The sequence below is a fragment of the Budorcas taxicolor genome, chromosome X, assembly GCF_023091745.1.
Source record: "Budorcas taxicolor isolate Tak-1 chromosome X, Takin1.1, whole genome shotgun sequence".
NCBI classification, from domain to species: Eukaryota; Metazoa; Chordata; class Mammalia; order Artiodactyla; family Bovidae; genus Budorcas; species Budorcas taxicolor.
In genome coordinates, this window is record NC_068935.1 from 113,785,011 (window position 1) to 113,851,488 (window position 66,478).

Sequence of the window (66,478 nt, forward strand, 5' to 3'; positions counted from 1 at the left end):
TCCTCTCGCTGACTCCTCTGAAGCCCTGGGCCTCTTCCCTTGGCAGAATTGAGGCCATTGACATATTCTAACACCCTCACATCTCTGAACTCTCCAGACAAAAGTGAGAAGACTCACCAGCTTCACAGATACACTAGGTTTCCACTTGGAAAAGCGCCAAAATTAATGACAACTTACATTTAGAGTTGGTGTTCATCTTAGACCTCGTTCCGGTCTGGGTAGAACTCAGGACTCCTCCGACCAATAACCTGGGTAATTCAGCCTCAGAGCAAAGTCCTGAATTCCCCAAGTCCCTGGAGGGGCAAAGTTAGGATACTACATACGTGACTACCCTTCACTTGAGCCCCCTAGATATGTAGGCGCTCTGCTTTGTGATACCACCCCTAAATGGGAAAGGCCCCCCCAATCAGTACTTAGGGCACTCACTTCACTGCAGTTAGGACAGAGGTATCCTCCATCTGCAAGCAGGGGCTACTCGTGACCAAAGCTATACCATCCGTGAGACTTCCCCAGGCAGAACTCAGTTTGATGGCTCTGCCAGAGCTTTCCAGGGCTTGCAGCAGCAGTGAAACTTAGTGCGGCCCTCTTTGTTATGGGCTGAGTGGCCCCTGCCTCAGTCCCTATTCAGTTTTCACCTCAACTCCAGACTGGCGCTGGGAATCCGCCCTCCACCAGCCAGAGGCCTGACTGCTGGATCGAAGTCCTTACTTACAGGAAACTGTAAAATGGAAGTCAGGATGACTCATTTCTGGCCATGATGCTCAGGGTGTCAGATAGCTTACGGGGGCACATGGCGGGTGGGGAGAGGGAAAGCCACGGGAGGGTGTCCTATGGTCCTCATTTGGAGTCTCCATCTTCATGTCTATTAGAGAGTCTGACACTCCTCCCTTACCTGAACTCTGTCCACAAGCCTCCAAACAGAGCTTCTCCTCCTAGAGTTCAGCAGGGGAGAAGTCAGGAAATTTAGCGCATGGGTGCTGCTTTGTGTTGCCATCTTTACTGCCAGTGCCGCGTTAGCACTCAGGCCTCTCCCCGTGGCTGGAGTGGGCCTAGGTTTCTTTCTATTATAGAATCAAGTAATCTCTTCGATCTTACACAATCTCTTAGATCAATATTTACCAATAATTCAGCCTAACAGTGTTGTAGGAACCATCCCCTGCTGACCATAGAGGTGAGACTGTGGGTTTCACTTTGTTACAGGAGGGGCAATGGTCCCATGAGTCTGCATTCAGGTCCTCACCTTGCCTTCAGGTCAGTCCTGGGAATCCACTCTCATTTAAACGAACACCCTGAACGGCAGTCAGAGCTCATTGCCACCAGCACGGGAGTTGGGGGGAGCTAATTCCAGTGATGGCTACCCTGTGTGGGGTCTCTGAGGGATGATGGCAGGGGCGGGGCTCTGTGGGGACTCCATCGTTCAGTGTTCAGCAGTCCCTGGGTCATCCCTTAGGGTCCTCCCTGCACCGTCTGTCAGAGCCTGAGTCCCTTTACTCTATGGACTTGAGTCCTCCTGCCCCCCCTAAAGCCCTAGCTTCCCCAAATCCCTAGTGGGGAGTCAGGGCGCTTCTCTGAGCATCTCTCCCTGACAGGAGGGGTGCCACTCTGTGAGCCTTCCTCCTTGGTGGGAGACTCTCTCATTAGCACCGATGGTCCTCATCTTCACTGTGGTGATGGCCAAGATGCCCCCCTCCTCAGAACTGAGGTTTGATCCTGATAGAAAAAGCCCTTCCCTCACTGAGACCAGACAGAAATGAAGAGGCTTCTCATCCTTATAACTCTGCCTGGAGCCTCTGGGGTTAGGAATAGGGGCAGGGGTGTGTAAAGCCTCCTCATTTGTGGGTCTAGTGATACTTCTTTCTTCACTCAGGGACCTCACCATGGTCCTGGTCAGTCCTAGGACCTGACCCTCCAACCTGAGATTCTCCCTCTACTGAACTGAGGCCATTTTTCTTAGAGTAAGACTGACCTCACAGAGAACTTTAAGGCTTGTAATAGGGAATGCCCTGTCTGCGCGTTCTAGGTTTGAGAGCAAGTTTGGGCAGGTCTCTGAATGACCTATATTTTAGGGTGGTTGTCCTTCCAGTCCTCACTCATGTGGGCCCTCATTTTGTCTATCTCTTGGAATAATAGGTTCCTGGGGTACACCACATCCCTGCATAATCTTGAGAAGTGTCCCTAAAGCAAACCTTACAGTTTCATGTCTCAGACTTCATGTGAGATGGGGAAAATGCCACATAAGGCAGGGGGCAGGATGGGGTATGCTCCCAGAGAAATATGTTGATCTCTCTGTTTCTGGAGGGGGAGGGGATTTGGGATGGGGGGACTCATGTACACCCGTGGCTGATTCATGTCAATGTATGGCAAAAACCACAATATTGTAAAGTAATTAATCTCCAATTAAATTAATTTAAAAGGAAAAAAAAACCTTAGCCAGAGTCAGTCTCTTATGTGAATTGTTTTAATTGATTTATAGGCATACCTTTAAAAAATTGTACTTCACTTAACCATGCTTCACATATATTGTGTTTCATTACAAACTGAAAGTTTATAGTAACTGTGCATTGAACATAACTATGGCATCATTTCCCCCAAACTGTGTGTTCACTTGGGGTCCCTGTGCCACATTTTGTAAATCTGTGAAATATTTTAAACTCTTCCCATATTTTATTCCTTATGGTGCTCTGATCAGGTTTCTGTTACTATTGTAGCTGTATTCTAATTTTAAATTAAACTATGTACATTTTTTAGACATCTTCTAGTAAGTGTACAATAGGATTAACAACTTTTATAAGCACTGGGAATCCCCCAAATTCCTGTGATTTACTTTATGGCAATATTCACTTTATTGCAGTGATCTAGAACCCAACCCACCATATCTGAGATATGCATACATTTCTAAAGGAAAGGAGCAGTCCAATATGGTTTTCTGCTATTTTGATTGAAGTTCTCTGACACTGCATAGAGAGACGATCTTATTGTCACTATCATCTATTTCTCCTCCTTATCGCTGTCATTTCCTGAGGTAGGCTTTGTGCCTGAAGAAGTGTATTAGAATATATCCAGAGTCCTTACTTTTATCCCAAGATACATTTGAGTGTTAAGGAACACAAGCTCTGCTTAGGGTCAAGAGGAGTGTAACAGTGTGGGATCTAGAGGAATTCAGAGAGGAATCTAACTCCAGGCCTACCAGTCACTAGTGTCCCCAGCAAGGGCTCGCTGCCTGATGCACGTAGAAGCCAATACTATGGAACAGGCTTTTGAGAGAAAAACTTTAATCCAGGGTGGAGTGGCAAGAAGACACGAGGCAGGGCTCTTAAATCTGTCTCCTCAATCCAGAATTTGGGGTAAAATTAAAGGGTTTAGGGGAACTGCAGACTTGGAAGCTAATTGGCTAGTATTGAGTTAGTTCATGTAAGCTATTCATGCTGCTAGAAGGCAGATTTTCCGTATTGAAGGACTTCATACAGTTCTCCCATGGCAACATTCCTACTCTGAGAGTCCCACAGACGGAACCCTCTTGGTTCTGCAGTCATCCTGGAAACATAGGCTCCTTTTTGGCACATGCATAGTGCTGCCTCTAAAAATAACTCAAGGTTTGATTAATCAACAACCGGTTTTAAGGAGGCAAAACCACTTTAAACTACTCAGTGTTTTATATTTCAATCCCCCCATTTCTCTTTGTACATTCTTCAAGCTTGTGGGAAATCCTCCTCAATTTGGTTAATGGTTCTCAAATTGTGTAAAAAATGATAATCCCGGGTCCCCGATTTTTGTACCAATAGGACTGGAGTGTTATATAAGCATTGACAAGGTTGGATTAATTGGTATTTAAGAAAGGCAATTATCAGAGGCTTTGCTTCCTTCACATGTCTCTTTACAGACTATTGCTTTAAATTTGGAGTTTTGGTGCCTGGATGGAATTTATTACTATTGGGTCAGCTGTCTTGGCTCTTCCTGGCCACTCATCAGTCCTAACTGAGCTCTGCAGTTGACTGACTGATTTCTTCCACTCTAGTGCTCAAAATAGTTTACATCTTGACCAGCAGAGAGCCTGGACAAACTGTCTTTAACCGATGCTTGATGCCTCTTCCCAGCCTTCATGGATTGCAGCCAACATCAACCAGCACTCTTATTAGGAACCTGAGGTCTCTGGATGAGGCAGAAATGTTGGCTTCCCCTGGAAAACCCTTGCATTTATGGGAGCTGTAGGAAAGCCATCAGGACTTATCTATCTTGGCTCAGAGCACTTTGTTACTTTAAGAAGAAAAAGGGGCAAACTAGAGGAATCTCTCCTTAATTTAGGACCCAATTCCATCTCCTAGTTTGGTTTCTGGGAAGAGTTGGCTGTATGAATTCCCTGGAAAGCCACTGAGAAGAATGGACAGTCTCAAGGTGACCAATTTGGATTTGAGGGTTCACTTAAAGAACCCTGAAAAGTTTTCCATTAGAGGTGGCTGTCATACCATAGCTTGAGAGTCACACATGCTACCCGACTTCTAAGGAATTTGTCCAGTTCCATGACTGGAGCCCATTTGGTCAGAGGCTCCTAATATTTCCACCCTGCCATGTGCTGAGGACGAGCTTGTCTACTGAAGAGAAGCCCATGGAATTTCAGGCTCTGTCTCACTCTCCACCTTGAAAATCTTACCTAGTGAGGAGGAGGGTGAAAGAGTGATTGCATCACATTGAGGAAAGTGAAACAGGAAGCTGTCTTAGACTCAGGCAGAGCTGACTTTCAGAGAGCAACTCAGGAGAACACATGTTTAAACACTGATTTTCTCACTTCCTTTCTGAGCATGCTGAGGTTTAATCTTTCTGGTAGATGACCAAATTATTTTACCCCTCTAGCAGAGACTACAGACATGCGAATCTAGATTGGGTAATTTCCAGGGGGAATACATTCACTGCAAGTCCTCTATGTAGCCCATGGCCTTTAGCTATTCTGGCTGATACAAAAGAGGACTAGACTTTTTAGTGAGGAAACACCAGAATGTGTCCAATTGTATAAAATTCCTTTAACATGGGCTCATGGTATGTTCTTCTGCGGGGGGAGAGTTTTCTTGCATTACAGTCCCTCATTTTACATTTATGCTCGCACCACAACAAGGTAATCAGGGCTGGTTTCATTAAGAATACACTCGTGTGAAATTCAAGGGATCATAGGAGACTACTACAAACAACTATATGCAAATAAAATGGACAACCTGGAGGAAATGAACAGATTCTTAGAGGTACAACCTTCCAAGATTGAACAAGAAAGAAACAGAGAATGTGAAGAGATCAATGACAAGTACTGTAAAACAGTGATTTAAAATTTTCCAATAAAAAGCCCAGGACCAGATGGTTTCACAGGTGAATCTATCAAACAGTTAGAGCAGAGTTAATGCCTGTCCATCTCAAACTCTTCCAAAAAATTGCAGAGGAAGGAACACTCCAAAGGTCATTCCACTAGGCCACCATCACCCTGATAGCAAAACCAGGCAGAGAAACACACAAAAAGAAAATGACAGGCCAATAACACTGAAGAACATAAATTCAAAAACAGTGAATAAAATACTAGCAAACCAAAGAAGAAAGTCTCTTCAATAAGTGACACTCTGGAAACTGGATAGCTACATGGAAAAGAATAAAATTAGAACATTCTCTAACACCATACACAAAAATAAACTCAAAATGGATCAAAGATCAAAACTGTAATGTCAGACACTATAAAACTCTCAGAGGAGAACCTAGGCAGAACACTCTTTGACAAAAGTTACAGAAGTACGTTTTTTAATTTTTTTTTATTGAAGGATAAATATGTTACAGAATTTTGTTGTTTTCTGTCAAACATCAACATGAATCAGTCATAGATATACATATATCCCCTCCCTTTTGAACCTCCCTCCCATCTCTTTTCCCATTCCACCCCTCTAGGTTGATACAGAGCCCCTGTTTGATTTTCCTGAGCCATACAGCAAATTCTCATTGGCTGTCTGTTTTACATATGGTAATATAAATTTCCATGTTGCACTTTCCATACATCTCACCCTCCTCTCCCCTCGCCCCATATACATAAGTCTATTCTCTATGTCTGTTTCTCCATTGCTGCCCTGTAAATAAATTCTTCTGTGCCATTTTTCTAGATTCCATATATGTGCATTAGAATATGATATTTATCTTTCTCTTTCTGACTCATTTCATTCTGTATAATAGGTTCTGGGTTCATCCTCCTCATCAGAACTGACTCAAATACGTTCCTTTTTATGGCTGAGTAATTTTCCATTGTGTATATGTACCACAACATTTTTATCCATTCATCTGTTGATGGACATCTAGGTTGCTTCCATGTTCTAGCTATTGTAAATAGTGGTACAATGAACAATGGGATACGTTGTGTCTTTTTCAATTTTGGTTTCCTCAGGGTATATGCCAAGGAGTGGGATTTCTGGGTCATATGGTGGTTTTATTCCTAGTTTTTTAAGGAATCTTCATATCATCTTCCATAGTGGCTGTATCAATTTACATTCCCACGAACAGTACAGGAGCATTCCCTTTTCTCCACACCCTCTCCAGCATTTATTGTCTGTAGACTTTGATGATTGCCATTCTGACTGGTGTGAGATGATATCTCATTGTGGTTTTGATTTGTATTTTTCTAATAATAAGTGATGTTGGGCATCTTTTCATGCGTTTGTTAGCCTTCTGTATGTCTTCTTTGGAGAAATGTCTGTTTAGCTCTTTTTGCCACTTTTTGATTGGGTTGCTTGTTTTCCTGGCATTGAGTTATATGAGCTGCTTGTTCAGTTCAGTTCAGTCCAGTCACTCAGTTGTATCTGACTCCTTGCAACCCATGGACTGCAGCACGCCAGGCCCCCGTATTCATCACCAACTCCTGGAACTTACTCAAACTCATGTCCATTGAGTCGGTGATGCTATCCAACCAACTCATCCTCTGTCATCCCCTTCTCCTCCTGCCCTCAAGCTTTCTCAGCATCATGGTCTTTTCAAGTGAGTCAGCTCTTTGCATCAGGTGGCCAAAGTATTGGAGTTTCAGCTTCAGCATCAGTCCTTCCAGTGAATATTCAGGACTGATTTCCTTGAGGATGGGCTGGTTGGATCTCCTTGCAGTCCAAGGGACTCTCAAGAGTCTTCTCCAACACCACAGTTCAAAAGCATCAATTCTTCAGCGCTCAGCTTTCTTTATAGTCCAACTCTCACATCCATACATGACTACTGGAAAAACCATAGCTTTGACTAGATGGGCCTTTGTTGGCAAAGTAATGTCTCTGCTTTTTAATATGCTGTCTAGGTTGGTGATAACTTTTCTTCCAAGGATCAAGCCTGTTTTAATTTCATGGCTGCAGTCACCATCCTCAGTGATTTTGGAGCCCCCCCAAAATAAAGTCTGTAACTGTTTCCACTGTTTCCCCATCTATCTGCCATAAAGTGATGGGACCATATGCCATGATCTTAGTTTTCTGAATGTTGAGGTTTAAGCCAACTTTTTCACTCTCCTCTTTCATCAAGGGGCTCTTTACTTCTTCTTCACTTTCTGTCATAAGGGTGGTGTCAACTACATATGAGATTATTGATATTACTCTCAGCAGTCTTGATTCCAGCTTGTGCTTCATCTAGCCCAGCGTTTCTCGTGACGTACTCTGCATATAAATTAAATAAGCAGGGTGACAATATACAGCCTTGATGTACTCCTTTCCCTATTTGGAGCTGCTTGTATATTTTGGAAATTAGTCCTTTGTCAGTTGTTACATTTCATTCTTTTATACATAGCTGTCCAGTTTTCCCAACACCATTTATTGAAGAGACTCTGTTTGCTCTGTTGTATGTTCTTGCCTTCTTTGTCAAAAATAAGGTACCCATAGGTGCATGGGTTTATTTCTGGGCTTTCTATTTTGTTCCATCAGTCTATATTTCTGTGTGGTTTTTTTTTTTTTTTTTTTTTTTGCCAGTACCATACTGTCTTGATGATTGTAGCTTTGTAGTATAATTTGAAGTCAGGAAGGTTGATTCCTTCAGCTCCATTCTTCTTTCTCAAGACTGCTTTGGCTAGTCAGGGTCTTTTGTGTTTCCATATGAATTGTGAAATGGTTTGTTCTAGTTCTGTGAAAAATGCCATTGGCGAATTGATTGGGATCACATTGAATCTGTAGATTGCATTTGGTAGTATAGTCATTTTCATAATATTGATTCTTCCTACCCAGGAACATGGAATATCTCTCCATCTATTTATGTCATCTTTGATTTCTTTCATCAGTCTCATAATTTTCTGTGTACAGTTCTTTTGTCTCATTACATAAGTTTATTCCTAGATATTTAACTTTTTTTGTTGCAGTGGTGAATGGGATTGACTACTTCTTTTCTCTCTCTGACTTTTCTTTGCTAGTATATAGAAATGAAAGTGATTTCTGTGTATTGATTTTGTATCCTGCAACTTTGCTAAATTCACTGATTAGTACTAGTAATTTTCTGATACTATCTTTAGGTTTTTCTATGTACAGTATCATGTCATCTGCAAACAGTGAGAGCTTCTTATTTTCTGATCTGGATTCCTTTTATTTCTTTTTCTTTTCTGATTGCTGCAGCTAGGACTTCCAGAACTAAGTTGAATAACAGTGGTAAAAATAGACACCCTCGTCTTGTTCCCGATCTTACGGGGAATGCTTTTAGTTTTTCACCAGTCAGAATAATGTTTGCTGTAGGCTTATCATATATGGCCTTTACTATGTTGAGGTAGGTTCCTTCTATGCCCATTTTTTGAAGAATTTTAATTATAAATGGGTGCTGAATTTTGTCAGAGGCTTTTCTACATCTATTGAGATTATCATATGGTTTTTATCTTTCAATTTGTTAATATGGTATATCACATTGATTGATTTGCGTATATCAAAGAATCCTTGCATTCCTGGAATAAACCCAACTTGATCATGCTGTATGAGTTTTTTGATGTGTTGCTGAATCCTGTTTGCTAAAATTTTGTTCTGGATTTTTGCATCTATGTTCATCAGTGATATTGGCCTGCAGTTTTCTTTTTGTGTGTTGTCTTTGTCTGGTTTTGGTATCAGGGTGATGGTGGCCTAGTAGAATGAGTTTTAAAGCATTCCTCCCTCTGCAAGTTTTTGAAAGAGTTTTGGAAGGATAGGCTCTTTAAATGTATGATAGAATTCTCCTGTGAATCCATCTGCTCCTGGGCTTTTGTTTTTTGGGAGGTTTTTGATGACAGCTTCAATTTCACTGCTTGTAGTTGGGTTATTCATAATTTCTATTTCTTCCTGGTTCAGTCTTGGAATATTGAACTTATCTATAATCTGCCCATTTCTTCCAGGTTATTCATTTTATTGCCATATAGTTGTTCATAATAGTCTCTTATAATCCTTTGTATTTCTGCATTGTCTGTTGTAACAGTGCCTTTTTCATTACGAATTTTGTTGATTTGGTTCTCTCTTTTTTTCTTCATGAGTCTGGCTAAAGGTTTGTCAGTTTTGTTAATATTCTCAAATAACCAGCTTTTAGTTTTATTAATCTTTACTATTGTTTCTTTCTTTTTATTTCTCCTTTATCTTTGTGATTTCTGTCATTCTACTAATTTTGTTTTTTGTTGTTGTTCTTCTTCTTTTTCGAGTTGTTTTAGGTGTAAAGTTTGGATGTCTATTTGATGTTTTTCTTGTTTCTTGAGGTAGGATTATATTCCTATAAACTTCCCTCTTAGAACTGCTTTTGCTGCATTCCATAGGTTTTGAGTTGTCATGTTTTCATTGTCATTTGTTTCTAGAAATTTTTTGATTTCTCTTTTGCTTTCTTCAGTAACCTGTTGGATATTTAGAAACATGTTGTTTAATCTCCATGTGTTTGTGTTTCTTACAGTTTTTTTCTTGTAATTGATATCTAGTCTCATAGCATTGTGGTCAGAGAAGATGCTTGATATGATTTCAGTTTTCTTAAATTTAGTGAGGTTTGATTTGTGACCCAAGATGTGGTCTATCTTGGAGAATGTTCCATGTGCACTTGAGAAGAAGGTGTATTCTTCTGCATTTGGATGGAATGTGCTGAAGATATCAATGAGATCCATCTCATCTAATGTATCATTTAAGACTTGTGTTTCCTTATTAATTTTCTGTTTTGATGATCTGTCCATTGGTGTGAGTGGGGTGTTAAAGTCCCCTACTATTATTGTGTTACTGTCAATTTCTCCTTTTATGTCTGTTAGTGTTTGTCTTATATATTGAGGTGCTTCTATGTTGGGTGCATAGATATTTACAATTGTTATGTCTTCCTCTTGGATTGATCCCTTGATCATTATGTAGTGTCCTTTCTTATCTCTTGTAATCTTCTTTATTTTAAGGTCGATTTTGTCTGATATGAGGATTGCTACTCCAGCTTTCTTTTGCTTCCAGTTTGCATGGAATATACTTTTCCATTTTCTCACTTTCAGCCTATATGTGTCTTTAGGTCTGAAGTGGGTTTCTTGTAGACAGCATATATATGGATCTTGTTTTTGTATCCATTCAGCCAATCTGTGTCTTTTGGTTGGAGCATTTAATCCATTTATATTTAAAATAATTACTGACATATATGTTCCTATTGCCATTTTCTTAGTTGTCTGGATGTGATTTTGTAGATCTTTTTCTTCTGTTGTATTTCTTGACTATATAAGTCCTTTTAACATTTGATGTAAAGCTGGTTTGGTGGTACTGAATTCTCTTAACTTTTGCTTGTCTGAAAAGCTTTTTATTTCTCCATCAATTTTGAATGAGATCCTTACCAGGTACAGTAATCTTGGTTGTAGATCTTTCCCTTTCAGCACTTTAAATATATCTTGCCATTCCCTTCTGGCCTGCAGAGTTTCTCCTGAAAGATCAGCTGTTAAGAAAATGAGGTTTCCCTTGTATGTTACTTGTTGCTTCTCCTTTGGTGCTTTTAATATTCTTTGTGTTTAGTCTTTATTAGTTTGATTAGTATGTGTCTTGTCATGTTTCTCCTTGAGTTTATCCTGTATGGGACTCTCTGTGCCTCTTGGACTTCATTGATTATTTCCTTTTCCATGCTGGGGAAATTTTCAAATATAATCTCTTGAAAAATTTTCTCATACTCTTTCTTTCTCTCTTCTTCTTCTGAGATCCCTATAATTGGTGCATTTGATATTGTCTCAGAGGTCTCTGAGACTATCCTCAGTTTCTTTCATTCTTTTATTTTATTCTGCCCTTCAGAAGTTATTTCCACCATTTTATCCTTCAGCTCACTGATTCGTTCTTCTGCTTCAGATATTCTGCTCTTGTTTCCTTTTAGAGTATTTTTAACTTAGTAATTGTGCTCTTTGTCTCTGTATTTTTATTCTTTAATTCTTCTAGGTCTTTGTTAATTGATTGTTGCATTTTCTCCATTTTGTTTTCAAGGTTTTTGATCATCTTTACTCTCATTATTTTGAATTCTTTTTCACGTAGTTTGACTATTTCCTCTTCATTTATTTGGACTTCTCTGTTTCTAGTTTGTTCCTTCATTTGTGTATTATTTCTCTACCTTTTTTTTTTTTTAACTTATCGTGTTTGAGGTCTCCTTTTCCCAGGCTTCAAGGTTGAATTCTTTCTTCCTTTTGGTTTCTTCCCTCTTAAGTTTGGTTCAGTGGTTTGTGTAAGCTTTGTATAGGGTGAGATTTGTGCTGAGTTTTTGTTTGTTCGTTTGTTTTTCCTCTGATGGGCAAGGCTGAGTGAGGTGGTAATCCTGTCTGCTGATGATTGGGTTTGTATTTTTGTTTTGTTTGTTCTTTAGATGAGGCATCCTGCTCAGGGTGCTACTGGTGGTTGGGTGATGCTGGGTCTACAAGCATTTTTCTTTGTGTGAGTTCTCACTATTTAATACTCCCTAGGGTTAGTTCTCTGGTAGTCTAGGGTCTTGGAGTCAGTGCTCCCACGCCAAAGGCTCAGGGCTTGATCTTTGGTCAGGAACGAGGATTCCACAAGTGGTTTGTTGTAGCATTAAGTGAGATTAAAAGAAATACCCCAAAACAAGAAACCAAAGATGAACCCCAGACAAATGGTTGTTAGAAAATCAGGAAAAGAATAATTAAAATAATTGAATATACACCCATGAGCAAAGTCAAAACATTCCAACAAAAATAAAGTAGAATTTATTTGACCTGGTGAACATATGAAATCAAAAATTATATTTACCAGTTAAGAACAAAACTAACTAAAGCACAAAGTGGAAAACAAAACTAAAGCAAGGTGCCAAGTGGGGAATAAAGCAATGAAAACAAAACTAACAAATATTTTGAGAGGAAATGAAGAAAAGAAAGAATAGATATGCAAAGTTAAACAGAGGTAGATGAAGAAGGTTTATATAAAGATTAACTCCAAGGGCAAAAGAACAGTAGGAAAAGCAAACAATGGAATAAATGTAAAAAAAATAGGTTTTAAAAAATTAAAAATCAAAAGTATAAAAAAAGAGAAAAGAAAAAAGATGGAAGAAGACAGAAAAAAGGGAAAAAAAGGAAAACTTCACAGAACTACAAAAGCCCAATGTAAATTCAGAGGCTTATAACAATAAAAAGTCTGACTGAATATATATATACCCATAAGCAAAATCAAAACAGTCCAATGAAAATAAAGTATAGTAGATTGACCTGGCAAACAAAGGAAACCAAAAATTATGTCTAGCAGAACAAAACTAACTAAAGCACAAACTGGAAAACAAAACTAAAGCAAGGTGCCAACTGGGGAATAAAGCAATGAAAATAAAACTAACATATGCTGAGAGGAAAGGAAAGAAAGAAAGAATAGATATGCAAAGTTAAATAGAGGTAGATAAATAAGATTTATATACATTAAAGATTAACTGCAAGGGGGAAAGAACATTAGGAAAACAAAGAAATAAATTTAGAAAAGATAATAATAGGTTTGAAAAAGTAAAAAGTACAATTAAAAAAAGAGAAAAGAAAAAAAATAAGGAAAACTCCCCATAACTGCAAAAGCCCAATGTAGAGGCAGGGGTTTATAACAACAATAAAAAATGTGACTGTGAAAAGAAAAAAAAAAAAAGCTCAACATCTTAATTAGATTTCATTGTGTCACTAAAATCGACAACTACAACGGGGGTGGAGGAGGAGGTGGAAAAAGAAGTAAAAAATCCAAAAGAATCTACAGAACAAGTCAAAAAATAAGAATAATGAATGTTTTCTTGAGTCACTGCTGTCAGAGTTCTTTCCCTCGCTGGCAGTCACAGTCCACCCCACCTCCCTAGGATGCCCTCCAACACTGTGCTGATCTCTGGACCTGCTGTGGGGGCAGCTCAGATTCTAATCCGGTCCTACTACTCTGTGTTCTTGCCTCCAATGTCCACAGCTATCAGAACTAGTACGTTTTCTTTTGTGGGAGCTCTGAATGACCTTTCATATATTCCATAGACACAGAGTCTGCCTAGTTGATCGTGTGGATTTAATCTGCAGCTTGTACAGCTGGTTGGAAGGTTTTGGGTCTTCTTCCTTAGCCACACTGTCCCTGGGTTTCAACTGTGATTTTATTTCCACCTCTGCATGTGGGGAGTCCCCTGGGGTTTGCTCCTGAGGCTTCTCTGGAAGACTTGGGTTTGCCCCTGTGAGGGCCAGGTGTGGAGGTGGTACAGCTGCTTGGGTCACAGGGATTCTGGCAGCACCTGGTACTCAGGAGAGTTGGTGGCTAGGGCAGCAGGAAATATAGTGCTCTAGAAGGATATGGCAACCAGTATTGGCCAATATGCTCCAGGCCATTCTTGCCTGGAAAACCCCCTGACAGAGAAGCCTGGAAGGGCAAAGTCTACAGGGTTGCAAAGAGTCTGACATCACCGAAGCCATCCTGCACGCAGACACAAGATTTTTTTGCTTGTGGCAGCTCTGCCCCAGTGAGAGTTGAGCGTGAAGGTGGCACAGCTGCTTGGCTTGCAGGGACCCTGGTGGTGCCAGGTGTGCTGGGACATGGACTGCCCCCGCTGCAGGAGTTATGGCCCTATCAGTCTTTTTTTCGAGCCTCTTGTAGCTGGCTATCAGAAGGTCTCTTTGGCCAGTCTCTCTCCATAACTCTGCCCATTCAGGCACTTAAGAGGGTGCCATTGCCTGGGGTCCTTCTCTGTTGTTCAGGGCATCAGTCACTTCAAGGAGCACCCTGGGTGGGGTCCTACTCTGTAGTTCAGAGCATCAAGTGTTTTATGTGCCAGCCTCTCTATTGTTCAGGTGCCAATGCTGGCATGTGAGGGGAGAGAGGCTATGGTGATGGGTCCACCTCCTACACATGACTCAGCAGTATCACCTTGCTTCCATGGCTACCTGGCTTACCTCCACAGGCATTTCCCACCACAGTTTCCTCCCTCACATCCTCTTGATCCATCTCTCTACGGTCAACAGCAGCCCTCACCCTGAGATTGCTCCACCATCCCTAAGCTCCCAGCTGCTGCACCTTCCAGGGCATCTATGTCCCTGTCCAAGGTATATATGGCTGCTACAAGGACTGTGTGATTCTCATTCATTTAGGCTGCCACAGATCAGCTGTTTCACTCTCAGCCTTAAATGTTTCTCCTCTGACTCAGACAATTGTCCTGATTTGGGTATCAGACCCCTGCTTCAGTTCCCCTACCCACCAAAAGGAGGTCCTGTCCTATTAACACTCCTGTTTTTCCTCCTAGTTCCTTTGTCCTACCAAGTTTTGCATGGGTCTATATATTCTTTCCACTGGTCAGGTACTCATATCTGTTCTCAGCTGGTGTTTTGCATGCATTTCTGTGTCTGAAGGTGTATTCCTGATGTATCCATGGAGAGAGATGTACTCCAAATCCACCTACTCCTCTGCCATCTTGTTCTCTCCAGTAGTACTTTTTTTTTTTTTTTTAGCAATAGGGTTTCTGATTCACCTCCTAGAGTAATGAAAATAAAAACAAAAATAAACGGGTGACATCTAATTAAAGTTAAAAGCTTCCATAGAGCAAAAGAAACCATAAAGAAAAAGACAATTCACAGAATGACAGGAAATATTTGCAATTAAAGCAAACAACAAGGGATTAATCTCCAAAATATATAAAAGGCTCATACACTCTATGTCAAATAAATAATCCAAACAAAAATTGGCAAAGGATATAAATAAACACACCTTCAAAGAAGACATACTGATATCCAAAGAGCACATGAAAAGATGCTCAGCATCACTAATTATCAGATAAATGCGAATCAAAATTGCAATGAGGTATCACCTCACACCAGCCAGAATCATCATCATCCCTAAATCTACAAACAGTAAATGATGGAGAGAGTGTGGAAAAAAGGGAACGCTCTTGCACTGTTGGTGGGAATGAAAATTGATACAGTCACTATGGAGAACATTATGGAAGTTTCTTGAAAAACTAAAAACAGAGTTACCATATGATCCAGCAATTCCACTACTGGCACATATCCAGAGAAAACCATGATTCATAAATGTACATGCACTTCAATCTTCATTGCAGCACTATTTATATTAGCCAAGATATGGAAGTAACCCAAATGTCCATCAACAGAGGAAAGAATAAAGCAGATGTGGTACATATATAAAGTGAAATCCTACTCACTCATAAAAATGAATTAAATAATGCCATGTGCACCAACATGGCAGAGAAGGCAATGGCACCCCACTCCAGTACTCTTGCCTGGAAAATCCCATGGATGGAGAAGCCTGGTGGGCTGCCGTCTATGGGGTCACACAGAGTCGGACACTACTGAAGCGACTTAGCAGCAGCAGCAGCAACATGAATGGACCTAGGGAATGTCATACTAAGTAAAGTAAGAGAGAGAAAGACAAATATCATATGATATCACTTATGTGTGGAATCTAATTATTTTAAAACGACACAAATAAACTTATTTACAAAACAGAAACAAATTTCTGGATATCGAAAACAAGCATATGGTTACCATTGGAGAAATGTTGGGGGAGGGATACATTAGGAGCTTGAGATAAACATACACAACTGTCATGTCTGACTCTTTTTGATTCCATGGACTCTAGTCCAACAGGATCTTCTGTCCATGGAATTTTCCAGGCCAGAATACTGGAGTGAGTTGCCATTTCCTGCTCTAGGGGATCTTCCCAATCCAGGGATTGAACCCACTTCTCTTGTGTCTCTACCACTGGTAGGTGGATTCTTTACCTCTGAACTACCTGGGAAGCCCACATACACAATTACTATGTATAACAGTGATAACCAAAAACAACCTACTATATAGCACAGGGAACACTACTCAATATTCTGTAGTAACCTGAATGAGAAAAGAATCTAAAAATGAATTAATACATATGTATGTATAACTGAATCACTTTATTATACACCTGAAACTAACACAACATTGTAAATCAATTATACTCCAATAAAATAAAACAGAAAAATAATATTACCATAATATCTAGCAATTCCCTTCCTGGGAATATATCCAGAGAAAAATCATAATTTGAAAAATGTACAAACACCCCAATGTTCATTGCAGCATTATTTACAATACCCAAGACATGAAAGCAACCTAAATGTCCATCAACAGAGGAACAGATAAATATGTGGTCCAGAAATACAAAGGAATATTACTCAGCCATAAAAAAGAATGAAAGAATGTCATTTTCAGCAAAATAGATGGACATAGGGATTGTCATACTAAGTGAAGTAAGTCAGACAAAGACAAGTATATCCCTCATATGTGTAATCTAATTTTAAAAAGTGATAAAATGTACTTATTTACAAAACAGAAAGAGTTACAGATATTGAAAACAATCTTATAGTTACTAAAGGGGAAGTGTCGTGAGGGAGGGATAAAACAGGACCTTGAGATGAACTTACACACACCATTATATATAAAATAGATAACCAATAAGGATGTCCTGCATAGCACAGGGAACTCTAATCAATATTCTGTGATAACCTATATGAGAAAAGAAATTGAAAATTAATGACTGTACATATATGTATAACTGAATCACTTTGCTATACACCTGAAATTAACACAACTATACTCCAATAAATTTTCAAAAACAGACTATCTGGGCATGCATTTAACGAAAACCATAATTCGAATAGGAACAAGCACCCCCATGTTCCTTGCAGCACTGTTTCCAATAGCCAAGACATGGAAACCACCTACAGGTCTATCAACAGATGAAAAAAGATGTGATACATAAATACAATGGAAGAATACTCAGCCGTAAAAAAGAATGAAAGAACGCCATTTTCAGCAACATGGATGGACCTAGAGATTGTCTACTGAGTAAGTCAGACAAAGACAAATACCATAGTATATTGCTCATAGGTACAATCTAATTTTTTTTAATGACACAAATGGACTTATTGACAAAACAGAAACAGACTCGCACAATTTGAAAACAGACTTATGGTTACCAAAGGGGAAAATCTGGGGGGAGGGAAATATTTGAAGCTTGAGATGAACATACACACACCAACAATATATAAAATAAGTAACCGAACAGGACCTCCTATATAGTATAGGGAACTCTACTCAATATTCTGTAATAACATATATGGGAAAAGAATCTGGAAGAGATTGAATATAAGTATAAATGAATCACTTTGCTGTACACCTGAAACTAACAAAAGACTGTAAATCAACAATCTCCAATAATTTTTCTTTTTTTTGAAAGGAATATACATCTGTAACAATACCTCTGGGCAATCACCTAAGGCATGGGTGAAAAACTGTCACCTCCATAATGCAAGGTTTCTAGCCCAAGAGCAAGGTGTTTTATCTCCTGATTCAGAGGACCCTCACTAATATAAGGTTTAATAAAGTTTTGCCACAGTGATCCAATAGCCAACTCCTATTACGCAATCCCAACACATATATGTTGTCAGACATAGACAACATAGGCAAGCAAATCAAAAGGCCTGAGACCTTAACCCAGTGTTCAGAACTCTAAGCCAATCCTTTGATTACCTCAGCAGATTTAACCTCTTGCATTGTCCTCTTAGGGTGGGTCTCTAACCCACAGTTGTAGCCTTGGATTCTAAACATACAGAAGAACATCCCCTAGGTGGGACTCTAACCCATAGTGTTGTTGTCGTTCCTGTTGCTCTCTCATGTCTGACTCTGTGCCACCCCATGGACTGCAGCATGCCAAGCTTCCCTGTCCTTCACTATCTTCTGGTGTTTGCTCAAATTCATGTCCACTGAGTCGGTGATGCCATCCAACCATCTCACCCTGTCTAACCCACAGTCGTGATTAGATTATTAGACCGAAGACACATTTTAACTACATTTAGCACATTTAGCTACAGGGACATTATAATGAGTTTACTCACCCCAAAGATGTCTGCTCTAGGAACTGTTTCTTTTCTTAAAAGTGAAAGGATCCTGAGGATCCCGGAGTGCCATGGTGAGGAAGCAGGAACCCGAAAGATGACTCTCTAGACAAAACTCAATCGAGGTGGCTACTCAGGGTGAGTGCTGAGAACTCACACTCTGCCAGGGGCTACAGTGCCTCAGGCAGATGGTCACAAGTCCTAAATCTCAACTGGGCTGCTCTAACTCACTGAACATGGGCTCACTGCACGATGCTCAGAGAAGTCAATACTTATGGCAAGAGCTTTAGAAAAAAGAGCTTTACTGCAAGGCCAAACAATGCAGGAGGTAAGGTATCAAATCTCTCTTCAATCCAGGAGCCTGGGTGCAATCTAAGGGGTCCCCGGAATTTTAACTTGGAAGCAAATTGGCTAGTCTTCAATTAGTCCATTTCAGCTACTCAGGTTACTGGAAGCCAGGTTTTCCTTATTGAAGGACTTCTCACTTTGTAAATGGCCCTTGGGGCAACATTTCTCTGAGTTTTGCAGACAGAAGATCTTGGCTCTGGAGTCATCCTGAGGTCATGTGTTCCCTCTTGGACACATGCAGTTCTTTCTTTGTAAAATGACTCAAGGTGTGATTAATCAACAATCTATTTGAGAAGGTCAAACCAGTTTAAGCTGGTCAATTGTTTCACATGCTGTTTCACTAGCCCCTTGAACTCCATCCAACACATTACCCAAACTCCAAGACAAAGAAAATCACAGTGAACTAAATGTTGCCTAGCAAGGACAATCATGTAACATTCACACCAGAGGATGTAACATAGAATGTGCTTGAGGTAGAATCTTTCCCAGTTGGAAACAAGTCAAAGTTCTTAGAATTTTTGTCATTGACCAGATAGCCCTCCCAGATAGCCGTTCATCTAAATAACAAATATTTCCACGTATTTAAGTACCAACAAAAAATCTAGAACTTGGCTAGAATTTGCCCAGTTACAACAAGATAAAATAATCTAGTAGGTCCTTAAGGAGAGGTCTCTGGCTCCCTCAACCCAGGGTAAAGGGCACCATTCCAGGAGACTGTGGATTCTCTGAGGCCCTCCATCTGAGGATCTGCCATGCTCACCAATCCCGCAGTCTCTCTAGCCCACCCGGCAAGTTCACTTGAAATGATCTCTCACTGAAGCCTCTGTGTTTTCCTAAGGCTCCAAACTGAGACAGTGTATTAAAAAACAGAGACATCAGTTTGCTGACAAAGGTCCCTGTAGTCAAAGCTATGGTTTTCCCAGTCGTTATGTATGGGTGTCAGAGTTGGACCATAAAGAAGACAGTGCTGAAGAAGTGATGGTTTCGAACTGTGGTCTTGGAGAAGACTCTTGAGAGTCCCTTGGACAAAAGGAGATCAAGCCAGTCCAGCCTAAAGGAAATCAACCCTGAATATTTGTTGGAAGGACTGATGCTGAATCTGACTCCAATACTTGGGCCACCTGATGTGAAGAGCCGACTCCTTGGAAAAGACCCTGAAGCTAGGAATGACAGATTGAGGGCAGGAGGAGAAGGGGGCAGCAGAGGTCAAGCTGGTTGGATGGCATCACTGACTCAATGGACATGAGTTTGAGAAAACTCTTGGAGAGAGTGAAGTTCAGGGAGGCCTGGTGAGCTGCAGTCTGTGGGGTCTCAAAGAATCAGACACAACTGAGTGACTGAGGACACACACACAATACTCCATGATATGTATATATTACATATTTATCCACTGATACAGCAAAGGACATTTAGGCTGCTTCCCTGTATTGGTTATTGTGAATAATGCTGCAACAAATATGGGAAGGAAAATATCTCTGGGAGAGTCTAATTTTAATCCTTTGGATTAAAACCCAGAAGTGGGCTTGCTGAATCATATGGTAATTCAATTTTTAATTTTTTGAGGAACTTCAGTACTGTTTTCCACAATGGTTGCACCCATTGACATTCTCACTAACATTATAAAATTTAGAGTTCTCTAAATGCTTGCTCTTAATCATCTTACTCTGTCCTGGAGAGGGAGCCAGACAATCAACTTTTCAAATTATTGTTCTGGTAAAAACACTGGACATGAGATCTACTCACTTAAATCTTTAGGCCCACAATATGGTAATGTTAAATATAGGCACAATGTTGCACAGCAGATCTCTGGAATTTATTCATCTTGTATAACTGAAACATTAAACCACGGGAGAAGCAGCTGCACATGCAGTCACCATGTGCCGTGATTTTGGAGCCCCCCAAAAAGTCTCTCACGGTTTCCATTGTTTTCCATCTATTTGCTGTGAAGTGATGGGACTGGATGCCATGATCTTTGTTTTTTGAATGTTGAGTTTTAAGCCAACGTTTTCTCTTCTCTTTCACTTTCATCAAGAGGCTCTTTAGTTCTTTGCTTTCTGCCATAAGGATGGTATCATCTGTGAATCTGAGGTTATTGATATTTCTCCTTGCAATCTTGATTCCAGCTTGTGCTTCATCCAGCCATGCATTTTGCAAGATGTACTCTGCATATGAGTTAAATAAGCAGGGTGACAATATACAACCTTGATGTACTCCTTTCTTTCTAGTTGACGTAGCTATAAGTTTTAGCTATTGTATTCTTTTTTTTTTACATTCACTCTGTTTTTATTTTTATTTTTATCTTTTAAAAATTTTTTATTTTTTTTAATTTTTATTTTTACTTTATTTTACTTTACAATACTGTATTGGGTTTGCCATACATTGACATGAATACACCACGGGTGTACATGCGATCCCAAACTTGAACCCCACTCCCACCTCCCTCCCCACAACATGTTCATTGCAGCACTGTTTATAATAGCCGGGGCATGGAAAAAACCTAGACGTCCATCAGCAGATGAATGGATAAGAAAGCTGTGGTACACATACACAATGGAGTATTACTCAGCTGTGTTCCTTTTATTTTTATTTTTATTTTTTGACTTTACAATACTGTATTGGTTTTGCCATACATTGTCATGAACCCACAACAGGTGTACATGAGTTCCCAACCCTGAACCCCCCTCCCACCACCCTCCTCATATCATCTCTCTGGGTCATCCCAGTGCACCAGCCCCAAGCATCCTGTATCCTGTATCAAACCTAGACTAGCGATTCGTTTCTTACATGATAGTGTACATGTTTCAATGCCATTCTCCCAAATCATCCCACCCTCTCCCTCTACCACAGAGTCCAAAAGTCTGTTCTTTACATCTGTGTCTCTGCATATAGGTTAAATAAGCAGGGTAACAATATACAACCTTGATGTATTCCTTTCTTTCTAGTTGACGTAGCTATAAGTTTTAGTTATTGTATTCTTACAATAATGTAAGCTAGAGAAAACACAATGTTATTAAGAAAATCTTAAGAGAAAATATATTCACAGTACTGTATTTATCAATATTGTAGTTTACAGCATGCATTTGCAAGAATTGTCTGTCAGTACATACATCTATGTTGCCTTATATGACACGAAAGACTATAGATACAAAACGCTAAATATCAACAATGAAAAAATAATGTGAAAAGCAATCCATAGTTACAGGTATAATGATTCAAGCATCGATAAGGAAGAAGCAGCAATATGATTGCTACATAGTAGCCTAGTGTAACTGATAGGATTGCTTCGTGGTAGCCAAGCATATTGTAATGAATGGATCACTGAAAATTTTTCTATCCTACACTATTTCAGTCATATTTATAATAAAGTACTGGAAACATTGTTACTTTAAGAGAAAACACTTACCTGTGACGATAGGCTGATGTGCAGTTTATCCATTCACAAGAGAGAGATGGGACAGTGTATGGTAATATAATTCTTTGAAAGCAAAATTATAAAACAGAGAATATAAACATTATTAACTTTATATTAAATGTCACTCACCTTCTGCCTATGCAATGGTAGGCTATCCATTTCAATACAAGTCTTGCACGCCACGTTCTACGTGATGAATACTTAGCTGGTGGTGATGATGACGATGGTGACACAGAAACATCTCATACAGTCCTGGCCTACAGTTATTAGCTCTTAGCACAAAGACACTCACACACATACCCAACAGATAAGATTATTACCGGTATGGCACAGTGAGTATTCACTACTCATTGAGTGGAAGTGGAGCGTCATGAAGGTCTTCATTCCTGACACCTTCTTGCTGAGGAGGCTGAGGAGGAGGAAGAGGAGGGCTTGACCTTGCCGAGTGGCAGAGATGGAAGAGCAGAGGAGGTGGAAGGGGAGGCAGGGCAAGCAGGCACACTCGGGGTACCTTTATGGAAGTACATTGTAATTTCTGTCTGAAGGTTTTGCTTTTTCATTTCTCTAAAAACGTTTCTGTGTGTTATCAGTCCTCCTTCCACCATTTGCTTTTGTTTCCGTGCCCATATCACAGAAGGGTCCATGCCACACAAGAGTCAAAAGCAGTCTTGAGAACTCAGAACGCTTCTGCCAGATTGTCTAATGCCAGTTTGTTTTCTGGCACTGCTGCTTCTAGGTCTTCTCCCTCATCATCCAGCTCTGGTTCGGAACCACTCATCTCCATCAAGTCGTATTCTGTTAATTCCTCTGCTGCAGGGTCTGCTAGCGCTTGGATTTTTCCAAGATCTGTATTTTGGGACTCTTCACCCTCTCCCACCCTTTCATGTCATATCCACAGTCTCCTTCATGATTTCCTTGACTGACTCTGTCACAAATCCTATGAAGGCATGCACAACACCTGGACAGTTTTATTTAGCAGGAATTTATTGTTTGGGCTTTCATGGGCTGTGTGTTTGTGTGTGTGTGTGTGTGAGAGAGAGAGAGACAACAGTTGCATCTTCAGTCGTGTAATCCTTCCAGACTTCATGATGTTCTATCAGGGTTCTCTTCCATAGCACTGACAATCATTTCCATAGAGTACCAGGTGTAATGAGCTTTAAAGGTCCCTTTGACCCTCTGATCCATAGGCTGACTTAGAGATGTTGTGTTTAGGGGAAAGGAGACACTTTGACGCCTTCAGTGTTGAACTCACAGGGTTCTGGGTGGCCAAAGCATTGTCCAGTATCAAAAGAATTGTAAAAGGCCGTCCCTAACTGGCAAGGTACTTTCTGCATCCAGGGACAAAGCACTGATGAAACCAATCCCCCCAAAGGGTTCCTGCTGTCCAGCCTTCTTGCCGTACAACTGAAACACTGGCAGATGATGTTTATCATTTCCCTTTAAAGCTCAGGGTTAGCAGCTCTATAGGTTAGGGGAGTCCTGATCATTTGCACAAAAGCCTGACGGCATTGCACAAAAGCATAAAATAGCCTCTCTCTTTCTGTCTCAAATCCTGGAGCTCATTTCCCTTCCTTCCCAGTGAATATACTTGTGGCATTTGGTCCAGAATAGGGCACTTTCATCTACCTTAAAACCTGTCCAGACAGATGTCCTTTCTCCTCAGTGATTTTCTGTTTTAAATTTTATTGGAGTGTATTTGATTTACAATGTTGTGTTAGTTTCAGGTGTACTGCCAAGTTATTTGTTATTCATATACATATATGCATCCTTTTAGAGAATCTTTCCTCATATAAGTTATCACAGATCGTTGACTTTCCTGTTCTATGCAATAGATCCTTGTTGGCTATCTATCTTAAATGCAGTTCTGTTTATACGTTCATCCCAAGCTTCTGATTTATTCCTCCCTGCCACGTTTCCTCCTTGGTAATGCTTTTGAACTGTGGTGTTGGAGAAGACTGTTGAGAGTCCCTTGGACTGCAAGGAGATCCAACCAGTCCATTCTGAAGGAGATCAACCCTGGGAATTCTTTGGAAGGAATGATGCTAAAGCTGAAACTCCAGTACTTTGGCCACCTCATGAGAAGAGTTGACTCATTGGTAAAAACCCTGATGCTGGGAGGGATTGGGGGCAGGAGGAGAAGGGGACGACCGAGGATGAGATGGCTGGATGGCATCACGGACTCGATGGACGTGAGTCTGAGTGAACTCTGGGAGACGGTGATGAACAGGGAGGCCTGGCGTGCTGTGATTCATGGGGTCACAAAGAGTCGGACACGACTGAGCGAATGAACTGAACTGAACTGAAGCATAGGTTCATTTTTGATATCTGTACACTCTTTCTATTTTGTAAATAAGTTTATTTCTATCATTTTTTAAAATTATCTTTCCACATCGGAGTGATGTGACATTTGTCTTTGTCTGACTTCACTTAATATGAAAACTTCAAAGATGCCCATTCACTCCACTTTTAGTCAACATGATTTCAGAAGTCCTAGCCGTGACAATCAGAGAAGAGAAGAAAGAAAAGGAATCCAAGTTGCAAAAGAAGTGAAACTGGCACTGTTTGCAGATGACATGATAGTAGACATACAAAAGCCTACAGTTGCTGCGAGAAAACTACTAGAGCTCATCAATGAATTGGTAAATTTGCAGGATACAAAATTAACACCCAGTGATTTTCTTAATGACATATGGGAAACCACCTGTTGCTTCTTGCTTGCAAAAGCTGCTTCCCCTATCATTTAGGTATTTTGAAGTCAAACCTCTTTCTGAAATTATCAGATCATCCTTTGCTGGCATTAACTTTTCCAGCTTTAGATCCCTCACCCACTTTGGCTTTAGGTTGTTATAATGCCTTTGCTTTTTCTTCAATCATGTTAGAGTCTATAGATATGCCTTGCTTATAGCAATCCTGCACCCACATACAAGCTGTATCTTCAATACAAGATAAAAACGTATTTCACTAAAAGCACAAGATTTTCACACCTGCTGGTGTAGCTGCAGTGATGGCTTCATAAATTTCCTTTTCTTTTTCTTACAGTAGTCCTAATGCTGGATTCATTCACCTTGAAATGGTGGCAACCATGACTGCAGATCCAAACCAGTATACAACGAGCAATCCAACCTTTTTGTATAATGTCATGACTTCTCTCTGCTTCTTGAGAGCACTTCCAGCACCACGAGCGGCACTTCACATGAGTCCTATTGTGTTATTCAAAGTTTACAGTATCGTACCTAACGGAGTAAGAAATAGCTGTGAACCATTGGTGATCACAGTTTTTGAGATAACAGTTTACTATAGAAACTGTTCATCATAGATGCATAGTGCTATTCATGATCCATGTCTGTGTGTGTGTGTTGTTCTTACCAATACAAGTGCAGCTGATCTAAGTTTCATGCTTACCTGTGGTACTTGAATTTCTTAATTGGATTCTGGACCTTCTATAAAGGTTATTTTGCTACTTATATACCTTTAAAATCTGGGCTGCGGAGGGGAAACAGGGGCTGGGAATTCCTGTTCCCCTCTATTGCAGATGCCACACAGACAAGACCTTTTTTTTTTTTTTTTTTTTAATTTCCTGATATGAACAATTTCACACACTGTCCATTATCATTGGCAAGAATCTACCAATTCTCTTGTCATGTCATCTTGTTCTGAACCACAAAAGGAGATTCAAGGATTTCTGATTCAATATAAACACCTTTGTGCTTATACTGAAATACAGCAATAAATGGGATATACTTTGTTCATAAACACAAAAATGGAAGTCAAATTAACCTTCAGTTACAAGAAGAGTATTCCAATAGTGCCAAAAAGAAACTCCTAAACAGAAAAAGATACATCTCCCAGTTACTGAGGTCAAGCAAGAACAAAATAAGACATAAAATGTGCTCCCTTCACATCCACCTTGGCACTCAGTTACCTGGAATACTTACTTCTCTTTTCAACCACAAGATGAAGGATCTGCCCTGGATGTCTCTATGTGGGAGGAGCTGGCGGACTTGGTTCTGGAACGTGCCCGGCCCATGGCAGTAGTGCTCTGTCTCTCAGCTCTCGAGGCCTCTCTCTACCTCATCCTATGATGGAATTCAGGACCTCCCAGGGCTGACAGCACAAAGTGGACGCTACAGAACCCCAGTGGTTCTGGGTGGCTATTTCTTTCACTTCTTTTTAAGGGGCCTCACATATAGGTTTGACAGTTCCTACTCTGACCTGAGATTGCCCTCCTTAGACCAAAGGTCTCAAGTCCCTGACGACTGTACTGAGACAACAGAGAAAAGAGATGCTCAGCTTGAGAGCTCTGCCTGAAGGCTTCTTACATCTCATATTCTGGGCTGTTGCTTTCCTCAGTCCAGTTGCATGGGTGTCTTCCTAAAGGCCCTTGCCCCTTTGATTAAAGCCTTCATGGGAAATGCCACATCCCTGGAAGGCTCTGAGTACTTTCTCTCCTGCAGACCTTGCAGAGAAGGAATCCCTGTCCTAGGAGTGATAAGAGATAGGAAATCCATGGCATAAGTAAGGGGGCCCAGGTAGAGACCTGTGAGAGAAACAAAACGTGGTAACCTGTCCCTTCTCTCCTTCAGCCAGACTTCTCAGGCAACCTCTGTTCTAATCAATAACCTTTATATTTTAGATCTAATAGATTTCTTTTATACAAAGGAATGGCTGTGAGATGAGGTTTTTGAGTCCCTTACTGATCTTATAAGCTTATCTAAAACTGAAAACTTTCAGAGCTTTTAAGATGTTTGAACCCCCATATGTGTGGGCAGATGATCCTATTGCCAGCAAATACTATCTCTTTTTTCCCTCTCTTCATATGTCATATTTATTTTGGCATTATTATTATTATTGCTCTGGCTATGGATTACAATAAAATAGTTTGACCTGAGAGTCTCTCTTCTTAATGCTTCATACATTTCACAGTAATGAGAATAAAAAGGGAAGTAAGGGCACAAGATCAGATCAGGCTTGCAGGAGTGAGAGGGTGAGCTTTAGACTAACTCAAATCAAGGGCCTATGACCATCCCTGTCACTTAAACAGCCATGGAAAAGTTGGTCATATCGGTAAACTCTCTGAGAGTGCCTTGGGTTCTTTAACTGTGAAGGGAGTTTGACAAGCCCTGTCTGGAAGGACTGCTGGCATGTGGTGGTAACTGTAAAGCATCTGCCACAGTGCCTGGCAGGCACCATGACCCTCCCTTCTCATAACTTTCTAGAACTGACATCAAAGGGTAGGGCATGACTCTCCTTTGTCCCCTCTAGTCAGGGATGCGTAGACCCACAGTCTCTGCTCGGGCTTCACAATTTGACTTCTGGTGGGGCCTGGGGAATCCCCTCCTTCTTGACCTGAGGCCTATCTCCTCATACCTCCCTGTGAGCCTGGAGGAGGAAATAAGGCGGCCTATCTAGCCACCCCTACCCATAATCTCACAAGAATGAACGCTGTGGCAAGCTCCCTGAGGATGACAGACGGTTCCTCTCAGGGTCCAAAATCAGGGTCCCAAATTGACTCTCAGCCAAGCCCAAGACTCCCCCTTCTGTTGACATGGGAACACCACCATCAGACCAAAACCCTAACGTTCCTGCTACTCCTCGGTCAGAGCTGAAGGGCCCCTTGGCCTGGTAAATCTGCCTGAGGCCTTCTGGGCTGAGAGTAGGGAACATACTGTGTGGCCATCCTGGTATTTGTGTTCCCACGTTCTTGCCATCCTCACCGTCTTGGAAATATTCCCAAGCTGGAAACATTCCCTGACTTGCCTTAAAGCTTCTCCACCTAGGCCACTAATACCCTCATCCCTGAGGAAGAAGAGGAGTTTGCCTCATAGGGCCACCACAGGCCATGGTCTTCTGAGGCTAAGAATAATGGAAGGAATATGTTCTGCCTCCACTGTTTTGAGGCGGGTGATCTTTTCAAGTCTTCAGAGTCCTTAGCTTGACTTCTGGCACAACGTGGACATCATCCTTCTGCTGAGCTTCGGCTGCTCCCTTTGATCAGGATGAGGTTCCTTACCTCCATGTGATCCTCTGGGAGGAAGTGAGGAGGGCTCACCACGTCACCCGGCCTAAGTGGCACAGTCTCAGGCCCGACAACAGGGACAGTGCCCTCTGTAGCCCCCTTCTTTCTGGGAGGGATCCTTCGCTGTCACTCTGTATCATCAGTTGACTCCTGTTAGGAACTGGGTACCCTTCCTCAGCTGATACAGGCTCCCTCCATTAGCCCAAGGACTTTAAGGCCCTGAAGCCATTCGCCGTCAGAAAATAAGGGATAAACCTAGTCTGAAAGCCCTGCCTGTTCCCTCCCAGGGCCCATCACATTTGCAGGACTTTCTGAGAATTTATCTGTAATGGGGTAGTTGGCTGCCACACTCTTCATGCAGGACTGTACAAATGTCATGCCTGGGATTTCCACTCTCTGATGAAGAGCCAGCCTATAAACCAAGGTCATCTCCTTGAAACCCTCCAGGCAGAAGTCAGGTGGCCCTTGACTTGGCCAGCACTTACCTATGCCTCCCAGGGCTAGCTGGAGAGGAGGGACCAAGTGTAGCCCTGCCGGCTGTGGATTGAGGGGCTTCGTGTCCACACCCTGGGTCCTCACTTTGACTCTGCACCCTTCCTGGGGCTCTATTCTCTGCAGATTCCCAATGTCCCCACCTTCCCAGGACCTGAGTTGAAAGTGTTAAGCACAGCAGCCCAGATAGTTCTGGACTTCATGGGCTTGCCAATGAGGACGCATCTTAAGGATCCTACTGTTCTGGATGGGTCTTTCCATCACGCTCATTCAGGTTAATCACCATCATTTCTGAGAGACTGATTCTCCCTACCAACCTCAGAACTCTGCGCCGAGACCAAGTTTCTTAGGTCTCCGAGAAGCCTGAAGAATAAGTGAGGCTATGCTAATAGGCTAAGCCTAACAGTTCTGAATTCCTCTGTGTCTGAGATCAGAAGGGAGTCCTGTCCCAGTCACCACCATCCCCCATATTCTTGCGTCTTGCTCTCCTCAACCCTCCTACCTGGGGGTCTTGCTTTGTGTGTCTTGGATTAAAGGCCTTTGGGGAAATTCCACATCTCTACAAACTCTTCAGCTATGTTTGCTCTGCAGTGCTACAGAGAATGGGCCCCTGTCCCAGGAGTGATGGGAGATGGAGAAGCTATAGTCCAAGGCAGGAGTCCCAAGACAGGTGGTAGTCCTTTAGAGAGAAAGAAGTAGATCAATCTATCTCCTCAGCCACGTGAAGATTCTCACGTCATTTCTGTTCTGACAGGTTTACTTTCTACAGGGAAGAGACTGTAAGGATGACATGGAGACTCCCTGGTCTTCAGAGGTTATCTAACATGGCCAGTGTACACGCTTATACTGTCCCTGAATATTGTTTTTTTCACTTATCTATGAGTAGTGAGTAAGCGATACATATCGTTGGTTAAGGATACCTGGCATTCTTACTGCACTGGCTACACATTTTGATCCAGGAGCTTGAGCACAAGGGCAATCTTTTCTATCACCTAGGACAAATTATGGAGTCCTGAGAAAAGCACTGAAATAAAAGATACAGGGTGGGGACTTTCCTGGTGGTCCAATGGCTAGGACTCCAGGCTCCCAATGCAGGGGCCCCCGGTTTGATCACTGGTCAGGGAACTAGACCAGCAACTAATATCCAGCACAGATCAATAAATAAATAAATAAATAAAAAGAAACAAAGAAATGTCAAATGCTAAAAGTGCTTGTTAAAAAAAAAAAAAGACAAGGGTATGTCTCAGGTTGGGGGGGAGAACAACAGTATGTGTGCCAAAGTAGTTCAGAGCAGGAGTCTATTGCCTGCTGTCATTTACCAGCCTTACGTATTTAAGCACAAAACCAAACTTTATGAGCCTTGGGCTCTCCACTGTGAAGGAAGTTTGATAAGCCCTTTCTTGTCAGATTGCTGGAATATAGGTATTTATGGAAAGCTTCTGTCATGGCGCCTGTCTCTATTGAGACATTAGGAGCAACAGCAGTTATTAGTATGATTATCTTGACCTCAGATATTACATCAGCTGGATTTTTTTTTTCAATCTATCAGATGTCAGAAACTATGAAGCGTTCCAAGTGGGAAAAGACAAGACCTAACCTCCCAAATCAGCCAAAATTCAGCTAAGCAATGAAACCAAAGTAATATGTTCCCTCTGACCCCTCTTTACCCTGCTTCTTTCTTGTTCTTCGTGAAGTAGAGAGTATCTCAGCCTCTTCCATAGAATGACAGCATCTCTGAGAAACTATCATCAATGCACAGAGGCTAGGACTTCTTTTGACTAAACATCACCAGTACAAGCATGAAGACTTCTGAAGAGCAGATTCTCAATGGTTGTGTAAAAGAGCCCCGAATAAATCATTTGCTGTAATTTATATTCTCAAACATTCTTGAAAACCATAAAGCATAAGCAGAGGCAGGTATGTCTCTTTTACATTTCCAAAGAGGGAGACTAACCAGAGAGTAAAGCAAGCCAAAAACTGTAGGAATTTCAGCTATCTCCCTCACAATGTATTAATGTTCTGAGCCTCTATTAGTGTGGTGTTTTCTGCATTTCTAAGGACACTCTTATCCTTAACTGATGTTATTCTCACCCTGGATCACAAAGGTGATGTGAGGATTTCCAATATTTATTTGAGAAAACAAAATTTTTGCTCCTTAATTTGACAAACAGCAAACTGTGTGTGACCCATGTTATTCACATACTTACATCATGAATCTAAATGGCCTTTCTGTTGAAATATTTTAAGAACTGAAAACTGGGGGAAATAAAGTCAACAATTTATTGATGCATATCAGGAACACAGATTGACAGGCTTCTCCACCGACAAAGTGAACAATGGGCTTCAGACCACACTAAGGGCGAGATGAGCGGCTGGATTTGGCCCTGGGGCGCGCAGTGGCCGAAGCAGAAGGCCTAGCAGCGGCTGAGGGTACAGTGCCAGGCCGGGCTGAAGCAGAAGGGCCAGCAGCGGCTGAGGTAGAACTGCGAGGCCGGGCTGAAGCAGAAGGGCCAGCAGGGGCTGAGGTAGAACTACGAGGCCGGGCTGAAGCAGAAGGGCCAGCAGCGGCTGAGGGTACAGTGCCAGGCTGGGCTGAAGCAGAAGGGCCAGCAGCGGCTGAGGATACAGTGCCAGGCTGGGCTGAAGCAGAAGGGCCAGCAGCGGCTGAGGTAGAACTGCGAGGCCGGGCTGAAGCAGAAGGGCCAGCAGCGGCTGAGGGTACAGTGCCAGGCTGGGCTGAAGCAGAAGGGCCAGCAGCGGCTGAGGATACAGTGCCAGGCTGGGCTGAAGCAGAAGGGCCAGCAGCGGCTGAGGTAGAACTGCGAGGCCGGGCTGAAGCAGAAGGCCCAGCAGCGGCTGAGGGTACAGTGCCAGGCTGGGCTGAAGCAGAAGGGCCAGCAGCGGCTGAGGTAGAACTGCGAGGCCGGGCTGAAGCAGAAGGCCCAGCAGCGGCTGAGGGTACAGTGCCAGGCCAGGCTGAAGCAGAAGGGCCAGCAGCGGCTGAGGGTACAGTGCCAGGCTGGGCTGAAGCAGAAGGGCCAGCAGCGGCTGAGGATACAGTGCCAGGCTGGGCTGAAGCAGAAGGGCCAGCAGCGGCTGAGGTAGAACTGCGAGGCCGGGCTGAAGCAGAAGGCCCAGCAGCGGCTGAGGGTACAGTGCCAGGCCGGGCTGAAGCAGAAGGGCCAGCAGCGGCTGAGGTAGAACTGCGAGGCCGGGCTGAAGCAGAAGGGCCAGCAGCGGCTGAGGGTACAGTGCCAGGCCGGGCTGAAGCAGAAGGGCCAGCAGCGGCTGAGGTAGATCTGCGAGGCCGGGCTGAAGCAGAAGGCCCAGCAGCGGCTGAGGGTACAGTGCCAGGCCTGAGTGAGGCAGAAGGGCCAGCCCTGGCTGCACCTCTGTCTCCGGTGCTCTCTACCTCCTCTCTCCAAGCCTCCTCATATTGTGACAGGAAGGCTGTATGACCTGAGTCCTTGACCTTGGCCAAAAACTGCAAGACTTTCGTTTTGCTGATTTCTGTGAGCAATTTAGGACCCCACAGGAACTCATAGCGAGGGGGATCGCTGCCGGGCACCTGGCGGTACTCAAGATACCCTTCCCGCACCAGATCTTCTGTGATGAGCTTCCTGGGCTCTCCAAAGATGAAGTGACTTCTTCCATCATAGATGCCCAGCATATTCAGGAACTTCCAGATCTTCTCCTCAGGGGCGTGGTTGCCATTCAGGTAGATGACACCCAGCAGAGGCATCAGAAGACCATTCTTCGGCAGCCCCCAGTCACCTCTCATAGACTCACTGTCGCTGAGATCTAGGTTGCTCACCAGGGTATAGCAGTGACTGTTGGGCCTGACTTCCTTCAGCACCAGGCCAAACACCAGCTCCATGCGCTCAGAGGCCCTGCTAAGGATCTCAGGGAATTGCTCCCTGTACCTTCTAGTGACTGCCTTCAGCATTTCAGACCTCTTAATGAGCGCCCTCATCATATACTTACACAGCATGTACTGTACCAACACCTCTGCCTTCCAGGTCAGAAGATCTGTATGAGAGCTCCCAGCAGCAGCTGAGGCCTGGGAGGAATTTTCCCCTTCCTGAACTTGGCCCTCGGCACCTACACCAGATCTCGAGCGTGCTGCGCGCCCGACACCAGATCTTTTGCGTACAGCACCTGCAGCAGCACTGGTGGTGCCCTGGGCTCCCTGAGGCCCCTTGGAGATGCCAGCAGCAGACGAGCTTGAGGGACCGCTCTCTGTATCAGGAGGGGAGGAGGAGGTGGTCTCTTCTCCCCCAGATGTGGTAGCCTGATCATGAAGACCCTGGGTCTCAGCCCGGGCCTGGCGACGTTTCTCACGAGCATGGTGCTTACTCTTCTGCCCACGAGGCATGATGGCTCTGGTCAGGGAGCGCAGGCACGAGTCTGGGCCAATAGACAGGAGGTGTGGGCACCTGGAGGATGGAGAATGAGGTGACATGAGCACCTTAAAACAGGGAGATTCCGCATTGGCTTAATCAAAGGCCGCCTCTGCAGGTGTCCTTGAGGACACTGCCCTAGGAACCCACAAGGCTCCTGTTGTCCTGCTCAGCCTTTCCCCACACAATCCCACAGAGGAAGAATAGAAGCCTTACTTTTCCTCTGCGACCTCTCAGCCCTGCTTTGGATTCACTCAGGTGCCAGCAGGTGCCAGCAGTGGGGTTCTCTAAGTTCTACTTCAGTGTTATCACGTCAAGTCCTGGTGGAACCTTGGCACTCTTCCCTCTGCTACACTGATGCCGACACTTTAGACATCCCCATGATCCAGAGGTAAGTGAAGGGATGCCTCAGTCCACCTCCCTGCCAGGAGATAGACAACCAGTGCTGAGAGCTCATTAGGGTCTTTTCTATCCTGAGTTCATTGGGATCATCATGCAAGGTCCTTACCTTGGCTCCTTAAAATGTTGGGCACCATTATCCATTTGCAGGCTGCTGTCCGCACCTTCAGACTAGGTATTTCCCCTCCCATAGAGTTCGTATAAAACAGTAAAGAAGGTGCTGAGACTCACAGCCCTTCCCTGAGATTTCCTGGGCTGAAATCCGAGGGCTGGGATGGGTGCACTGAGTACTCACTCAGGTTCCTATTGAGCTCCTGGTAGAGAAGCTCAACTTTCCCCTGAAGCGATGACTGCTTGATAGTAAAAGCCAGTCACTCCGTGTCCCAAAAGCAGGAAGTGAAGACGACCTTATCTTACCAAACACGGTCTCCTGAGAACAAAATCTGGTGCAGGCAGGTTGATGTCCCCGTGGACCCTCACAAGATCCCAATTCAAGGTCTAAATATTCTAAATGTTTTAGTCTAATATATTCTTTTGTTTCTGTTTTCTCCTATATGTCTTTTTGGAAATAAATTTATTTTTTACAATATTACAAAATGAATTTATAATATTGTACCAGTTTCTGCCACACATCAATATGAATCAACCATAGGTTTATCTTATGTCTCCTCCATCTTGAAACTCCCTCCACGTCACACCCCTCTTAAGTTATCACAGAACACTGGCTTTAAGCTCCCTGGTCATAAAACCAATTCCCACTGGTTATCTATTTTCCATATGGTTATATGGACCTTTTCAACGTTACTCTCTCAATCTGCCCCTCCCTCTCCTTCCCCCACTGTGTCCACGAGTGTGTTCTCTAGGCCTGCATCTCCAGGCTGCCCTGCAAATAGGTTCATCAGTACCATCTTTCTGGATTCCATATATATGCATTAATACATGATATCGGCTTTCCTCTTTCAGACTTAATTCACTCTGCATAAAAAAAAACTAGGAATAAAACTATCACGTGAGCAAACAATGCCACTACTGGGCATATATCCTGAGGAAACGCTAATGGAAACAGACACCTGTACTCATGTTCACTGCAGCAGTCTTTACCATGGCCAGGACACAGAAGCAACCAAGGCCTACATTTGACTCATGACAGGGTGGAAGATTTCTCCCTCTGCTGACCACTCCATTAGACCAAGACCCTGAAGTCCCCATTAGCCCACAGTAGGAATCGACATGTATCCTTGAGGTCTCCCAGGGACGAAGACAGGGAGATGTGGTCCGAATGACGTGGTGTGGAACATCCACAGCCCCCAACGTTCTCACCATCCACCAGGAAACTGCAAACCCTCCCTTGCCAACTTGAGGCTGCCCCCACTGACCTGGTCTCTCACTTCCCTGAGATGTCCCGGAAAGTGTCATGTCAAAACGCCTGATTCTCCCAGTCCTGAAAATAGGACTGGCGCTTTATGTGGCTCCATTTCTTATGGGAGGAGCCCCCATCCTCACTCAGCGTCACAGCCATTAATACTGTTGGGGACTAGGTCCCTTTGTTGACCTGGGTCTATTCCATTAGAGCAAGGCTCCCACTTCCCCAAAACCAGCTCCAGTGGACACCAGGGGGCACTACAGTTGGTCAGCACTACCCAGGGCCTCCTAGAGCCCAGTATAGGAGGGCCGCTCAGAGTGGCCCCCTTGCAGTGTCGAAGTCTGCTCATCAGCCCTCAGGGCCCTCCTCTAGGACCGAGAGCTTCTCCGGGGGTAGAATCCGGGCCTATCCCCCACAGACCAACGCCTTAGCCTGAGAAACTCTAGCGCACATTCAGCCGATAGCGCTGAGGGACTCATAAGAGCCATATCACAGGGGTGGGATGTGGATGGGTCACTTTTATTGCTGGGAGGGTTGGGAAAGTCCCTTCAGCTCCATTCAGGTCCTCACCTTGGTTCCGGACGAGTCCTGGACACTAAGTCTCCGCCAAACGGTCGCCGCGGCTACCGGCCGATCCGCTCGCTTTCAAAGCGGAAGTGGAGGGGAGCTGCGTAGGGTCCTACGTGGGGTCTCCCAGGGATGACGGCAGGGGCAGCGTGCTACGGGAACCCTGGTAGCTCAATATTCATCCGTCCTCGGGTCCTCCTTGTGCAGTGTATCAGAGCCCAGGATGCCTCCTTCTATGAACCGAAGTCTTCCAGCTCCCAGACAAAGCCCTCGCCTTCCCAAATCCCCCGTGGTGGGAGGCCAGCTCTGCTCTGATCATCTCTGCTTGTCAGGTGGATTGCCACTCTGTGAGCCTCCTTCGTTGGGGGAGAGATCCTCCCACTAGAACTGATGGTCCTCACCTTAAGTCCTCTTAGGGTCAACACACCCCAATCTGCAGATCTCGGTTCTGATCTGGTTAGAGGAGACTCAGCCCTCCCTAATATCACACAGGTTGAAGGAGGGGATCACTCAGAAGTAGCTTTGGGGGCTTCACAGAGCTAAGAATTTACAGAATTCTGTTTGGCTCCCTCTGCAGGCATCCCCGCTAGCACTCAGCATCACATGTGAGGTCCTCCTAGGACTCAGGTCCCTCCCTCTGCAAAACTGCGGCTGATTGTATTAGACAGAGGTCTCACTTCGCTAAGATTTTCTAGACTGAAATCAACCTGACATCTGTGCCCAGCGCTTCCTGGGGTCCACAGCATCAGTGATTTTCCAGGGCCTCCATTTATAGTGTGTGTATAGTGTATAGTGTGTGTATAGTGTGTGTATAGTGTGTATAGTGTGTGTATAGTGTGTATAGTGTATAGTGTGTATAGAGTGTGTATACTGTGTATAGTGTGTATAGTGTGTGTATAGTGTGTATAGTGTATAGTGTGTATAGTGTATAGTGTGTATAGTGTGTGTATAATGTGTAGTGTATAGTGTGTCTATAGTGTGTGTATAGTGTGTATAGTGTATAGTGTGTATAGTGTATAGTGTGTATACTGTGTGTATAGTGTGTAGTGTGTGTATAGTCCACTTTCAGGTCCTCACGATGACACGTGATGAACCCTGTAACTCCACTCTCTGCTTTATGAAGCTTCTTGTCTTCCATCCAGGTCCTAGTCTCCTGAGAATTCCAAGCTGGAAGTCAGGATGATCCTCATGTGATCCTAGTCCATCAGGGCCTCTGAGACTAGACAGTGGGGATGCAACTTGAGTCCTTCTGATTCCTCTTGCTTAACATCCTCACTACATCTACCACAGCCTGGGACTGCTCCTTCTACTGATCTAAGATTCCTCTTCTTAGGCTTTGGGGAACCACATTATTCAGGGGTGATTGTCTCCTCAGTCCTCCTTCATGGAGGTTCCCATATCAGCTTCTGTCCCTTGATTAAAGGCTTCCTGGGGAATGCATATTCCTACAAACAGTGAGCAGTTACCCTCTAGCAAATCTTGGAGAAAATGGGTCTCAGTCCCAAAAGTGATGTAAGATTAGGAAAATGCAGTAGAAATTAAGGAACTCAGGACAGATGGTATGATGACAAAGAGATCTAGGTGATATATTCCTGCTCTTCAGCCACATTTAGGTTGTGTGCTTAATCGCTCAGTCATGTCCCACTGTTTGTGACGCCATGTACTGTAGCCCACAAGGCTCCTCTGTCCATGCAGATTCTCCAGGCAAGAATACTGAAGTGTGTTACATGCCCTCTACCAGGGAATCTGCCCAACCCAGAGATCGAACCCAGGTCTCCCGTATTGCAGGCGCATTCTTTACCATCTGAGTCACCAGATTTAGGGTAGTTCTAAAATATATACTCTCGGCACCTCCCTGTTGGTCCAGTGGTTTTGCACTCCCAATGCAGGGTCCTAGGTTTGATCCCTAGTCGGGCAACTTGATCCCACATGCCACAACTAAAACTCTCACATCCAACAACTTAGAGTTCTCGTGCCACAACTAAAATCTCACATTTCATAACTAAAGAGCCAGCATGTGGCAACAAAGATTCCAAGTGTCACAACTAAGAACCAGAGCAGTCAAAAAATAAGTAGAAATAACTATTTTCAATTAAAACAAAGAAAATGTTTACTTTCTACATAGAAGGTCAGCGCCAGATAATCTTGTAAGCCCTCGATCACTTGAGGCTGTCTGAATTTGCACCTGCAGATGATCATATGCTTACTGAGCAGTATCTCCTGCTCTCCTTTATTCACACCTCTTTATTATTGTGGTGTTTGTACTGCCTTGGCTAGGTGTTCCAGCCCAGTGTTTTCATCACAGAGTCCTTCTTTCTGTCACTCAAGATACATTTTGGAGTGCTAGAGGACAGTGAATTAACTGACTCATGAGCACCTCAGGCCGGGACAAGGGGAGGGCTACACGCTGTGCACAAATTCAGACCAGCGCTCCAGTCCCAGCTCTGGCTCTTATCAGTTGTGTCCACTTGGGTCCATCCCCAACTCGGGGAGCCTCAGGTGAAGTGGCTTTGGTAGGGCTAGTGGCATGGCGCTAAAGCACCTGGCACAGTGCCTGGACCACACTGAGACTTTACACAATATCTGTTCTTCCGATGATTATGATTCTTTTCATCCTGGAGGATACCACCGACCCTGATGAAGTTCTTAAATCCAGGAGATGGCAGAGAATCTGTGGCAGTCTTGGACGTGGAACACCAAATCAGTCCAAAATGCTCTTTAGAAACAATCTTTCATTTCCACTACTAAATCATATTTTGAGTGTGGGGGTAGTATTTTAACTGAACGAAATTCCAAGAATCTAAATTTGATTCCGAGACTAATTCTGTCTTCCTTCCCGGCTGCTCTTTCATCTGAACAACTCCTAGAGACTTCTTTAGTGGTCCAGGGGTTAAGACTCTGCACTCCCAATGCAGGAGGCCTGGGTTCCACCGCTGATCAGGGAACTAGGTCCCACATGGCACAGCTCTGCCGCAACTAATAGTTCACACGCCACAACTAAAGATCGTATATGCCACAACTGAAACATTCCCCATGCCGGAACTAAAGAACTCTCAGGCTGCAAGCAAGATCAAGGATCCTGTGTGCCAAAGACAAGACCAAGCATAGCCAAATAAATAAGTAACTAAATAAAATAAGCCCCTATCTTCATCAATTTCACCATCACCTAAAATATACTCACCTCACAGACTTTGGTGGAATTATCAACATAGCCAGAAACGCTGAATGGAATGCCCTTTCAATAAAATGAGCTGTTTCCACCACTCACAGCAAAGAGTGTCAGCCCACTGGCTTCTGAGTTTCCGGTTTCATTCTACTATTACTCTTTTCACAGAAGCTCCTTGGAGATGCTGTGCATGAAACATCTCGGTTGTGCACTGTGTTCACGGGCACTGGGACAGGAGCACAGGGCACATCCACCCCCACCCCAGGCGGGATTTCTCTCTCGTCTACTCATGTTGCTCTTTAGTCACCCGGTCGTGTCTGACCCTTTTCTACCCCATGGACTGAACAGACTGCTCTGTCCATGGGACTCTCCAGGCAAAAATACTGAACTGGGTAGCCATTTCCTCCTCCAGGGGATCTTCCTGACCCAGGGATTGAACCCACGTCTCCTGCAGTGGCAGGCGGGTTGTTTAGCACCGAGCTGCTTGGGATCCTGATAATTGAAAAGGAATTGTTCAGGGTAGTTTTCCATTCCAGGCTTAAGTCTCTCATCTTTGAGACCCACGATCTGAGGGTCTGGCCTCTATTTAGTGTTTCCACAGCCTCCCCGGTGGGCTCAACATGTAGCCTAACTTAAAACTACCTTCTACCGCCAGACTTTTATTGCCCTAAAGTCTCCAAGTGCCTTGCCTCAGTGTATGTACACTAGACGCCTCATGAGGAAGCCCTCAATCCCCTCACCTCCTTACACCTCATTTTTATTGTGCCCCTAGATCTCAGGTCACCAGCTACTTTATATGAATGCTTCTCTTAGACTCTAGAATTCTATAAGAAGGGGTTGAGTTTAGTTTTCTTAGCATCCTCAAAACCACCCAGAAGCCTTCCAAAGAGCAGATGCTAAGTTCATATTTGAACAACTACAGTGCAAGTGTGCAAGAAAGCCATTTTACTGGGATTTCACTCCTCCCACATTCTTAAATAACCTAAGCCAATCCAGGTAAATAAACTTCAATTTTATAAAGAAAGAATAAAACAAATAAACCAAGAAGTGAAAACCTCTTAAGATTTTTTTCGGTATCTGATAATCACACAGACTTCACTGTGGAAAAATTCCCATTTTCACAAAAACATCCATATTCCAATATCATGTTGTCTTATTCCAAATGACAAGAAATGATTCATGGATTTCATTCTGTGCTATGTACTATGAAAATTCTTATTTTTCAACTTGATTATCTGCAGTATATGTGGGAGCTGTGCCATTAGTATACTTGGACTCTGAAGCTAAACACGTCTTTAATTAAAAGGAACAACATTTAAAATCAGAAGAAAGAAAAGTCTCCAATTTGTGTTTATTGTATAGGAACACAAATACGTTATACGCTGAATTTCCATGAGCCCCACCGTGGCCCTCTGCTAGTGGGAAGATTGCCTGCTTTCTTGAAATGCAATGTGAAGTGTCGCTCAGACTTCACTAGGGGTGGGAGGCGCTTTGGCCACGCTCTGGAAAGTGCAGCGGCCCTGGCACCGTAGGAGCCTGGCTGCAGCTCCGGCTCTGGCTCTCTCTCTTTCGGCTCACAAAGCCTCTTCATACCAGAACGGGAAGGCGCTGGACTTGGTATCACTGACATTAGCCCCAAACTCCCACATTCTCCTATATACCTCTATCTATCACGGAAGCATCCCTTATTAGTTTACAAAATTGTACTCATTCCTTTTTATAGCTTCGTAGTACTCCACTCTGTGGATATATCATGTTGCCTCAATTAACATGTGCATGGACATTTACGTATTTTCCTATGGCTGTGGAGGTCTCTTCAGGGTTAATTTCGGAAAACACTGAACTACTGGCTCAAATGTAAAAGCACATTTAATTTTCTGACATTACCAAATTGTATTTACACTCTAATCTCATTCTTTGACATGTAGTTCTCAAAGAATGACATCAGTATATTCTCTAACACCATATACAAAAGCAAACTGAAAATGGACTAAAGACCTAGCTGTAACAGTGGAAAGCATAAAACTCTTAGAAGATAAAAAGAGCAGAACACCCTCTGACATAAATCTTAATAATATTTTTTTGGATCTGTCTACTACAGCTAGGGAAATAAAAGCAAAAATAAATAAATGGGCTGTAATTAAAGTTAAAAGCTTTTGCACAGCAAAGGAAGCCATCCAAAAAAATGAAAAGCCAACCTGCTATATGGGAGAAAATATTTGCCAATGATATTACCAATAAGGGGTTAATATCCAAGATATATAAACAGTTGATATAACAGTTTAAAAACAACAATCAAGAAAAAGATGGGCAGAATACTTAAATACACATTTTTCCAAAGAAGACATATAAACGGCCGAGAGGCACATGAAAAGATGTTCAACATCATTAATCATCATATGAATGCAAATTAAACCCACAATGAGGTATTATCTTACACCTATCAGAAGGGCTATCATCCCAAAGGAAGAGAAGTCACAAATGCTGGTGAGCATGTGGACAAGATCTGTACACTGTTGGTGGGAATGTCAATTGGTGCAGCCACCATGGATAACAGTTAGGAGGGCCCTCAAAATCTAAAAACAGACCAAACAAATGACCCAGCAATCCCACTCCTGGGTGTATAGCTGAAAAAAAAAAAAAAGCGCACTAATTTGGATGGTCCTCGTCAGGTACGCGATGCTTGTCTGAGTCTAAGGGTTTCCACTGCTCGTCTCCCCTTCCCCTCCAGCCTCATCTACTCTCTGCCAGGGAGCCCTCCCCAGTCCAACCTCCCTGGTTATTAAGAAGGCACCTGTGTCTGGCAGAGCCAGTGTGAGATGAAGAGATAGTCCTTCCCAGCCACCAGATAATCAGGAGGTTTAGCCGGACGTTTGAGCACACACTGAGACAGTGAGGAGTCAGACAAAAAGCACAGACTGTGGCACTGAAATGGATTAATAAGGAACTTAGTGATGTGGCCAGTGACCGTCCAGCACAATATTCTGCAGGTCCAGTTGGGGATGATACATTTCATTGGCAAATCACAATTACAAAAAAGAATGGCAGCCCATATCGAGGCAGTGTATTCTCTGTGACAATTCATTTCCATAAAGACTACCCGTTCACACTACCTAAGGGTGCATTTGCAACAGAATTTATTATCCAGACATGAACACTAATGGCGGCACTCGGCTCGCTACTCTAAGATCACTGTGGTCTCTTGCTTTCATGATTTCTAGAGTTCTCGTGTCCATTTGTTCCCTGCGATGGTACCAACACATTTGGGCTTCCCTGGTGGCTCAGAGGTTAAAGCGTCTGCCTGGGTTCGATCCCTGAGTTGGGAAGATTCCCTGGAGAAAAAAATGGCAACTCACTCCAGTATTCTTGCCTGGAGAATTTCATGGACAGAGGAGCCTGGTGGGCTACAGTCCACAGAGTCACAGAGAGTCAGACACGACCGAGCAACTTCACTTTCACATGCGATCCGAAGCCAGATGATAGCCTCCCCAGTGCCAGAGGTTGCATAGATCTATAAAACAGAAATACGTAAAAGGATTCAGACAGAGAAGGAGAAATATTATATGACATACCTTATACGTATAATTTTAAAAACTGATACAAATGAATTTAATTACAAAATAGAAAGACTTACAGTCTCAGAGAACAAATTTATGGTTGCCGCTGGGAAAGGATGTGCGACAGGGATAGTTACGGGATTTGGGATGGACATGCACACACTGCTATATTTAAAATAGATAAGCAACAAGGATGTACTGTATAACACAGGGAACTCAGCTTAATATTATGTGGCAGTGTTGATGGAAGTTTGGGGGAGAGAGGATACGTGTATATGTATGGCTGAGCCCCTTCACTGTTCACCTGAAAACTGTCACAATATTGTTAATTTGCTATCCCACAACACAAAATAAAAAAAGCTAACATTTTACAAAAACTGTGCCTCCAGTGCAAGGGGTGTGAGTTCAAACCCTGGTTGGGGAATTAAGATCCCATGTGCCACATAGCAAATCAATCAACAAAATATCATCACAGAAAAAAGTGATGGGGCTCCATGAAAGAAATAATTGATAAGCTAGATTTCATTCCCTTTAAACTTCTGCTCTATAAAAATACACCAAGAGAACAAGAAGATGAGTCATAGTCAGGGAGAAAATATTTGCAAAAGACATATCTGATGAAGGCTTTAATCTAAAATATACAAAGAACTCTTAATATTAAGAAGAAGAAAACTAACATCTAAAAAAAAATGGACCAAAGATATGAATAGATACCTCACCAAGGAAGATACACAGATGGCAAACAAGCATATGAAAAGATGCTGCACATCATATACCACTGAAAGTGAAAGTGAAGTCGCTCAGTCGTGTCCCACTCTTTGCGATCCCATGGACTGTAGCGCACCAAGTTCCTCTATCCATGGGATTTCCCAGGCAAGAATACTGGAGGGGGTTGCCAATTCCTTCTCCAGAGGATTTTCCCAACCCAGGGGTCGAACCTGGGTCTCTGGCATTGCAGGTAGACGATTTACCATCTGAGCCAGCAGGGAACCACATACCATTAGGGAACTGCAAATTAGAAAAAAAAAAAAAAATACAAGCAGATACCACAACATGCCTTTCAGAATGGCCAGCATTCAAAGGACTGAAAACACCAAATGCTGCTAAGGATGTGAATCAACAAGAACTCTCATTCCTCGGTGGTGGTGATGGAAAATGGTAGAGTCACTTTGGAAGACAGTTGCAGGTTTCGTAGTCAACTATACATATTCAACACTGCTGGTAGGAATGTAAATTGGTGCAGCCAATTTACAGGGAACATAGTGTAGCAGTTCCTCAAAAAATCAAAAATAACACATAATACTTTCCACAATTCCACTACTATCCAAAGGAATTGAAATCAGGACCGCGAGGAGAGCTCTGCACTCCCATGTTCATTGCAGCACTACTCACAATAGCCAAGAAAGGGAAGCAGCCTAGGTGTCCAGTGACAGATGAATGGATAAAGAAGATGCAAAATATACATTCAATGAACTATCATTCAGCCTAAAAAGAGCTAACCTCTCCAGTTATGACAGCGTGGATAAACCTAGAGGACCTTCTGCTACAGTGAAATAAGCCAGACACAGAAGGACAAATACTGCATGTCATTTATATGAAGAATCTAAAATGGTCAAAGTCAAAAAAGCTGAGAGTAGAGTGGTGGTTGCCATGGTCTATGGCAGGGTAATGAGAAGGAACTGTAGACTTAAAAAACATTCACAACCTATGCAGGAGACAGGGTGCTCAGGGCTGGTGCACTGGGATGACCCTGAGAGATGGCATTGGGAGGTAGGTGGGAGGGGGGTCCATGAAAGGGAACAATGTACACCCATGGCTGATTCATGTCAAGGTATGGCAAAAGCCACTACAATACTCTAAAGTAGTTAGCCTCCAATTAAAATAAATAAAATAAAATAAAACCATTCACAACCTGAAAGTTGACAGGTATGTTCTCTTTGGTACAAACCTTTAGGACTTCAACCCAGGAGGCAGCGTCTCCAGTGACCCTGAGAGAACTGTGCCAAAGAAGGGAGGGGAGGAGCCAGGTTACATAGAAGTTTTGCAGCAAAGGGCAGGTAGTCTGAATATCAAAAGATTATGATAAATGAAGGAGAACCAGATAACCCAGGTTAAGGAATTTAGCACTTTTCCATATATGGAAAGATGCAAGAATCAGGGCTCACTGAAATCATTCCTTTGATATGAACTTCACATATCTGGGGCCTGTATCCTGTATTTTTACTTCCTGTGTTCCCTCAGGGTTCACCATCCGTGGTGGCTGCCATTGTTGATAACTGACACTGTTATTCACTGATACAGCAGGCAGTATTCCAATTCTCAGTATTAATCAAAAGTTACAAAGTTTAATTATACAAAATGAAAAAGTCTCAGGATCCACTATATAATATAGAGCTTATAGTTAAGAATACTATATTGTACACTCTCTAAGAGGTCAAATCTTACGGTAAGTGTTCTTATCACAGATACAGAACATACAGGATGAGCAGGCATCTGTGAAAATGGCCATCATCAAAAATCTATAAACAATAAATGCTAGAGAGGGTGTGGAGAAAAGGGAACTCTCTTGCATTGTTGGTGGAAATGTAAATTGATACAGCCTCTATGGGCTTCCCTGGTGGTTCAGAGGGTAAAGTGTCCGCCTGCAATGCAGGAGACCTGGGTTTGACCCCTCGGTCAGGAAGATCCCCTGGAGAAGGAAATGGCAACCCACTCCAGTACTCTTGCTTGGAAAATCCCATGGACAGAGAAGCCTGGCAGACTACAGTCCATGGGATCGTAAGGAGTTGGAAACGACTGAGTGACTTCACTTTCTTTCTTTCTATGGAGAAGAGTATGAAGTTTCCTTAAAAATTAGGAATAAAACTACCACATGACCCAACCATCCCACTACTGGGCATAAACCGTTAGGAAACCATAACTGAATAAGACACATGTACTCCAATGTTCATTGCAGCACTATTAACAACACATAGGCCACAGAAGCAACCTAGATGTCCATCGATGCATGGATAAAGCAGCTTTGGTACATGTATACAATGAAATACTACTCAGCCATGACAAAGACCATATTTGAGTGAGTTCCAATGTAGTGGGTGAACCTAGGGCCTATTATACAGAGTGAAGAGAGTCAGAAAGAGAAATATAAACATTGCATACTGACACATACACATGAAATCTAGGAGACAGCACTGATGAATGTATTTGTGGGGCAGGATGGAGACGCAGGCATAGAGGACAGACTTGGTGACAAAGGGGTGGAGGAGAGGGAGGGACAAACTGAGAGTAATCCTGAAACATACACATTACCATATGGAACATCGACAGCCAATGGGGATTTGCTGTGTGATGCAGGGAGCTCAAACAGGTGCTCTGTGATAACCTAGAGGGGTGGGAAGGAGTGGGAGGTGGGGGGATGTTCAAGGGGGGGGGACATATGTATACCTATGGCGGATTCATGTTGATGTATGGCAGAAACCAACACAATAGGGTAAAGCAACTATACTCTGATTAAAAATAAACTTAAAAAAGGAAGAGAGGGACATTTTGGAGGTAATGGATATGCTTACAGCATAAACTGTGGTGGTCATTTCACAGGAGTAGACTTAACTCCAAACTCATCAATAAATTAAACATGTATAGGTTTTTGTATGTCAATCATACCTCAATAAATTGTCTTTTTTGAAACCAACTAAATAGATGAGAAAGCAATGGAAACAGTGACAGACTTTATTTTGGGGGGCTCCAAAATCACTGCAGATGGTGACTGCAGCCACGAATATAAAAGACGCTTGCTTCTTTGAAGAAAAGTTATGACCAACCTAGACAGAACATTAAAAACCAGAGACATTACTTTGCCAACAAAGGTCCGCTGGTCAAGGCTATGGTTTTGCCAGTAGTCATGAACGGATTTGAGAGTTGGACTGTGAAGAAGGCTGAGCGCCGAAGAATTGATGCTTTTGAACTGTGGTGTTGGAGAAGACTCTTGAGAGTCCCTTGGACTGCAAGGAGATCCAACCAGTCCATTCTGAAGGAGATCAACCCTGGGATTTCTTTGGAAGGAATGATGCTAAAGCTGAAACTCCAGTACTTTGGCCACCTCATGCGAAGAGTTGACTCATTGGAGAAAACCCTGATGCTGGGAGGGATTGGGGGCAGGAGGAGAAGGGGACGACCGAGGATGAGATGGCTGGATGGCATCACGGACTCGATGGACGTGAGTCTGAGTGAACTCTGGGAGACGGTGATGAACAGGGAGGCCTGGCGTGCTGTGATTCATGGGGTCACGAAGAGTCGGACACGACTGAGCGAATGAACTGAACTGAACTGAAGCATAGGTTCATTTTTGATATCTGTACACTCTTTTTCTATTTTGTAAATAAGTTTATTTCTATCATTTTTTAAAATGATATTTCCACATCTGAGTGATGTGACATTTGTCTTTGTCTGACTTCACTTAATATGAAAAGTGCAAAGATGCCCACTTTCTCCACTTTTACTCAACATGATTTCAGAAGTCCTAGCCGTGACAATCAGAGAAGAAAGAAAAGGAATGCAAGTTGGAAAAGAAGTGAACCTGCACCGTTTGCAGATGACATGATACTAGATATACAAAAGCCTACAGTTGCTGCGAGAAAACTACTAGAGCTCATCAATGAATTGGTAAAGTTGCAGGATACAAAATTAACACCCAGTGATTTTCTTAATGACATATGGGAAACCACCTGTTGCCTCTTGTTTGCAAAAGCTGCTTCCCCTATCATTTAGATATTTTGAAGTCAAACCTCTTTCTGAAATTATCAGATCATCCTTTGCTGGCATTAACTTTTCCAGCTTTAGATCCCTCACCCACTTTGGCTTTAGGTTGTTATAATGCCTTTGCTTTTTCTTCAATCATGTTAGAGTCTGTAGATATGCCTTGCTTATAGCAATCCTGCACCCACATACAAGCTGTATCTTCAATACAAGATAAAAACGTATTTCACTAAAAGCACAAGATTTTCACACCTGCTGGTGTAGCTGCAGTGATGGCTTCATAAATTTCCTTTTCCTTTTCTTACAGTATTCCTTATGCTGGATTCATTCATCTTGAAATGGTGGCAACCATGACTGCAGATCCAAACCAGTATACAACGAGCAATCCAACCTTTTTGTATAATGTCATGACTTCTCTCTGCTTCTTGAGAGCACTTCCAGCACCACGAGCGGCACTTCACATGAGTCCTATTGTGTTATTCAAAGTTTACAGTATCGTACCTAACGGAGTAAGAAATAGCTGTGAACCATTGGTGATCACAGTTTTTGAGATAACAGTTTACTATAGAAACTGTTCATCATAGATGCATAGTGCTATTCATGATCCATGTCTGTGTGTGTGTGTGTTGTTCTTACCAATACAAGTGCAGCTGATCTAAGTTTCATGCTTACCTGTGGTACTTGAATTTCTTAATTGGATTCTGGACCTTCTATAAAGGTTATTTTGCTACTTATATACCTTTAAAATCTGGGCTGCGGAGGGGAAACAGGGGCTGGGAATTCCTGTTCCCCTCTATTGCAGATGCCACACAGACAAGACCTTTTTCTCTTTTAATTTCCTGATATGAACAATTTCACTCACTGTCCATCATGATTGGCAAGAAACTCCCAATTCTCTTGTCATGTCATCTTGTTCTGAACCACAAAAGGAGATTCAAGGATTTCTGATTCAATATAAACACCTTTGTGCTTATACTGAAATACAGCAATAAATGGGATATACTTTGTTCATAAACACAAAAATGGAAGTCAAATTAACCTTCAGTTACAAGAAGCCTATTCCAATAGTGCCAAAAAGAAACTCCTAAACAGAAAAAGATACATCTCCCAGTTACTGAGGTCAAGCAAGAACAAAATAAGACATAAAATGTGCTCCCTTCAGATCCACCTTGGCACTCAGTTACTTGGAGTACTTACTTCTCTTTTCAACCACAAGATGAAGGATCTGCCCTGGATGTCACTATGTGGTTGGAGCTGGCGGACTCGGTTCTGGAACGTGCCCGGCCCATGGCAGTAGCGCTCTGTCTCTCTCAGCTCTCGAGGCCTCTCTCTACCTCATCCTATGATGGAATTCAGGACCTCCCAGGGCTGACAGCACGAAGTGGACGCTACAGAACCCCAGTGGTTCTGGGTGGCTATTTCTTTCACTTCTTTTTAAGGGGCCTCACATATAGGTTTGACAGTTCCTACTCTGACCTGAGATTGCCCTCCTTAGACCGACGGTCTCAAGTCCCTGACGACTGTACTGAGACAACAGAAAAGAGATGCTCAGCTTGAGAGCTCTGCCCGAAGGCTTCCTACACCTCATATTCTGGGCTGTTGCTTTCCTCAGTCCAGTTGCATGGGTGTCTTCCTAAAGGCCCTTGCCCCTTTGATTAAAGCCTTCATGGGAAATGCCACATCCCTGGACGGCTCTGAGTACTTTCTCTCCTGCAGACCTTGCAGAGAAGGAATCCCTGTCCTAGGAGTGATAAGAGATAGGAAATCCATGGCGTAAGTAAGGGGGCCCAGGTAGAGACCTGTGAGAGAAACAAAACGTGGTAACCTGTCCCTTCTCTCCTTCAGCCAGACTTCTCAGGCAACCTCTGTTCTAATCAATAACCTTTATATTTTAGATGTAACAGATTTCTTTTATACAAAGGAATGGCTGTGAGATGAGGTTTTGAGTCCCTTACTGATCTTATAAGCTTATCTAAAACTGAAAACTTTCAGAGCTTTAAGATGTTTGAACCCTCATATGTGTGGGCAGATGATCCTATTGCCAGCAAATACTATCTCTTTTTTCCTCTCTTCATATGTCATATTTATTTTGGCATTATTATTATTATTGCTCTGGCTATGGATTACAATAAAATAGTTTGACCTGAGAGTCTCTCTTCTTAATGCTTCATACATTTCACAGTAATGAGAATAAAAAGGGAAGTAAGGGCACAAGTCAGACCAGGCTTGCAGGAGTGAGAGGGTGAGCTTTAGACTAAGTCAAATCAAGGGCCTATGACCATCCCTGTCACTTAAACAGCCATGGAAAAGTTGGTCATATCGGTAAACTCTCTGAGAGTGCCTTGGGTTCTTTAACTGTGAAGGGAGTTTGACAAGCCCTGTCTGGAAGGACTGCTGGCATGTGGTGGTAACTGTAAAGCTTCTGCCACAGAGCCTGGCAGGCACCATGACCCTCCCTTCTCATGACTGGTGGCTGCCCTTTCATCTCCCTTAGGCCTAATATGGGGTTTCCCTGGTGGCTCAGCAGTAAAGGATCCACCTGTGATACAGGAGCTGCAGGAGATGCAGACTCAGTCTCTGGGTCAGGAAGATCCCCTGGAGGAGGAAATGGCAACCCCCCCTAGAATTCTTCCTTGCCATATCCCATGGACAAAGGAGCCTGGCAGGCTACAGTCCATGGAGTCACAAAAGAGTCAGACATGACTTAGCAATTCAAGAAGAAGGCCTGGTATAAAGAAGTGAGGGAGAGCCCTGCCTGACAGTCTTCCCCTGAGCTTTCTAGAACTGACATCAAAGGGTAGGGCATGACTCTCCTTTGTCCCCTCTATTCAGGGATGAGTAGACCCACAGTCTGCTTGGGCTTCACACTTTGACTTCTGGTGGGGCCTGGGGAATCCCCTCCTTCTAGACCTGAGGCCTATCTCCTCATAGTAAGACCGATACCTCCCTGTGAGCCTGGAAGAGGAAATAAGGCGGCCTTATCGAGCCACCCCCTACCCATAGTCTTGCCACAGTCTCACAACTGTGAGCTGTGGCAAGCTCCTTGAGAATGACAGACGGTTCCTCTCAAGGTCCCAAATCAGGGTCCAAAATTGACCCTCAGCCAAGCCCAAGACTCCCCCTTCTGTTGACATGGGACCACCACCATCAGACCAAAACCCTAACTTTCCTGCTACTCCTCGGTCAGAGCTGAAGGGCCCCTTGGCCTAGTAAAACTGCCTGAGGCCTTCTGGGCTGAGAGTAGGGAACATACTGTGTGGCCATCCTGGTATTTGTGTTCCCATGTTCTTTGCTGTCCTCACCGTCTTGGAAATATTCCCCAACTGGAAACATTCCCTGACTTGCCTTAAAGCTTCTCCACCCAGGCCGGTAATTCCCTGATCCCTGAGGAAGAAGAGGAGTTTGCCTCATAGGGCCACCACAGGCCATGGTCTTCTGAGGCTAACAGTAGTGGAAGGACGATGTTCTGCCCCCACTGTTTTGAGGCGGGTGGTCTTTGCAAGTCTTCAGAGTCCTTACCTTGACTTCTGGCACAATGTGGAAATCATCCTTCTGCTGAGCTTCGGCTGCTCCCTTTGATCAGGATGAGGTTCCTTACCTCCATGTGATCCTCTGGGAGGAAGTGAGCAGGACTCCCCATGTCACCAGGCCTAGTGGCACAATCTCAGGCCTGAAAACAGGCCTGACAGTGCCTTCTGTAGCCCCCTTCCTTCTGGGAGGGATCCTTCGCTGTCAGCCTGTATCATCAGTTGACTCCTGTTAGGAACTGGGTACCCTTCCTCAGCTGATACAGGCTCCCTCCATTAGCCCAAGGACTTTAAAGCCCTGAAGCCATTTGCCTTCAGAAAATAAGGGATAAACCTAGTCTGAAAGCCCTGCCTGTTCCCTCCCAGGGCCCATCACATTTGCAGGACTTTCTGAGAATTTATCTGTAATGGGGTAGTTGGCTGCCACACACTTCATACAGGACTGTACAAATGTCATGCCTGGGATTTCCACTCTCTGATGAAGAGCCAGCCTACAAACCAAGGTCATCTCCTTGAAACCCTCCAGGCAGAAGTCAGGTGGCCCTTGACTTGGCCAGCACTTACCTATGCCTCCCAGGGCTAGCTGGAGAGGAGGGACCAAGTGTAGCCCTGCCGGCTGTGGATTGAGGGGCTTCGTGTCCACACCCTGGGTCCTCACTTTGACTCTGCGCCCTTCCTGGGGCTCTATTCTCTGCAGATTCCCAATGGCCCCACCTTCCCAGGACCTGAGTTGAAAGTGTTAAGCACAGCAGCCCAGATAGTTCTGGACTTCATGGGCTTGCCAATGAGGACGCGTCTTAAGGATCCTACTGTTCTGGATGGGTCTTTCCATCACGCTCATTCAGGTTAATCACCATCATTTCTGAGAGACTGATTCTCCCTACCAGCCTCAGAACTCTGCGAGACCGAGACCAAGTTTCTTAGGTCTCCGAGAAGCCTGAAGAATAAGTGAGGCTATGCTAAGGCTAATAGACTAAGCCTAACAGTTCTGAATTCCTCTGTGTCTGAGATCAGAAGGGAGTCCTGTCCCAGTCACCACCATCCCCCATATTCTTGCGTCTTGCTCTCCTCAACCCTCCTACATCGGGTCGTCATCTTGCTTTCTGTGTCTTGGATTCAAGGCCTTTGGGGAAATTCCACGTCTCCACAAACTCTTCAGCTATGTTTGCTCTGCAGTGCTACAGAGAATGGGTCCCTGTCCCAGGAGTGATGGGAGATGGAGAAGCTATAGTCCAAGGCAGGAGTCCCAGGACAGGTGGTAGTCCTTTAGGGAGAAAAAGGTAGATCAATCTATCTCCTCAGCCACGTGAAGATTCTCACGTCATTTCTGTTCTGATAGGTTTACTTTCTACAGGGAAGAGACTGTAAGGATGACATGGAGACTCCTTGGTCTTCAGAGGTTATCTAACATGGCCAATGTACACGCTTATACTGTCCCTGAATATTGTTTTTTTCACTTACCTATGAGTAGTGAGTAAGGGATACATACCTTTGTTAAGGATACCTGGCATTCTTACTGCACTGGCTACACATTTTGATCCAGTAGCCTGAGCACAAGGGCAATCTTTTCTATCACCTAGGACAAATTATGGAGTCCTGAGAAAAGCACTGAAATAAATGATACAGGGTGGGGACTTTCCTGGTGGTCCAATGGCTAGGATTCCAGGCTCCCAATGCAGGGGGCCCAGGTTTGATCCCTGGTCAGGGAACTAGACCACACGTGCAGCAACTAAGATCCAGCACAGCTAAATAAATAAATAAATAAAAATAAATAAGGAAATGTCAAATGTTAAAAGGACTTGTTAAAAAAAAAGACAAGGGTATGTCTCAGGTTGGGGGGAAAACAACAGTATGTGTGCCAAAGTAGTTCAGAGCAGGAGTCTATTGCCTGCTGTCATTTACCAGCCTTACGTATTTAAGCACAAAACCAAACTCTATGAGCCTTGGGCTCTCCACTGTGAAGGAAGTTTGATAAGCCTTTTCTTGTCAGATTGGTGGAATATAGGTATTTATGGAAAGCTTCTGTCATGGCGCCTGTCTCTACTGAAACATTAGGAGAAACAGCAGTTATTACTATGATTATCTTGACCTCAGATGTTACATCAGCTGGATTTTTTTTCAATCTATCAGATGTCAGAAACTATGAAGCATTCCAACTGGGAAAAGAAAAGACCCAACCTCCCAAATCAGCCAAAATTCAGCTAAGCAATGAAACCAAAGTAATATGTTCTCTCCGACCCCTCTTTACCCTGCTTCTTTCTTGTTCTTCATGAAGTAGAGAGTATCTCAGCCTCTTCCATAGAATGACAGCATCTCTGAGAAACTATCATGAATGCACAGAGGCTAGGACTTCTTTTGACTAAACATCACCAGTACAAGCATGAAGACTTCTGAAGAGCAGATTCTCAATGTTTGTGTAAAAGAAGAGCCACGAATAAATCATTTGCTGTAATTTATATTCTCAAACATTCTTGAAAACCATAAAGCATAAGCAGAGGCAGGTATGTCTCTTTTACATTTCCAAAGAGGGAGACTAACCAGAGAGTAAAGCAAGCCAAAAACTGTAGGAATTTCAGCTATCTCCCTCACAATGTATTAATGTTCTGAGCCTCTATTAGTGTGGTGTTTTTTGCATTTCTAAGGACACTCTTATTCTTAACTGATGTTATTCTCACCCTGGATCACAAAGGTGATGTGAGGATTTCCAATATTTATTTGAGAAAACAAAATTTTTGCTCCTAAATCTGACCAACAGCAAACTGTGTGTGACCCATGTTATTCATATGCTTATATCATGAATCTAAATGACCTTTCTGTTGAAAAATTTTAAGAACTGAAAATTGGAGGAAATAAAGTCAACAAGTTATTGATGCATTTCAGGAACACAGACTGACAGGCTGCTCCACGCACAAAGTGAACAACGGGCTTCAGACCACACTAGGGGCGAGATGAGCGGCTGGATGCGGCCCTGGGGTGCTCAGTGGTCAAAGCCGAAGGCCCAGCAGCAGCTGAGGGTGCAGTGCCAGGCCTGGCTGAAGCAGAAGGGCCAGCAGCGGCTGAGGGTGCAGTGCCAGGCCTGGCTGAAGCAGAAGGGCCAGCAGCGGCTGAGGCAGCAATGCTAGGCTTGGTCGAAGCAGAAGGGCCAGCGCTGGCTGAGGCAGCACTGCCAGGCCAGGATGAAGCAGAAGGGCCAGCACCGGCTGAGGGTGCAGTGCCAGGCCTGGCTGAAGCAGAAGGGCCAGCAGCGGCTGAGGCAGCAATGCCAGGCTTGCTCGAAGCAGAAGGGCCAGCGCTGGCTGAGGCAGCAGTGCCAGGCCAGGATGAAGCAGAAGGGCCAGCACCGGCTGAGGGTGCAGTGCCAGGCCTGGCTGAAGCAGAAGGGCCAGCAGCGGCTGAGGCAGCAATGCCAGGCTTGGTTGAAGCAGAAGGGCCAGCGCTGGCTGAGGCAGCACTCCCAGGGCAGGATGAAGCAGAAGGGCCCGCAGCGGCTGAGGCAGCAATGCCAGGCTTGCTCGAAGCGGGAGGGCCAGCGCTGGCTGAGGCAGCAATGCCAGGCTTGCTCGAAGCGGGAGGGCCAGCGCTGGCTGAGGCAGCACTGCCAGGCTTGGTCGAAGCAGAAGGGCCAGCAGTGGCTGAGGCAGCAATGCCAGGCTTGGTCGAAGCAGAAGGGCCAGCGCTGGCTGAGGCAGCAGTGCCAGGCCAGGATGAAGCAGAAGGGCCAGCACCGGCTGAGGGTGCAGTGCCAGGCCTGGCTGAAGCAGAAGGGCCAGCAGCGGCTGAGGCAGCAATGCCAGGCTTGGTCGAAGCAGAAGGGCCAGCGCTGGCTGAGGCAGCACTGCCAGGGCAGGATGAAGCAGAAGGGCCAGCACCGGCTGAGGGTGCAGTGCCAGGCCTGGCTGAAGCAGAAGGGCCAGCAGCGGCTGAGGCAGCAATGCTAGGCTTGGTCGAAGCAGAAGGGCCAGCAGCGGCTGAGGCAGCAATGCCAGGCTTGGTCGAAGCAGAAGGGCCAGCAGCGGCTGAGGCAGCAATGCCAGGCTTGGTCGAAGCAGAAGGGCCAGCGCTGGCTGAGGCAGCACTCCCAGGGCAGGATGAAGCAGAAGGGCCAGCAGCGGCTGAGGCAGCAATGCCAGGCTTGCTCGAAGCGGGAGGGCCAGCGCTGGCTGAGGCAGCACTGCCAGGCTTGGTCGAAGCAGAAGGGCCAGCAGCGGCTGAGGCAGCAATGCTAGGCTTGGTCTAAGCAGAAGGGCCAGCAGCGGCTGAGGCAGCAATGCCAGGCTTGGTCGAAGCAGAAGGGCCAGCGCTGGCTGAGGCAGCACTCCCAGGGCAGGATGAAGCAGAAGGGCCAGCAGCGGCTGAGGCAGCAATGCCAGGCTTGCTCGAAGCGGGAGGGCCAGCGCTGGCTGAGGCAGCACTGCCAGGCTTGGTCGAAGCAGAAGGGCCAGCAGCGGCTAAGGCAGCAATGCCAGGCTTGGTCGAAGCAGAAGGGCCAGCAGCGGCTGAGGCAGCAATGCCAGGCTTGGTCGAAGCAGAAGGGCCAGCGCTGGCTGAGGCAGCACTGCCAGGCTTGGTCGAAGCAGAAGGGCCAGCGCTGGCTGAGGCAGCACTGCCAGGCTTGGTCGAAGCAGAAGGGCCAGCAGCGGCTGAGGCAGCAATGCCAGGCTTGGTCGAAGCAGAAGGGCCAGCGCTGGCTGAGGCAGCAATGCCAGGCTTGGTCGAAGCAGAAGGGCCAGCGCTGGCTGAGGCAGCACTGCCAGGCTTGGTCGAAGCAGAAGGGCCAGCAGCGGCTGAGGCAGCAATGCCAGGCTTGGTCGAAGCAGAAGGGCCAGCGCTGGCTGAGGCAGCAGTGCCAGGCCAGGATGAAGCAGAAGGGCCAGCACCGGCTGAGGGTGCAGTGCCAGGCCTGGCTGAAGCAGAAGGGCCAGCAGCGGCTGAGGCAGCAATGCTAGGCTTGGTCGAAGCAGAAGGGCCAGCAGCGGCTGAGGCAGCAATGCCAGGCTTGGTCGAAGCAGAAGGGCCAGCAGCGGCTGAGGCAGCAATGCCAGGCTTGGTCGAAGCAGAAGGGCCAGCGCTGGCTGAGGCAGCACTCCCAGGGCAGGATGAAGCAGAAGGGCCAGCAGCGGCTGAGGCAGCAATGCCAGGCTTGCTCGAAGCGGGAGGGCCAGCGCTGGCTGAGGCAGCACTGCCAGGCTTGGTCGAAGCAGAAGGGCCAGCGCTGGCTGAGGCAGCACTGCCAGGCTTGGTCGAAGCAGAAGGGCCAGCAGCGGCTGAGGCAGCAATGCCAGGCTTGGTCGAAGCAGAAGGGCCAGCGCTGGCTGAGGCAGCACTGCTAGGCTTGGTCGAAGCAGAAGGGCCAGCGCTGGCTGAGGCAGCACTGCCAGGCTTGGTCGAAGCAGAAGGGCCAGCAGCGGTTGAGGCAGCAATGCCAGGCTTGGTCGAAGCAGAAGGGCCAGCGCTGGCTGAGGCAGCAGTGCCAGGCCAGGATGAAGCAGAAGGGCCAGCACCGGCTGAGGGTGCAGTGCCAGGCCTGGCTGAAGCAGAAGGGCCAGCAGCGGCTGAGGCAGCAATGCTAGGCTTGGTCGAAGCAGAAGGGCCAGCAGCGGCTGAGGCAGCAATGCCAGGCTTGGTCGAAGCAGAAGGGCCAGCAGCGGCTGAGGCAGCAATGCCAGGCTTGGTCGAAGCAGAATGGCCAGCGCTGGCTGAGGCAGCTCTCCCAGGGCAGGATGAAGCAGAAGGGCCAGCAGCGGCTGAGGCAGCAATGCCAGGCTTGCTCGAAGCGGGAGGGCCAGCGCTGGCTGAGGCAGCACTGCCAGGCTTGGTCTAAGCAGAAGGGCCAGCAGTGGCTGAGGCAGCAATGCCAGGCTTGGTCGAAGCAGAAGGGCCAGCAGCGGCTGAGGCAGCAATGCCAGGCTTGGTCGAAGCAGAAGGGCCAGCGCTGGCTGAGGCAGCACTGCCAGGCTTGGTCGAAGCAGAAGGGCCAGCGCTGGCTGAGGCAGCACTGCCAGGCTTGGTCGAAGCAGAAGGGCCAGCAGCGGCTGAGGCAGCAATGCCAGGCTTGGTCGAAGCAGAAGGGCCAGCAGCGGCTGAGGCAGCAATGCCAGGCTTGGTCGAAGCAGAAGGGCCAGCAGCGGCTGAGGCAGCAATGCCAGGCTTGGTCGAAGCAGAAGGGCCAGCGCTGGCTGAGGCAGCACTCCCAGGGCAGGATGAAGCAGAAGGGCCAGCAGCGGCTGAGGCAGCAATGCCAGGCTTGCTCGAAGCGGGAGGGCCAGCGCTGGCTGAGGCAGCACTGCCAGGCTTGGTCGAAGCAGAAGGGCCAGCAGCGGCTGAGGCAGCAATGCCAGGCTTGGTCGAAGCAGAAGGGCCAGCAGCGGCTGAGGCAGCAATGCCAGGCTTGGTCGAAGCAGAAGGGCCAGCGCTGGCTGAGGCAGCAGTGCCAGGCCAGGATGAAGCAGAAGGGCCAGCACCGGCTGAGGGTGCAGTGTCAGGCCTGGCTGAAGCAGAAGGGCCAGCAGCGGCTGAGGCAGCAATGCCAGGCTTGGTCGAAGCAGAAGGGCCAGCGCTGGCTGAGGCAGCACTCCCAGGGCAGGATGAAGCAGAAGGGCCAGCAGCGGCTGAGGCAGCAATGCCAGGCTTGCTCGAAGCGGGAGGGCCAGCGCTGGCTGAGGCAGCAATGCCAGGCTTGCTCGAAGCGGGAGGCCCAGCGCTGGCTGAGGCAGCACTGCCAGGCTTGGTCGAAGCAGAAGGGCCAGCAGTGGCTGAGGCAGCACTGCCAGGCTTGGTCGAAGCAGAAGGGCCAGCAGCGGCTGAGGCAGCAATGCCAGGCTTGGTCGAAGCAGAAGGGCCAGCGGCGGCTGAGGCAGCAATGCCAGGCTTGGTCGAAGCAGAAGGGCCAGCGCTGGCTGAGGCAGCACTGCCAGGCCAGGATGAAGCAGAAGGGCCAGCAGCGGCTGAAGCAGCAGTGCCAGGCCTGAGTGAGGCAGAAGGGCCAGCCCTGGCTGCACCTCTGTCTCCGGTGCTCTCTACCTCCTCTCTCCAAGCCTCCTCATACTGTGGCAGGAAGGCAGTATGACCCGAATCCTTGACCTTGGCCAAAAACTCCAGGACTTTCGTCTTGCTGGTTTCTGTCAGCAATTTAGGACCCCACAGGAACTCATAGCGAGGGGGATCGCTGCCGGGCACCTGGCGGTACTCCAGATACCCTTCCCGCACCAGATCTTCTGTGATGAGCTTCCTGGGCTCTCCAAAGATGAAGTGACTTCTTCCATCATAGATGCCCAGCATATTCAGGAACTTCCAGATCTTCTCCTCAGGGGCGTGGTTGCCATTCAGGTAGATGACACCCAGCAGGGGCATCAGAAGGCCATTCTTCGGCAGCCCCCAGTCACCTCTCATAGACTCACTGTCGCTGAGATCTAGGTTGCTCACCAGGGTATAGCAGTGACTGTTGGGCCTGACTTCCTTCAGCACCAGGCCAAACACCAGCTCCATGCGCTCAGAGGCCCTGCTAAGGATCTCAGGGAATTGCTCCCTGTACCTTCTAGTGACTGCCTTCAGCATTTCAGACCTCTTAATGAGCGCCCTCATCTTATACTTACACAGCATGTACTGCACCAACACCTCTGCCTTCCAGGTCAGAAGATCTGTATGAGAGCTCGCAGCAGCAGCTGAGGCCTGCGAGGAATTTTCCCCCTCCTGAACTTGGCCCTCGGCACCTAGACCAGATCTTGAGCGTGCTGCGGCACCAACACCAGATCTCGAGCGTGCTGCGCGCCCGACACCAGATCTTTTGCGTACAGCACCTGCAGCAGCACTGGTGGTGCCTTGGGCTCCCTGAGGCTCCTTGGAGGTGCCAGCAGCAGACGAGCTTGAGGGACCGCTCTCTGAATCAGGAGGGGAGGAGGAGGTGGTCTCTTCTCCCCCAGATGTGGTAGCCTGATCATGAAGACCCTGGGTCTCAGCCCGGGCCTGGCGACGTTTCTCACGAGCACGGTGCTTACTCTTCTGCCCACGAGGCATGATGGCTGTGGTCAGGGAGCGCAGGCAGGAGTCTGGGCCAACAGACAGGAGGTGTGGGCACCTGGAGGATGGAGAATGAGGTGACATGAGCACCTTAAAACAGGAGATTCTACCTTGGCTTAATCAAAGGCCGCCTCTGCAGGTGTCCTTGAGGACACTGCCCTAGGAACCCACAAGGCTCCTGTTGTCCTGCTCAGCCTTTCCCCACACAATCCCACAGAGGAAGAATAGAGGCCTTACTTTTCCTCTGCGACCTCTCAGCCCTGCTTTGGATTCACTCAGGTGCCAGCAGGTGCCAGCAGTGGGGTTCTCTAAGTTCTACTTCAGTGTTATCACTCAAGTCCTGGCGGAGCCTTGGCACCCTTCCCTCTGCTACACTGATGCAGACACTTTAGACATCCCCATGATCCAGAGGTAAGTGAAGGGATGCCTCAGTCCACCTCCCTGCCAGGAGATAGACAACCAGTGCTGAGAGCTCATTAGCGTCTTTTCTATCCTGAGTTCACTGGAATCATCATGCAAGGTCCTTACCTTGGCTCCTTAAAACATTGGGCACCATTATCCATTTGCGGACTGCTGTGTGCACCCTCAGACTAGACATTTCCCCTCCTGTAGACTTCGTATAAAACAGTAAAGAAAGTGCTCAGCCTCACAGCCCTTCCCTGAGATTTCCTGGGCTGAAATCTGAGGGTTGGGATGGATGCACTGGGTCCCCACTCAGGTTCCTGTGAGGCTGGATCCCGGGGACATGATGGGCCGCCCCTCCTCTCTCCCGCCGGCCGGGGAAGTCCCTAAGGGAAGGAGCTTCCCCGATTCCAGGGACCAATGACAGCACCCTTCGCCAGCGAAAGCCGCCCCGCCCCAGCCACGCAGAAGGACCTGTCAGCCTGTGACCCCTCGGCCTGGTGACCTATCCGAACCCCTGTTCACTAGCTGTACCTTTTTGGGCGATCTAGCCTGACCACCCCGCACAACGATCGCATATAAACCACTCCTCAGCACAGTCTGGGCGCAGACTTCCTCGACCTGCCTCGTTCTGGTCCGGGAATCCCGATCGGGAGCGCTTCCCCATTAAAGCCTGTTAGATACTCTTTGGTGTCCTGGTCTTTTACCGAACGTTTGGTGCACAACATGGGGCTTGAGGCATGGGGCCCATCCTGTGACGAGCGGGATTTGCGGGCCCCCTCGGGTCTGGCCCGTGCCGGACCAGGTCACCCCGTCACCCCTCTGGGACCATTCAACCGCCTGGCAGGATACAGGGTAAGTTCCATAGGTCCGGTTCTGGGGGTTGTTGCCTCTGTTGCGATTATTCCTAGGGTGTCTCGGTCCCTTTAAATCACGGCCGTGGCTGGACCCCTCTTCCACAGGCCAGGCCTGCGATTCCCTGGCGCCAGTCAACTCGGAGTCGTCCGTCTTGGATGAGTGCCCTCTCCTCACCTCACTGGGTTGATGGCCCGTTCGGGGATGACTGACCGGACCACTCCCAGCCCCACTAACGATTGGTACAGGACCTTCGTTTCATAGTAACCGTGGGGGCGGCTGCCTCCAAGGCCGACCAACCCTGGTCTACACCGCTAGAATGTTTACTCGCCAACCTCAGAACTCTACATATCTCCGGAGAAATTCGTTCCAAATGCTTAACCTTCCTTTGTTCTGAGGCATGGCCCCAATATTCTTTGGATAATGGCTCACAACGGCCGCCAACGGGAACTTTTGATTTTAACATCCTCCGTGACTTAGATAATTACTGCCGGAGGATGGGAAAATGGTCTGAAGTACCCCACATACAGGCTTTCTGGCTGTTGCGCTCCCGTCCCACCCTATATACCCACTGTTCCCCTTCGGAAATTCTCCTAACCATGGCCCTTCCTAGCCCTACACCAACTCCCCCTCTATCGCCCTCACCAAGTTCCTCCGTACCCACTCCTCCCCCATCGTCCTCACAGCCCAGCCCTCCTGTGACTAGCCTCTCGCTGCTCCCTTGGCTCCGCCTCAGCATCCACCCCTTCCTCCGCGCCCACCCCTTTCTGACTCACCGGTCAGCTCACACACAAGGTCCCAGACCGCTCCCAATCTGCCGCCAGCTCCCCTGCTTCCTCTCCGCCAGGTGGCCGGCCAGAAGGGTCTCGCCCATGTCCACGTGCCCTTTTCACTCCAACATCTTGCCCATATTTAACAACAGCTAGGCTCCTATTCGGCCAACCCCTCTAACCACATCAAAAACTTCACCCAGCTGCCTCGGTCTCACGCCCTCACCTGGCAGGACGTATTTGTCATTCTGGCGTCCACCACTACCCCAGGGGAGAGAAAGGCCATTTGGGCTGTGGCAAAAATGGTGGCTGACCAAAAACATCTAGCTAACCCAGCAGACCCAGCCTGGCCACCTGGAGCGGCTGCTGTTCCAGACGTAGACCCAGACTGAGACTGTCAGGAGGGACAGAGAGGAAGAGCCGACATTCAATGCATAGTAAAATGCCTATTGGAGGGAATGGAGACCACCTCCCTCAAGACAGTAAACCTACTTAAGCTAGATGAAGTAACCCAGGGCCCTGATGAGAACCCGGCAGCCTTTCTTAACAGACTGACAGAGGCTCTCACCACCTATACCCGGATTGCCCCAGATTCTCCGGCGGGAATCACCACCCTAGCCAACCGTTTTATATCCCAATCAGCTTCAGACATTTAAAAAAAAACAAACAAACAACTCTCCAGGGTAGAGGATGGGCCTCAGACCCCCCTCTGAGACCTGGTAAAAATGGCCTTTAAGGTTTATAACGCGCGAGAGGAAGCCGCCAAAGTCAGCCCCAAGGCAAGGCTTAAACAAAAAGCCGAACTCCAGGCTAACCTCCTTGAGAGACACACCCAGGCACTGGTAGCAGCCCTGCGGCCGGCCACGGGACAGAAGGTGGGTCCCCAGAAGCCACCGCCGGGAGCCTGCTGCAAATGCGGTCATGAGGGCCACTGGGCCCGCCAATGCCCAAACCCCTGGCTCCCGACCAAGCCTTGCCCTCGTTGCAAGCAGCCGGGACATTGGGCAAGTGATTGTCCCCGGGCGACTCAGGCCCCGGCCTTACCGGGCCGAGGTCTGGGCTCCCGAAAGGACATTTCCTCCCTGCACCCCGCCTCGGAACTTCTCTCCTTTGACCAAGATTGACGGCGCCCGACGCAGGGACCCCCATAACCCAAGCCAAGCCCACGGTAATGCTTCAAGTGGCGGGTAAGTCTATCACTTTCTTCATAGATATGGGGGCTACTTACTCAGTTCTTCCCTCCTTCGGGGACACCTTACATCCTTCCCAGGTCTCGGTGGTAGGTATAGACGGCACATCTCCACAACCCTGGCAGACGGGGCCACAGCCCTGTCAGCTTGATCACTTCTTGTTCACACACTCTTCTCTGATAATCCCTTCATGCCCCACTCCCCTGCTGGGGCGGGACATTTTAGCTAAGCTTAGGGCCACCATTCACCTACCGCTCTCACTTTCCCAATCTCTCACCTTGCCCCTACTCCTCCTCTGCTCCCCTGAGGCTCCAGGTGTCAACCCTAACATCTGGGACACTGAAATCCCTCTGGTAACAACCCATCACGCCCCCGTCCTGATTAAACTACGTGATCCTTCCCACTTCCCAAACCGCCCTCAATTCCCCATCTCTCAGACTCACCTATGTGGTCTTAAACCAATCATAGACCGCCTCTTAGGCCAGGGCCTCCTAGTCCCCATGGCCTCGCCCTGCAGTACCCCCATTCTCCCGGTACGGAAAGCTGCTGGTGGCTACCGACTGGTCCAGGACCTTCGACTGATAAACGAGGCCGTGATCCCTGCCCGTCCGACTGTCTCCAATCCCTATACCTTGCTTTCTGACATCCCTAGCAGTACGACTCACTTTACTGTCACAGACCTCAAAGATGCCTTTTTCACTGTTCCCTTACACCCAGATTGCCAGTTCCTCTTTGCTTTCACATGAACCGACCCAGAAACCCGACAGTCCTCCCAGCTAACACGGACAGTCCTCCCCCAAGGGTTTAGAGACAGCCCCCATTTTTTTGGCCAGGCTCTGGCCCAGGATCTGGCTACGTGCCCTTTGGCCCCTAGTGTCTTCTTACAGTATGTGGATGACCTTCTGCTCTACAGCCCCTCACAAGCTCTCTCTCAGACACATACCACTATTCTTCTTAACTTCCTTAACTCTAAGGGATAACAAGCATCTCAACAAAAGGCCCAACTCACCCAGACCTCTGTGACTTACCCAGGTCTAAAGATTACCCTGAAAACCAAGGCTCTAACTACTGACAGACTCAGCCTTCTCCAAGACCTCTGCCCCGCTTCCACTGGAGAACAAAGCTTGTCCTTTTGGGGGTTAACAGGATTCTTCCAGCACTGGGTCCCCAACTATGCTTCGCTGGCTAAACCCCTCTATGCAGCCGTAAAAGACACCCCTACTGGACCGCTCTCTTCAGAAACAGAGGTCCAGAAGGTTTTCTACAACCTTTGCTCAGCTTTGCTGTCCTCTTCCCTGCTCTTCCTGCCCAATCTCAACCTCCCCTATCACCTCTACACTGATAAAAAAAAAGGGGGGCATAGCCTTTGGAGCCCTCATACAGCCTGCAGGCCCTGAAATGCTGCCAGCGGCATTTATCTCCGAACAGTTAGACCCCACCGCCCGGGGATGGTTCCCCTGCCTACGTGCCCTGGCAGCAACAGCTTCTCTATATGCAAATGCAAAAAAGCTAATTCTAGATCAACCCCTAACTATATTTGCACCACACCGCCTGGCCGACCTCCTGGCTTCCAAATTCCTGTCAGACCTTAGTGACTCTAGGCTCCGACAATTCCACCTGGTCTTTCTGGATAACCCCCAGGTTACTTTGGGCCACAGCTCCCAGCCAAACCCTCTATATTCTCTCCCCTCACCTCCAACCTGTCCTTCAGGCAAAGACACAGGACCTCACTCATGCATAGAGGTCCTGGACACTCTTATCTAACCGCCCCCAAACCTTTTTGCTACTCCGCTATAAAACCCAGACCTCAAGTTACTTGGAGATGGCAATTCAAAACGAGACCCTAACGGTCATCAGGCTGCTACGTATGCAGCTGTGACCACCAATGACGTCCTCGAGGCTCACCCGCTACCGGAGGGAACCACCTCCCAAAAGGCAGAATTAACAGCGCTCACTAGAGCCTTACACCTGGCAATGGGAAAATGGGTTAACATCTATACTGACTCCAAATATGCCTTTTTGATTGTACATTCACATTCAGCTATTTAGAGAGAGAGGGGATTCCTCACCACCAAGGGATCACCCATCTCAAATGGCCCCCTAATCGCCAAGCTCCTGGAAGCCATCTCACAGCCCACCCTGGTAGCCATCCTACACTGCAAAGGACATCAGACGACTCACAACACGGTCTCCCTAGGCAACAAAAAGGCTGACCGGGTGGCCAAACAGATAGCCTTACAACAGGGGCCTCTGCCTATACTGTTTCTCAGGACCTCCCTTACACCTAACTACTCAAAGGCCAAAATGGAGGCCCTCCTCTCACAGGAGGGCACTTCCAAACACCCCTCAGGATGGATCACGCTCCACGACAAACTAGTCCTACCTGAAAAACAGGCAATGTCCATTATCACCCAGGTCCATGACTCTTTACACATTGGGCCCCACACACTCTTGACCTTCCCGAGCCCTCTCTTTTCCCCGTTACGTCTCCAACCTACCATTCAGGCAGTCCATCATCGCTGCCCAATCTGTGCCAAGACCTCTCCTCAAGGAGGACTCAGGCCGTCACAAGAAACTCACCAGTTGAGGGGACACCTGCTGGGACAGGATTGGCAGATAGACTTTACTCACACGCCTAGACATCGGACCTTCTGGTAGATGCTGGTCTGTGTTGACACTTTTTCTGGATGGGTAGAAGCATTCCCCACTGCCCGGGAGACAGCCAAACCGTCACCAACACTCTCAATACACCTCATTCCACGGTTTGGGCTCCCCAAATCCATCCAGTCTGATAACGGGCCCACCTTTGTTTCTCAAATCACTCAGCAAACAGGCGAGGCTTTAAACACTTCTTGGCACTTACATGTCCCATACAGACCTCAGCCATCAGGCAAGGTAGAACGGGCTAACAGCATCCTCAAGGCTCATCTGATCAGGTTAACGGCAGAACTTTGACTCTCCTGGGTCGATCTCCTGCCAGTAGCCCTGACCCGCATACAGACAACTCCTCGTGCTAAGATGGGTTTGACACCTTTGGAACTGCTCTACGGTAGGCCATATCTGCTGACTAACCTTCCGGATCCCCTTCTGGGGACTTACTTGCCCTATTTCACCCTCCTGAGGTCCCTACTTAGAGAACACGCTGACCATGTCCTCCTTCAACCTGTCAGAGATCACGCCCAGGCGATCCCGCCCCCCGCTTTGGCACCAGGAGATCAGGTTCTCCTAAAGACGCTGATGCCTCAACCCCTTCAGCCCCAGTGGACTGGGCCTTTCACGGTGGCCCTCACCACCCCTAAAGCAGCCAAACTGTGGGGACACGAGCCATGATATCACATCACATGGCTCAAACGGCCTCCACTACATGGCCTGCCTTCTCCCAAACCCCTGGAGACTTACACCTGTAAAATCTCGGGACCTACCAAAATCACCATTACTAAGACACCCTTGCCTCCCGCCAGTGAGTGACGCGCCCCGTCCAATGCTTGTCTGGCCTCATCCGCTGTGGCTGTTGCCAATCGCAACTCTGGCCATGCTCTTCGCCATTGGACTGGCTGTCGTGGCCCCCCCGGACTGGCCGCTCACACTTCGACTTTCACTGGCCCTTGCTTACCTTATCATCTGTTCACTACTCCTGGGGTGCTATTCCTTTGGGGCGGCCTGACCTGGCCATATGTCTCTCAACCTAGCCTGCCTCGAAGACTTTATCCTGACCCTATTACAGGACCCTTGGCTGGCTACCCCGATTATTGACTGTGACTCTTTCAGGCAATTTCTCATCTACACTTACAGGGGACCTTCCTCCTTTTTACAGAATCTCAAATTGACTTCTTCTCTTTTATCACTCTCTTTCTAATATCATAGCTAAACATGCTCTTGCCACTATTCCTCCTGGCCGTGGTAACACGGGTGGGACAACCTACACCCTGCCCCCGGGGCTGCACCGAAGGAGACCGCTGGGGAACTGGGTTCACAGCCTATACTTATGTCCACCGAGACTGTTATGCCTCACCTACCCAGCCGTGCTCCCATGGGGGTAAATGGTACTGGACGGCCAGGAGCCTTGGGATTGCCAAATTAAACTCAGCCTCTAACTGCTATAAAGCTGGGGACAAAGATCTCTGTTTTACCATGCCAACTCACTAAGGAGTGACAGATGAGAAGGGGGCCCAAGATCAGAGGCAAGAACAAATCCAACATAAGGTCCAACAGGACCTCATAAAGCTGGCAACTGAAGCCTCTGATCCACACCATGAGCCCAACAAACTCCTAGACCAGGTTCACCAGGTGCTCAAAGCCCTGGGTTTTTCATCTCAAATTTTCACCAGCCTCAATGACACCAATCAGACCCTGACTGAAGCCTCACCAAACCTCTCATGTTGGCTCTGTCTCCCCTTGAGACCCCAACCGTTCCTTGCCCAACCGATCCCCTGGAGATGGACAGAGGCCCAAAATCTCACTCGAAATGCCACTGAAGTAACCTTGCCAATGGGGCCCTTGACCTCTGAGACACTGTATCTCCCAGCCAATGCCTCTTGTGTTCTGGGCAATGGCACCTCATTAACCACAGTGGCCTGTGACAGTTTGAGACAATACCCTCTATCCCCAAATGCTCTGGTATGCGGAAAACCCGGGATATTCTCTCTCTGTAATCAAACCACCTTATTACGATGCTTCCCGCCTAACTGGACTCAGCCTTGCGCCCCAGTCTTCCTTACTCCCTACCTGACCATTCTGACACTGCAGGCAATGAAGACCAGATCCAACCAACCCACCGCCGCTGCAGGGCATTGGCTGCAGCTCCCCTGCTCCTCGGGGTAGGTTTATTCACGGCCTTAGGACTGGGGGTGGGAGGACTGGGATCAGCCACGCACTTCTACTATAAGCTGTCCGCAGAGCTCAATCGAGACCTAGACAAGGTGGCAAATTCCCTAATGGCATTACAAACCCAG

General features: G+C 46.2%; 2 protein-coding genes across 2 annotated transcripts; both read right to left on the bottom strand.

Moving 5' to 3' along the window:
• Positions 1–30,973: 30,973 nt before the first annotated feature.
• On the bottom strand, positions 30,974–32,934 carry LOC128069623 (melanoma-associated antigen B2-like). Its single transcript, XM_052662745.1, has 4 exons — positions 31,810–32,934; positions 31,647–31,762; positions 31,359–31,535; positions 30,974–31,055 (listed from the first exon to the last, which is right to left on the bottom strand). The coding sequence occupies exons 1-4, from the start codon at positions 32,932–32,934 to the stop codon at positions 30,974–30,976; spliced, it is 1,500 nt and encodes a 499-aa protein (XP_052518705.1).
• Positions 32,935–35,069: 2,135 nt separating this feature from the next.
• On the bottom strand, positions 35,070–58,306 carry LOC128069624 (melanoma-associated antigen B2-like). Its single transcript, XM_052662746.1, has 4 exons — positions 58,033–58,306; positions 57,077–58,002; positions 35,292–35,363; positions 35,070–35,126 (listed from the first exon to the last, which is right to left on the bottom strand). Exons 1-4 carry the CDS (start codon positions 58,304–58,306, stop codon positions 35,070–35,072), a joined length of 1,329 nt encoding a protein of 442 aa, XP_052518706.1.
• Positions 58,307–66,478: the final 8,172 nt, after the last annotated feature.

What these genes read in the sequence shown, in the direction of transcription:
- LOC128069623 (XM_052662745.1), bottom strand. Translation starts at nt 32,934, where the DNA reads ATGCCTCGTGGGCAGAAGAGTAAGCACCATGCTCGTGAGAAACGTCGC. An exon ending in CTTCAGCCCGGCCTGGCACT is followed by an intron (nt 31,763 to 31,809) that starts GTACCCTCAGCC and finishes CCGGCCTCGCAG; the next exon opens with TTCTACCTCAGCCGCTGCTG. An exon ending in TTCTACCTCAGCCGCTGCTG is followed by an intron (nt 31,056 to 31,358) that starts GCCCTTCTGCTT and finishes CTTCTGCTTCAG; the next exon opens with CCCGGCCTCGCAGTTCTACC.
- LOC128069624 (XM_052662746.1), bottom strand. Translation starts at nt 58,306, where the DNA reads ATGCCTCGTGGGCAGAAGAGTAAGCACCGTGCTCGTGAGAAACGTCGC. An exon ending in ACGCTCGAGATCTGGTGTTG is followed by an intron (nt 58,003 to 58,032) that starts GTGCCGCAGCAC and finishes GATCTGGTCTAG; the next exon opens with GTGCCGAGGGCCAAGTTCAG. An exon ending in AGGACTCGTCCGGAACCAAG is followed by an intron (nt 35,127 to 35,291) that starts GTGAGGACCTGA and finishes TGTGGGGGATAG; the next exon opens with GCCCGGATTCTACCCCCGGA.